The sequence below is a fragment of the Silurus aristotelis genome (assembly GCF_946808225.1).
Source record: "Silurus aristotelis genome assembly, chromosome: 21".
NCBI classification, from domain to species: domain Eukaryota; kingdom Metazoa; phylum Chordata; class Actinopteri; order Siluriformes; family Siluridae; genus Silurus; species Silurus aristotelis.
The window spans coordinates 7,592,640-7,664,728 of record NC_139594.1 but is presented as its reverse complement, the minus strand read 5'-3'; the positions used below and the strand labels follow the sequence as shown (position 1 = coordinate 7,664,728).

The 72,089-nt window shown below is 36.4% G+C and overlaps 3 protein-coding genes across 8 annotated transcripts in view; 2 read left to right on the top strand and 1 right to left on the bottom strand.

The window, feature by feature from the left end:
- uncx (UNC homeobox) overlaps positions 1-2,837 on the bottom strand; it is a 4,478-nt gene extending 1,641 nt beyond the window's left edge. The window contains exons 1-2 of the mRNA XM_083524180.1: positions 1,725-2,837; positions 951-1,126 (exon numbers count right to left, since the gene is read on the bottom strand). Of these exons, the coding sequence (XP_083380306.1) occupies positions 951-1,126; positions 1,725-1,983 (435 nt within the window). The 5' untranslated portion in view covers positions 1,984-2,837. The remainder of the gene's footprint in view (positions 1-950; positions 1,127-1,724) is intronic.
- A 14,028-nt stretch (positions 2,838-16,865) lies between these two features.
- Positions 16,866-28,353, top strand: zfand2a (zinc finger, AN1-type domain 2A). Of its 4 annotated transcripts, none has more exons than XM_083523252.1 (10): positions 16,866-17,039; positions 22,301-22,386; positions 22,506-22,600; positions 26,166-26,297; positions 26,381-26,532; positions 26,720-26,827; positions 26,946-27,030; positions 27,145-27,221; positions 27,307-27,391; positions 28,110-28,353. In XM_083523252.1, the coding sequence occupies exons 2-10, from the start codon at positions 22,332-22,334 to the stop codon at positions 28,146-28,148; spliced, it is 828 nt and encodes a 275-aa protein (XP_083379378.1). In that variant the 5' UTR covers positions 16,866-17,039; positions 22,301-22,331; the 3' UTR covers positions 28,149-28,353. The 4 variants fall into 4 exon arrangements, with proteins under 4 accessions (XP_083379378.1, XP_083379379.1, XP_083379380.1 ...); XM_083523253.1 differs by having other exon boundaries at positions 27,307-27,446; XM_083523254.1 differs by lacking the exons at positions 16,866-17,039; positions 22,301-22,386 and adding an exon at positions 25,629-25,765.
- Positions 28,354-47,363: 19,010 nt separating this feature from the next.
- galr2b (galanin receptor 2b) lies at positions 47,364-53,825 on the top strand (the record flags this gene model as incomplete). 3 transcript variants are annotated; one of them, XM_083523350.1, is made up of 4 exons in its annotated part: positions 47,364-47,636; positions 49,570-49,625; positions 50,472-50,852; positions 51,213-53,825. In XM_083523350.1, 2 exons carry the CDS (start codon positions 50,479-50,481, stop codon positions 51,973-51,975), a joined length of 1,137 nt encoding a protein of 378 aa, XP_083379476.1. In that variant the 3' UTR covers positions 51,976-53,825. The 3 variants fall into 3 exon arrangements, with proteins under 3 accessions (XP_083379476.1, XP_083379475.1, XP_083379474.1); XM_083523349.1 differs by having other exon boundaries at positions 47,388-47,636; positions 50,456-50,852; XM_083523348.1 differs by lacking the exons at positions 47,364-47,636; positions 49,570-49,625 and having other exon boundaries at positions 50,443-50,852.
- Between the last annotated feature and the right edge of the window lie 18,264 nt (positions 53,826-72,089).

The window sequence follows — 72,089 nt, the reverse complement described above, 5'->3', positions numbered from 1 at the left end:
TGAACAGAAATACTCTTTTAATATAAAATAAATAAAACATATATATATATATATATATAAAATATCTGAATATTCGGCTGATTTGTTTTTTAGTAACAATTCGTCATGTATGTAGTTTATATGAGATGAATAGATCGTATGGGTATGTTATAGTCTTTATGTTTTTGTAAATGCAATTATTATAACTAGGCCTTGTGAAGTGTAAACTGTGTAAACTCTCATGTCATGAATTATTTTTTTTAAAAGATTTTAAAGATTCAATAAACATTAGTATATATATATATATATATATATATATATATATATATATATATATATATATATATATATATATATATATTCAAAATAATTTTTATTGATCGAAAGGCCTATCATAATGCAAGCAAAATCAATAAAACGAATGACAGATTTGATGGTTAGAGTAAAAGCCCAGAGAACATTGCATTTCAGCAACATTATAAAATGTGTATTAACTGTGCATCTTAATTTTGGTTTTGTGTTTAAGTCTCTAAACAAGCAGACTGAGTTAATAATTACAACTAGTCATCTAATGACATTATATTGACGTCTTTGTAATGCTGTTGTTTATTTTGAGTCTAGGTTTTTAGCTATACTTGAAAATATATATATTTGTATTAATACATTTTACTTTTATGTTGATATTAAATAGTCACTATGGTAAAACAAAAGGTTGCCCTACATTAAATAAACAGAAGGTCGGTAGAAAAGCAGCCTAATTGCAAATTACCAAGCCTAAGAAAAATTATTTGCATGAAAAAAAATCACAGTTTGTACATCAGTTGTGGCTCCATAAACAACACAGAAGGGCATTTGCAAATTTCCCTCTAAAAGCTTCCACATTTGTTTTTCATCTGATGGATTTAAATTGCAATCATCATTTATTTTTTATGACTCAGAGCAACGTTAAATAGAAATAGTTCGTATTTTACCTGCACTCTCGATTCTATCAAGTCCAGTCTGAGAGCCAGGGCCTCCCTCATGAACACATCTGGATAATGGCTCTCATTAAAAGCCTTCTCTAATTCTTCCAGCTGCCAGCCTGTGAAATTGGTGCGAGTTCGCCTTCTCTTACAGCCAGGGCTATCCTTCTCTGGATCTCCTGAATCTACGAGAACAAAATATGTCAAATATTAACACCATGCTTGATCAGACCTCAGTGTCAGAATATACCTAGCAGAATTTCCACCATGTGGACTTGAGTCTGTTTTTAATGTCTCATTTAGTATTGTTATTATTTATTTATTTTTACACATTATTGCTATTACTACTACTATTATTATTACTATATAATAACAATACTACCACCACCACTACTACTACTACTATTAATAAATACATTATTATTATTATTATTATTATTATTATTATTATTATTATTATTATTATTATTATCAATACAGTAAAACAGCTTGGTGTATTTGATCATGCAACCAAAAACAAAATATACAAATATATGCCAACTGTGTTCTCAGAAACATCACTCTTTGCATCAGCTTTGAGTGCAGTAAATAAACTACACAGCTTCTTTGTCTCATCTGCCTCTAACCCTGATGTTTTGGACGCCTCTTGAAAGAAGATACAGAAGCGTTTCCTGCTCGATGCGCTTTATAACCCGCTTGAATGGCACGGATATTTTGTTGTTGCTGCTGTAATGTCGCTGATATTGGATTGTTGTATTTTTTTATTTTGTTATCGTAGCCTACCTGTCAGTTTGTAGTGCTGGTTATCTCCATTCATAGCGCAGCCAGACGACAGCAGCGGGTTCGAGTTCACCACCGAGGCTGCGCACGAGCCGTTCAGTAATCCGTCTATGGAGAAAGGGACGGCGGCCGCGGACTGCAGCTGATGCCCGGCCAGTTCGTACACATGGTGGTGGCTGAGGTGGTACGGAAAGCTCACCATGCCGCCGAGCGAGCCTCCGAACTGGGCGTGAGGTGGATCCAGTATCCTGCTGTCCATCATCTCCCGGGCGCACAAAAAAAAAGAGGAAGCGACGTGTAGAGACCCGGCGGCGCAGAGTTTAAAAGACACGCAGCGTGCGCGGCCGCCGAGGAGGGGACATGGTGCGGGAGGAAAGGCGGGGGGAAGAGCTGTACTTTATCAACGCGGCCGCCTTCCAATAATTAGCCTCGGCTCGGGGAATTTGAGACCAATGAGAAGCGCTAATCGGCGGTGACGTCAGAGACGCGGGCAGAGAGCGCTTTCCCTATCGATTGCTAATTAAACCTGACATCCACCTCGATAAACAATATCAGAGCTGTCACAACAAGGCACAGGGAGGGGGAGCTTTGATAAGGACTGGGCTACATGACGACCACGCGGGGGGCCTTCGAACGAGAGCGATCGCATTTGATACCCAGTTAAACGCTAAACAGACACTGAAATCTCACCTCGAGGAGGAAAAAAAAAAGAAAGTGAACTGGATTCACCGTCGTTTTAGTCGATGTGTCTTTCGGAACAAATCTGGCTTATTCATTTTTTTTTTTTTTTTCTATCTCTGACAATTATCCGCGCGTAGACGCGTGAACGCGCGCGCACACGCGCACGCGCACGCCAAACGCGACAAGGTCGTTCCAGTGGTCTATAAAGATAAGAGCAGCCCACTTCAATGCACTGTTGACAAATGTGACTGGATTCAGCGCTGGCTGTTGATACGTCGCTCGAGCACGGTCAAGAGCAGACATTTATCACAGAGCTGTCAGATGTAATTCCAAACTACAACCGGGGCCAATATACAGAGGGGCAGACACCCGGACATGAGCACGTTGTTTAAATGTCTGGAAGACGTGTTTGAAGGGGAGGAGTTGGGGGGGGGGGGGGGGGTCGATCTTCGTTTCTGCACGAGACATAAATGAACCTATTAATTACACGAGCCATTAATAAAAAAAAAAGGGAAATTTAGCATTGCCTGATATCTAATAAGAGGAGGTATTTCCCCAGACTTGAGCTGCATGTGTGATTAATGGAGTCTGATACTTAATTGCAAAATTAGACCAACATTCACTGTATAAGGTGATGTATATGCACTGACTCTATAACATATAAGAACATGTTACATACACTTACAAAATTACACTAACTGTATATATATATATATATATATATATATATATATATATATATATATATATATATATATATATATATATAAATATATATATATATATATATATATATATATATATATATATATATATATATATATATATATATATATATATATATATACAGTTAGTGTAATTTTGCAATTATGTATCAGACTCCATTAATCACACATGCAGCTCAAGTCTGGAAAAATACATCCTCTTATTACACACACACACACACACACACACACACACACACACACACACACACACACACACACACACACACACACACACACACAGAGCATCACCACTAACACAGCACACATTTATTCCTGCAAATTTGCGATGGCTTTGCACCAATGTGTATACCTAAGCCACTGTTCATTTCTCTGCTACATACATACATACATACATACACACACACACACACTCATGCACACATACAGAGAGATACATGCATATATTGTGCACAGAGCCCCCATATATACACCTACACACAACTCATCCCAGAGCAGTTTGTGAATGCACTGCCACAGCCTATTCATGCAAGTGAACCGTGCTTATGAATACAGAATGCTAATCAATCCCGCCACTTTAAGTAGACTTCGTCGCCCCTCTCATTACAGGGAATTAATTCGACTTTATTTAGCCAATGTCTGAAGCTGTCATAATGTTAATCTGAGCTGAAAATTTCGCTCCCCACTCCCTCCCTGACCCTTGGCAACCCCAGACTGGCGTGTTGTAATAACCCGGCTCTTTCAACAGGGGCCCTGGTAATTGTTACCTTATTAGCATGCAAATTGTTTAATTAATATTATTATGAGGAAGTATATAATCCGTTCGTCTCTTGACCTCCAGCCCAAATGCAGCCCTCTGCATTTTAGTGTGTACATTTTAATGAACCCTTTTAAAAATGGCTCACAATCAGGCCTTTTTTCTTCCTCTCCCTCCCTCTCTTTTCCTTTCTTCAGAAATCAGAGATCTTTCAACGTCCTCCTTTTTTTGCTCTTAGAAACTTTTTTGCTGTTGTTTTTGTTATCTTGACATAGTCTACACAGCGATGAATGAGTCCATTTATTCGTATCGCAATTTTTTTGAACATCAAATATTCAATAATTGCCCGTCCGGGCTCAGTGAAAAGCGGCAGCCCTTGACACGCGCTCCCGAGAGACTCCGCATTTAAATCCGCTTTTCTGCACCCACCAGACATTGTCAGATCTGAGCTTTAATTAACCCGATAATAAGACAAACAAGACCCGCATTCAGGCACATTGCAGGCCGTCTTATTTTCTTCCCATTTCAGTTTTTTTATCTACACTTTGCCTGTACAATAGAAGCAGCGGATTTAATTCTTCACGTTTAAAAGACCTGCGTTTGTCTGGTATTCATCATTTTTAACATATTTATTGCTCATGAGTACACACCCCTCACTTAGACCTAAACAATACAAACTATATATAAATCTATACACAATAAATAGTTCATGCAGATCGAAACAAACAAATATGTAATTAAATAAATAAATAAATAAATAAATAAAATAAATACGTACACACACACACACACACACACACACACACACACACACGTATATATATATATACATATATACATATACATATATATATATATATATATATATATATATATATATATATATATATATATATATATATATATATATATATATATATATATATACGCACACAAACACACACACACACACACACACACACACACACACACACACACACACACACACATACAGTATATATGTGTGTGTGTGTGTGTGTGTGTGTGTGTGTGTGTGTGTGTGTGTCTGTCTGTCTGTCTGTCTGTCTGTCTGTCTATCTATCTATCTATCTATCTATCTATCTATCTATCTATCTATACAAACATACATACACACATACACACATAAATAGATAGATAGATAGATAGATAGATAGATAGATAGATAGATAGATAGATAGATAGATAGATAGATAGATAGATAGATAGATAGATAGATAGATAGATAGATAGATAGATAGATAGAACTAATGCAATATACTATATAATGTACAATATATTGGTAAGAATATTAAACCAGACAATATAATATGCAATATTTATTTATCTTGTAATATCTTGTTTTCCAGTGCATTTATCAAAACCCTTAATTACTTTCCACACTACACACACTAGCGTACAGTAGATGATTACATTTCTCAGGGTCGTGAAAGTCAAGGCCGGACCAGGGCATGGATAAAGCATCCAAATTACCCCAAGAGTGCACTCAGTACTGCAATAGAGAATCTCTGTGTGTTACCTGGGTTTGGACCTGCCATCCTAATGCACCCCTCATATCCAGCAAAGCTCCCCCTTGGCAGAAAATGAGCATGTGCAGGCAAGAAGACATCATTGACCCCATTAGCAGCAGGTGTTCAAATGTAACACCCAAGCAAACAAACTAATCAGAACGCCCATCCAACACCGATGCCCACATTACCAACATTACACAAAATCAAATTCATTTTTAATTAGGCTGGCAAATTAATAGGCGGCAGTTGAGGAGTTTAATTACTCAATTAACTTCACGCGCGTTAATTTTTAACTATCTAAATTAAGTCGCACATTTATTCGATTTGATGATAATTATAGAATTAAATCTACATTAATTGTTGTGAACGATTTGATACGATGTACGAGATGCAGTTCCAATTAAAAGAGAAGAAGGCTTCAAGTTGCTCTGCTTTTTTTTTTTTTTTTTTCTTTCTTTTTTTCTTTTTTTTTTTTCTTAAGCGACCAAATCCTTTGATTCGATTTGCGCAGGCGAGACACTCGGCTTCCAAATTTTTCCTCTGATCCTGAAAAATTTTTCTCCCCTCCTCTTTAATCCGCACAATTAAAAGTTTCCTCCATCTAATTATCTGTAATTGTGCTGCTGTCAAAGTAGAATGGGGGGAGTGAAAGCGATTGATTTGGACTTTTAATTCACTTCTTCACTTCTGATAGAAGGGAAAGTAATTCCCTTCAAATTACCTCATTCAATCCTGACACCCTAATGCCCTTCAAAACCTTTTTACGCGTCGCATTTATATATTAAAAAAAAAAGAGGAAGAGGAAGAAAAAAAGTGAATCCAAAATGAGCGCTGCCTTCTAATAATAATAACCAAACTTCCATTACAATAATAATTTCATTTCAATTAAAACTGACTTATCACCTTTTGCTAAAACGTGCTTAATATGCCGAAAATTATCAATGCTTGAAGGAGCGCAAACTGGGGAGTCTAATTGTAATCAGCAAATCAGAGGTGCTTGTCGCCGGCGCGCTTTTTACGCACAGAGCCCGGTTTGGAAATAGAACTAATTTACTCAACTCCCGCGGGAAATCCGCTCAACAGATTAACATTTTCAAAATATAGTAATGATATAATTTGAGGAATGGTGACGCCAATTTGCGAGGAGCCTTTGTGCGGAATCATTTGCATTTTTTTTTCTCCCTGCCGCCTGCGTTTTTTCCCCTGTTAATTACAGCTCTGCGGATGAGGGGTGCGCAGTTTGACTCATCGCTTATTATTGAACTTCAGCCTGGTAATAAAACACAACAGGCAAGAAAATAGCCAAATCTACCCAAACTGCCGTTTATTTTCTGAAAGTAGACCGGTTATTTCGGATGTTAGGGAACGCAGGAGAGAAAGAGGGAGAGAGAGAGAGAGAGAGAGAGAGAGAGAGAGAGAGAGAGAGAGAGAGAGAGAGAGTCACGTGTATCACTGGTGTATCACTTGTGTATCTGTCTGATGATGTAAACTCCTGTAGGTGTGTGTGTGTGTGTGTGTGTGTGTGTGCGTACAGTTGGACCTAAGTATTCTATCCAGGTCATGATAGGGTGGTTGCGCATGGCGCATGCAGGCCTGTGCATCCTGAAAAGCAGCCACACTGAATGGAGAGAATGCATGCACAGCAGGAGAGTGTGATATATCATTCATGCACATCCGACATGGATCAGAAATGGTTAAATGTTTCCTTTGATTAGAAACAAAAAAAAAAAGAAAAAAAGTTGGCTGTCCGTTAATCTCTTCGTGGGTCGGAAGGATCTGGATGAGGGAGAGCGTTAACCATTACAGCCTGACCATCTGCTGCTGCAGACATTTCAACACCCAGGAGATCTGCTTAGATCCACCTCGTAAACGGGAAAAGATGTTTTAATTAAGAGAAATCAGGTTAACTTAGCGCTAATTAACAAGCTCTTTTCCTTAATGAATTTTACGCACCGGTTTGTCTTTGTCAAGTCAATTGCGGCGTCCGGTTGTTCTCGCGAGACTCTGATAGGAGAACTGTTTCCTACAATTCTACCTGTACAGAAGTCATTGTAGCCCATCGACAGCTGATTGATTCATTTTTTTTTACAAATAAAAAAGGCTGTGCATTCTGTAGCAACTGTCCTCTTAGTGGACACTTAAAAACCGAAAGCACGCGCGCCATCTTGCGGTGACTTATGTACCTGCTCGCCCTGTCTTGACACACGTGTGTCCTTGTATCCCCTTATTACATTTGCCAGAAATGCCAAATCGGTGACCAACGTTTCATTAATTAATTATTTTTATATAAAATACTCAAAACCAGAAGCAGTTTATTAGGTACAATTGATCAACTGTTAGATTTCCTCCATCCAATTTGTCATGTATGTAATTACCATCCAGTTCAGACTCAGCACGTGACATTCATGTATCTGCCTTGTTCAATGGGTAAAAAAAATGAAAAGCAAACAAACAAATGTATATTCCTGAGAAATTCAACTATTGCCTTGGTGAGTTAGTTGAATAGAAATATGTATATGTAATATGTCAAATAGACAATGTCAGTTCTCAACTTACACCTATTCATCTATCTATCTATCTATCTATCTATCTATCTATCTATCTATCTATCTATCTATCTATCTATCTATCTATCTATCTATCTATCTATCTATTCACATTTTAGAAGTGGTACTAGTATATATTTAAGATAGAATATAAATAAAGTTTATGGTAAAAAAGAATAATTTTAAGTCAGCAGTTAAAACCTTGATCCATTGGCCACCAAGTTATGAAGAAATATTTGACTTCATTAAGGTTGTTATCTGTAAAAATCTCACATGCATGGTGTCTATCACAGTGTATGAGTTCCAACTGAACTCAAAAAATCTAAAAACATTTAGATTCACATATTATGAACAGTGAGCACACGACATCGAGGAACGGTTCACACTGTAACCTAATGACAGTGGAAGGAGGTCTACAGCTTCATAAGATGGATGACAATAATTTATCGAGGTTTGTTTGTATTAGGGAAATCTTAAGAAGGTGCACAAAACCTCATGATTCATGAGAAATGTAGGTGAAAATAGATGTGGAAATTTAAAAGGCCAAAATATAGTTCACAATAGTACATAAAAAGCAAAAAATCATTAAAATCACATTTGAAATATTAAAGCCGCCACAGAAAAATATAAAGTTTTAGTGTAAACATTTGGTATGGTTGGGATTGTTACATTTTTAAAAAAAATTTTGTTATGTTGGTTCATATGTTTGTTTTTTTTTGGGATGGAAACTTATTTTGGATTATACGAGAAAGAGAAAAAAATCTGATTCTCAGGAGTCTGTATATCTGGGGGGTAAATTACAAAGATAATTTATAATTTAATTAACAATTAAATTCACACGTCAAACTCCTAATTAACACTGACATTAACAGTATACATTAAAAAAATATATAATGACTTTTTTGTCCAGAGTTTCTATTGCATATACACCCATATGCTTTATCTCAAACTTTACACCCATATAAGCAGGTGCATCACATGATATAGAATCGAAAAAAACAACCCATTACCCATTTGCCCTAGATAGAGGTGGCTCTTAAAAAAACAGTAAAGTTATACTGCTACCAGTTGTACATGCTGCTATCATTGACTCAAATACAGATCCCTGAAGCACCAAATATTCTCCACTCATGACTGTATGTGAATACACAGTGGTGTGTGTGTTCAGCTGAGTCAAATCGTGCTCACAATTTAGTGGCAAACCCCAGTAGTTTAGCTGGTGTGAAATGAATGTACATTTGTTTTTCACAGGATCCACACAGGTTACAAGATAAAAAACGGTGAGAAAATACGTTGATGTTGGTAACCCTGGGGAAGGCAAGCCACGCCGGCAAAGTGAGAATTGGCGATGAGTGGTCTCTAAACAACAACAAAAAGCAACAACAACAAAAAAGAGTCTTTCTGACACTGTTTGTCAGGCACGGCTATGAAGCAGAGAAATGAACAGTGGCTTAGGTATACACATTGGTGCAAAGCCATCGCAAATTTGCAGGAATAAATGTGTGCTGTGTTAGTGGTGATGCTCTGTGTGTGTGTGTGTGTGTGTGTGTGTGTGTGTGTGTGTGTGTGTGTGTGTGTGTGTGTGTGTGTGTGTCGAGGGAAGGGTGAATTGGCAGTGTGTAATGGGAGATATGAAATTATTACAATAATTTAACGTTCAAGCAGTGTGAGCAATGTAAAGGAATTCCAATGATGAAGCAGGTGTTCTGTGAAAGGTGCCATCTGGCAGCAGAATTAGGAGCTTATGAGCCAGGTGCTCGTGCAGCAGAGAGGAATCAGAAATGAACTCTAATGTGATCTTTTCCCCTCACAGCCTCCGGAACATGACTTTGCAATGATGCAGACTAAAGAAAGCAAATTTTTCTTAATTTATATATATATATATATATATATATATATATATATATATATATATATATATATATATATATATATATATATATATATATATATATATATATACACACTCATTACAATATTAAAATAGTATAATTTTAAATACATTTACATAGCAAAACAAAATAGCAAATGTAAAACAATGACAATTATTGTTCCCAGAAGATTAAACCTATTAAAAGGCAATAACAGTATATTTAAAAATAAATTTAGTTTCAAGAGTTTATCTAAATAAAGCGATTTTCCTATTCAGATTAAAAGCAAAAAATAAAAAATAAAAATAACAACACTTCAGATGTAGAATGATTAATCAAAAGCAGCTATGTTTGAGACAAAGAAGATCGATGAGCAGCTCTGGTCCAATTTATAGGCTTCTTCAATAGTAAATCAATGAAAGCTGACTATATGTAGCTAGAAAAATGCAAGAAATAACTTGCGCTAGCCAATAATCTACTGAATCCCCAACAGCAAGTATATCATCAAACTCATATCCTTATTTATAAGATGTTACTAATTGGTCTTAAAAATTGGCATTAGTGTTCACAAATGTATTTTCTATATTTTCTATAGTCCACCCTTTTTCACCAATGCTCAATTGTTAGGAATTTGAATTGTCGATTTCAAACATTGCTTTATTACCATTGCTCAGCTGGGTTAAAACCGTAACATTAATATCATAATACACACTTATTTCTTGAATTTAATATCAATAAACACACATTTAAAAGTGTCAGAGCTTTGTGTTTCAACTCAAATCTTTCAGTTCGATAACAAAATTGGATCCTACATTGTGTTAATGATAGCTCACTTATTCATGCAGCTGGAAATATTTTGCCTTGAATAAACACTCTGTATATGTAGGTGTTGCCTGATGCCAGTGGCAGTATTTTTAATGTTTTTTTTTTTTTTGTTTGTTTTTTGTCATGACCCCCTTAACTTGTTTTTCTTTTTACCACAGTTACAGCTGTATTGTTTCTTTTTATCCCTTTTACATCAATTAATATTATTTATTTCTCACTTGTATATACCTTATTCTGGTTAATGTAAATTTTTCTGTCTAAACAGTCAAAAATATTTTACTGCATTGTAAGGTTGAGTATGTGAGCAATAAAATCAGAATTTGTAATTAATATTCATAAACATAACACTATGTGCAGTTTACTACACAGATATGCTAGTCTCTTCGCCTGACCTAGGTTATGTAAATATGTAAAAAAAGAAAGATGTATTATAATTATATTTATTTTATTTTATTTATTTAATAATTTTTTTTTTATTATTTTTTTTTTTTTACAATAAACGCCTTTTAAATTACCGTCTTTTCGTCTAATAGAACACGAACACATCTGCTGCCACCTTGTGGTAAATATTGTATAGGTATAAAGTCTTTCCTGTCAGCACTGATTTGGGTGGACAAACTTGCATCCAAAATTATTGCATATAACAACTTTTAGCATTAAAAGGACATGGATGGATCGTCTAACGGAGTATATTATGTAGAAAGGTAACCAATGACATGAAATTTGTATTTGAACTATTAGCATCCTACACACATTATTTAACTCTGAATACACCATCTTATCTCTGAGGGTGTATTAAAATGGGGCATATTTATAGAACAGTTACATGTCAATAACCAATAATCATCAAAGTGTGGTGTGAATATGTAAATCATTTATTTTGTACCTTGTCTAAAGTACAATTAGATTTTCTGGAAAATTTGATTTTGAAAAATGATTTCTTAGTTTCCTAAAACGTCCCACTTGGACCTTCTTGGGAAAGTGGTAGTTTAGTGGGTTACTAATTGAAAGGTTGGGGTGTTCAAGCCCCAGTATCACTAAGCTGCCACTGTTGGCAAGGCCTTTAACCCTCTCTGTACTATGTATCATGGCTGACCCTGTGCTCTGACCCCAGCTTCCTGGTATAAGTGAAGAAAGATTTTCATTGTGTTGTAATGTATATGCGACAAGTAAAAAGCCTCTTCCTCTTTTCTTTCTGATATAAAAAAAAAAACAACAGTCATATATGAATTTAGATTCTCACATTTCAAATAGAACCAGCACGTTAAAAATGTTTGTGGCACCAGTTAACAGTCTGTACACACTGTCTCCCATGAAGTGAAGTTAAAGATTGAATGGGTCATAAAATGTAGCTAAGGAGTTTAATGTAAAGCTTGGTTGTGAACTGTACTATTAAAGTCTCACCAAGGCTAACTGTGATAGCTAGTCATCTCCTCATTTCAGCCTTGCTTAAAGTCGCCAGGTCCCAATGGTCTGTATGTGATGAATAATCTGATCCTGCCAAAAATTAAAACCACAGAATCAATGTATGTCTTAAGTCACACAGCATATGGCCATGGTATGTAGACACCTGTGCTTCATCTTAATATGTGGTTCTTCTTCCAAGTGTTGGGGCAAAGTTGGGAGCACACAATTGTATAGAATTTCTTTGTATGCTTTATAATTACAGTTTCCCTTCACTTTAAGTAAGAGGCCAGAATACACACATGCCCAGTCGAGCTCTATGATGTGCCAAGTTACACCAAGTTTGGTTTAATATTAACTAGAACACTGACTGCACCTTAGACTTCTTCACCCAACATCACCTCTGCAATGTATTTTTAAACTTACTTGCAATATTTATTATTATTATTATTAGTAGTAGTAGTAGTAGTAGTGGTGGTGGTGGTGGTGGTGGTGGTAATATTAGTACTAGTATCATAATTCTTTATATTATTATTATTATTATTATTATTATTATTATTATTATTATTATTATTATCATCAGTAGTAGTAGTAGTAGTAGTAGTAGTAGTAAAATCAGAAAGTGCTGTATCATTGCCTCTTGTGGTATTTTCTGGAAAGCTCTAGCACTTTGTCAGTGTGACTCACAGTGACTCAGTGCCATATCGACAGAGTTATAATGTAGGAAGCCAGCTACAATGGAAGGCTCGAATATTTTTCAAAATAAAATACCCACAGCAACAGTGTAATAAGTCAGTGGTGACAGTGACAATAAAAAACTCTCTAAGATGGTATGAGGGAAAAACCTTAGAAGGAACCAGTCTCAAAAACGAACTCATCCTTATCTGGGTGTCACCAAATGTCTATTTTTTAAAGTTCAATCATTGTTGAGGTGTACGGTTCAGTGATGCTTGCTTAAATGCAGAACTGTTCATGTCTTTGTAGTAGACTGTTTTTATTAATAACATTTAATATCCATTCTCATAGTTCTTAAGTTGTTTAGTAAATAACTTAGTAAATTATTATAGTAATTATAGTTCATTCATAGATATATGATAGTTCATTATAGTTTTATCATTGTTGAGCTGTACTGTTCAATGGAAGTTAAATGCAGAACTGTTTAGTAGGATCATAATTTTGCATACCATTGCATAAATGACTGCTTGACATGTAATATTTATGATTAACAATCAAATGATTAATTAATTAGAAACTAGTTTTTATGAATACAGGTGCCATCAGATCACTTAGTAATGACTTTTCATAGTCAATGTTGCTGATGCAAAGTAGGTCTTTGTTACCAAACACCAAGTAATTAAATTAGGATACTATTATGAGTAATTTGCAAACTCTTCTTCTTCTTCTTTCGGCTGCTCCCATTAGGGGTCGCCACAGCGGATCATCCGTCTCCATACCACCCTGTCCTCTATATCTGCCTCTTTTACACCAACTACCTGCATGTCTTCCCTCACCACATCCATGAACCTCCTCCTTGGCCTTCCTCTTTTCCTCCTACCTGGTGGCTCCATCTTCAGCATTTTTCTACCAATATAATTCATGTCCCTCCTCTGCACATGTCCAAACCATCTCAATCTCCAAACCATCTCAATCTTTAGCTTTCTCTAAATCCACAAATACACAATGCAGCTCCTTCTGTCCTTCTCTATACTTCTCCATCAACATCCTCAAAGCAAATAAGGCATCTGTGGTGCTCTTCCTCGGCATGAAACCATACTGTTGCTCACAGATGGTCACCTCTTCTCTCAGCCTGGCTTCCACTACTCTTTCCCATAACTTCATGGTGTGACTGATCAACTTAATTCCCCTGTAGTTACTGCAGGTCTGCACATCTCCCTTATGCTTAAAGATCGGTACCAGCACACTCCTTCTCCATTCCTCAGGCATCCTCTCCCCTTCCAGAATCCTGTTAAACAATCTGGTTAAAAACTCCACTGCCATCTCTCCTAAACATCTCCACGCTTCTACCGGTATGTCATCTGGTCCAACCGACTTTCCATTCTTCATCCTCTTAATCGCTGCTCTCACTTCCTCCTTACTAATCCTATCTACATCCTGCTTCACCAACTCCACATCCTCCAACCTTCTCTCTCTCTGATTTTCCTCATTCATCAGCTGCTCAAAATACTCCCTCCATCTTCTCAACACACTCTCCTCACTAGTCAACACATTTCCCTCTCCATCCTTTATTGCTCTAACTTGCAGTACATCCTTCCCAGCTCGGTCCCTCTGCCTGACCAATCGGTATAAATCCTTTTCTCCTTCCTTAGTGTCCAACCTCTTATACAGCTCCTCATATGCCTTTTCCTTGGCTTTCGCCACATCCCTTTTAACCTGCTGCCGCATCTCCTTGTACTCCTGCCTACTCTTCTCATCACTCTGTCGATCCCACTTCTGTTTTGCCAATCTCTTTCCCCTAATGCTCTCCTGCACTTCCTCATTCCACCACCACGTCTCCTTGTCTTGCTTTCTATTTCCAGATGTCACACCAAGTACTTTTCTAGCTGCCTCCCTCATCACTCCTGCAGTAGTTGCCCAATCATCCGGCACCTCTTCACCACCACCAAGCCCCTGTCTGACCTCTTCCCTGAACCTCACACTACACTCTTCCTCCTTCAGTTTCCACCATCTTATTCTTCTTTCAAACCTTACTTTCCTCCTCTTCTTCTTCGCCTCCAAAACCATCCTACAGACCACCATCCGATGCTGTCTAGCTACACTGTCCCCCGCCAACACCTTACAGTCTCCAATCTCCTTCAGGTTGCATCTCCTACACAGAAGATAATCCACCTGTGTGCACCTTCCTCCACTCTTATACGTCACCCTATGATCCTCCTTCTTCTTAAAATACGTGTTCACCACTGCCATTTCCATCCTTTTAGCAAAATCTACCACCATCTGCCCTTCCACATTCCTCTCCTTAAAACCATACCTACCCATCACCTCCTCATCACCTCTGTTCCCTTCACCTACATGCCCATTAAAGTCTGCCCCAATCACCAATCGTTCTTTCCTAGGTACACCATCTACCACTTCATCTAATTCACTCCAGAATCTTTCTTTCTCCTCCATCTCACAGCCAACTTGTGGAGCATAGGCACTGATGACATTTATCATCATCCCTTCAACTTCCACCTTCACGATCATCACCCTATCAGAAACTCTCTTCACCTCAACTACACTCTTACTGTATGCTTCTTTCAGAATCACCCCTACACCATTTCTCTTCCCATCCACACCATGGTAAAACAGTTTAAACCCACCTCCAATGTTCCTGGCCTTACTCCCTTTCCACTTGGTCTCCTGAACACACAACACATCTACCTTTCTCCTCTCCATCATATCAGCTATCTCTCTCCCTTTACCCGTCATAGTACCAACATTTAAAGTACCAACCCGAACCTCTACTCTCCTACACTGCTCCTTTTCCTGCCGTCTCTGTAGACGCCTTCCTCCTCTCCTTCTCCTCCTTCGGCCAACAGTAGCCCAATTTCCACCGGTACCCTGTCGGCTAACGATACCTGTGGCGGTCGTTGTTAACCCGGGCCTCGACCGATCCGGTATGAAATTCTCATTTGTGATCCGCATATTTGATTTGGCACATGTTTTATGTATTTCTCATAATCACACACACTCCAGTGCTCATGGTAGTTCTCACTCTCCAGTGTTTTGTATTGTTTTTAGATATATAATCACACTCTTAATATCACCCAAATGAGTATGGCGTCCCCTTTCGAGTCTGGTTCCTCTTAAGGTTTCTTCCCCATTGCAACAGTCAGCACAGGCTTGCTCATCAGGGATAAACACAAATAATTCACATATGAATTTTTTGTAAAGCTGCTTTGAGACAATGTCCATTGTAAAAAAGCACTACAGAAATAAACTTGAAATTGATTTAGACAGAGAAAAGCTGTTGCTATCAAACATTGTTTACTTAATCAACTGAGTCAGTGTAATAGTGAAGGAACAGATTAAATAGGTGAATTGATGGAAGGTTTGCCAAGAAATGTCCTGCTCCTCTGTAAAAGTATTTTTGAGTATTTTTAAAATACAAAAATACAGTAGTTTATTTTGATACATGGTGTGGCTGCTGTATTTTGTAGTTTCTTTTGATACCCTTAGGGTATTTGTTATTTTATTAAAAAAATAATTTTGCTGTATCTTTGCCCAACCCTGCGTAATCCATTGTAACCGACTTCTGATATTAATTATTCAAAATCAGAATCAGAATAGAAATAATGTATTGTTTCCCACAGGAAAATTTTCAGTTGTTTACAGTACAATTAAAGTTAGAATAAAATATTTTGGGGAAAAAAAAATCAAGTATAGATACTGTGCAATCAACACATTTCCAATCGTATTAAAATATTCTGCATGAAATGTGTAGCAGCAATGAAACAGATAGCAGAAAAAGTCAGACTACAACGACACAGTTATACAAGTTATTGCACTTGTGATAATTATTGCACCGAAATGATCAGAATCAGAATCAGGTTTATTAGACAAGTGTGTTCACACACGGAATACATTTGGATCCAGCTGTTGGTGCAGACATTAATAACAACACTATACATTTAGCTTACACAAGGCAAGACTATATGAAACTATAGAGACAATACATGTGCAATACATACAGACTAATTATAACCAAATTACAGTCCAATTATAGTACTAGTTGTCCACAATATTTTTGCGGATGCAGTTTATCTGAGTGAACGACTTTTATGTTGAAGAGTGTGTGTGTGGTTTATTATAGGGTGTGTTACAGCTCTCAGTGAGATCACTATGGGAGGCAGGGAGCTGGGACTCCTACATAAACCCAGACCGCGGTTCAGTGTTTGGGTTTCAGCGGTGCTTTAACGACGAATTACCTGTTTACACTCTGACCAGGGACCAAGGACACCGAGCTCGTGGACAACATCGGTAAGAAACTAATATCGTGTCTATATTGGTTTTCTGCGTGGTGTTACAGTATAAACCTTCCCATAAAAACGCTCTGACGTTTCCGGCTAGTTAGCTGCCAAATGTCTGCTAGCGGCCTCCGTTTGTTTTTGCTAGTCCTGGGTTTTATTTTCGGTCACAGCTATTTTAAGACGAAAATATTACTTGATTATATATAAATAAATCTATTTATATACATTTTCTGGGAAGTTGTTTGTCGAATTCTTAGAAACTGTAGCCTGACAAGACAAACGGCTAAGTCACAAGATTAGCATAACATGTGTAAATTCCAACTTTACTCTTTCCTGTGTTGTAATTATTTCTATATAAACTCATACAGTAAACTGATGAGGTTTGATGTTTTACATCAACACTAGAAGGTTTGATGGGTCATCATTTAAATCATTCTGACCAACCCATTGCTCCACTGACACCCATAATCCTGCCAGTGAGATCCTTCAACACGGTCAATGGATGTTCAGACTAAAGATCCATTAAGTTACTGAAAACTTAATGAACTATAAGGATTGATTTTTTTTAATGGATAATAATGGATTGAATTTACACCTTAACGATGATAAAACTATAATAAATCAACATTTGGTGTCACCCAGATGAGTCAGGTTCCTCTTAAGGTTTCTTTGTCATTCTGCTTATTCTTCTTCATAATAATGCTAAGAAGAATGATGATACTATTACTATTACTACTACTATTATTATTTGTACTGATAGTATTAGGTGTCATTTCTTTTTCTTCTTTTAATTAAAATAATGATTATATTCTTAAATCCTATTACATTATGCATTATTATGATTTGACTTTATTTTGCATGAACTATTCTGCATTTAAGCACCCATCACCTCAACCGCACACCTCAACCGTACACCTCAACAGTGAATAAACTATATTGAATGGACATTCGGTGCCACCCAGATGAGAATGGGTTCCTTTCTGATTCTGGATCTTCATATGATTTCAGAGTTTTTTTCTAGCCAAAGTTGCCACTGTCTCACTCATTAGGGATAAACTTAAAGGCATACATTTTTACACCCTAACACATAAAATCTCTAACACTGCTTTGTGACAATGTCCTTTGTTAAAGCAATCTACAAATGAAATGTAATTGATTCACTGAGACCGCAGACCATCATCAGGGACTTCTCACTTCCCAGTCACAAGATGTTTGACCTCCTGGCATCCAGAAGGAAAGACGAACATTAGCACTAAAATCAGCAGGTTCAGGGTGTTACGACCCAGTCTAGGGTTAGGCCGGACAGAGTATTTAGCTCGGGATTCAAAAGAATGGATCTTATAAATTGACAACCCAAACACACCACAAACCATAAACACACACAAAAAGGTTTGCTACACAGGTGCTGGTATATTGTAACACAGAAATATATGTACACAGACTCACAGGCTTGTCTTCAGGGTGGGCCAAGGCCAAAACAATAAACAAAAAGTACTGTTTTGGGAAAGCTACCCTTCCTGAAAACAAAGAAAAGGAAAACACAAACAGCTTCCCTAACTCCCTGCTACAAAAACAGACAAAACAATCCCTCACCCAAAGTAAATGGCAGCCACACCCCTAATGCCAGTGAACTAAATATGTACAGTGCCCAAAGATATTACAATATAATACAAAAGAAATATATACAAACAACAGTAGTCAAAGGGACTAAACAGGCTCAAAGTCAGTAAACAGTCAGAGGTCAAAATCATGACCATCAACAACCAAGCTATACCCTGAACACCAAAACAAACAGTCAGAACGCCACTACAACAACTCTCCCCAATTGCTTCACTCCTTCCTCCTTAAATAGGAAACAGGTGGATGATGTCATCATGAAGGAGGTGGGATCAGCCAGGGTAGGGCAGGCCTCAAACTCTGGAGTGGATCGGACCTGCACACACAGCACACATACAGAACACCAGTATGGACATGGGGCTACCTAGGGTTGTAACAAGGGCCAGAGTTTTTTACATCACCATCACCTGACTGGACTGTACAATAGACCTCTAGGACACTGCTCTTACTGCCAGTGATCATTATGTAATTCAGCTCCAACTGTGTACCATCTATATATAACTATCATTTTTGTAAAAATGTACATATAATGTACATGTCTTGTACTGTAAATTCATAGATCTCAATTCTCTACTTATATTGTGACTTACGTACATCTTGCACTTAATCCAAACTTCTTTTACATCTAGATCTTTTATATACACACATTTATTGTACATTTGCTTAACAGCATTTGCACATTTTCCACTGCCCAGAGCCTGTATATTTATTTGTTGTATACATTTAAATCCACATTTGTCAGTTTGAAAAATGTTTCTATATCCACATCTGGTAGATGCTAAATTTGCATTTTGTTACTATGTACATGTATCGTCCGTCTCTCCCTCCTTCCTTCCTACACACTGTTAATCCAGATAGATTACAACTGAGGCCAAATTTAATAACCTCATTATATAGGTCAGTAGTTGATCTGTATCACTGAGCGCAGGGCAAATACACGCTTGATGCAATGCTTGTCCATTTTAGGACACCATGCACACGGAATACTCGTACATCCTTCACTATTTAAGGAAATATGATGGTCATTCCACTTACCTGTTTTTAGGTATATAGATATTTTAGTTATTTTATATGCTTCCAGTCTATTTGCTTTAACAACAGAATTCAACACACAAGTAGCCCTAGTTGCCCTAGAAATGTTTGCTGGATTTGTTGTGTATCATCCAAAGAAAAAAGTGATCATTTGGATTTGCATGTAGTGATGCCCTCAAATGTCCATAAAAGGTGAAAGGCAGCTGGGCATAAAAATAGTGATCAGGGTAAAGGCAAAGGTTAATTTTACTAACAGCAATGCCCTTAAAAACATTTTAATACATGTAATATTAATAACGATGATCACTTTAGGTGTCACTCAAGGTGAGTACACCCCTCACATTTCTGCAACCATTTAATTATGTTCTTAAGAGACTACTCTAAAAATCAAACATTTTACATATATTAGAGTAGTTAGTGTGCGGAGGTCCCCTGGTGGTCTAGTGGTTAAGATGCAGCGCTCCCAGCGCTGCGACCCGGGTTCGATTCCCGGTCAGGGAACCATCCCCAGCCACTCTTAGTGCCGGTCCCAAGCCCGGATAAATTGGGGAGGGTTGCGTTAGGAAGGGCATCCAGCGTAAAACATGTGCCAAATCAAACGTGCGGATGATCCGCTGTGGCGACCCCTAACGGGAGAAGCCGAAAAGAAAGAGTAGTTAGTGTGCAGCTTGTATAGCAGTACAGATTTACTGTTTCTAAAAAATAACTCCATGTACAGCCATTATTGTCTAAATATCCAACAACAAATGTGAGTACACAATAAGTGAACATGTGAGGGGTGAACTCACTTTTTTGTTTCTGTTTCTTTTTTGTCGATTTCAATAATTTTTTTTTTCATGTTGTTTGATTACAAAACAAGTGGTTAAGGGAGTTTTTCCTTGCCACAGTCGCCATGGCTGCTCATCAGGGATAAATACACACCATTCACCTTGACTGTTGATTTCTGTAAAGCTGCTTTGAGACAATGTCTGTTGTGAAAAGCGCTATAGAAATAAACTTGACTTGACTTCACAAAATGTTCTGATTGGTGTTTTTGGTTCCTGACTTGCATTAGGATGTATTTTTGTAATCAAAATTCCAACGCTCTTGTATACGTCACTTTGGGGTCTCAAGATTCCCAGTATTTAGTTAAAGAGAAAGATGAACAAAGCCAGCCGACTCAGCTTTCCTATCAGTTGTTGTAGGAGGATTGCATTGAATGTGAAGTTCATGAACAGAAGTAAAGTCCATGAAAGGACTTTTTATATAATACTTATGTAATGTTTTGTTATTTTGTGTGGTTGATTCAGGAAAAGGTGGATGGTAGGTGTACTGTAATAGATGTTAAAGTCAAGTGTAGGTGGACACATCATGATGATTGGTGTGAGTGCAATGGTCTGGTAGTCATTCAGGTATAGTAGTGGTCATTTTGCAGCACACAGGAACCACTGCCAGGGTCAGGGAGATGTTGATAATATCTGTAAGAACATCTGCAAGTTGTTCTGCACATTTCCTGAGTTTATGGCCACTTTTCTTTCTTTCTTTTTTTTTTTTTTTTCAGCAGATTTCCATGGGCTTAACTTGCTTGGTGGAATTTGAAGTGGTGTCTTGTTCTGTGTTTCGAGCTCATTTAGCATGTTTGGGAGTGATGCATTACCGTTGTAGGGGTTTATCAGATTGATTCTTGTCCTTGTCATCAGATCTAAAGGCAGTGTTTTAAGGTTTTCAGTAGCAAGGCCAATTCAACAGTCTTCTTACTCCAAGTGTGTACTGTGGCTGTATATTTATGCCTCTGTAAAAATGTTTTTCATTCCTTAGGTTCTCACCTGTTTCAGAACCAGTGTTTAACATTTCTGAAGTGGTCTCTATGATGCAATCAGCATAACAGAGGTTTGGTCTGTGCTGCCAAGATGGTGGAAGCTAGAATAGTGGAAGAGGGCAGATTTTTTTGACATTGTAAAAGTTTGTGTAAACAAGTTTCAGTTACGTTGGTTTGCGAAATCAACATGCTGATAGAAGTTTGGCAGCATTGATTTTGGTTCTGTGTGTTCAGTTCTTGGTCTGGGTGCTCTGTGTGTGGGTTACTGACGTAGTTACTGACTTAGTCCCTTTAATTTAGTGCATCGTTCAGGAGTTTAATAATATAAACAGAAAATGTGTATTCGCTAACAAAGGATTAGGAGAAAAATATTCCAATCGGTTGCATTAGTGTGTTGTCACAAAGCTGTAGCTTGTTTTGAGATGGGTACTGTAGGAATTCACTTATTGCTGAATTGTGTTTCAGTTTTGACCCATTCCTCTCACCAAACCACCTCAAGCGTCCCTCAGATGAACTTGCAATGTTAAAATACTTCATTAATTTGTAGCAGATTCAAATGTTTAAAAATACACAAGTCTGTGTGTGTAAATCTAAAGTGGATGTATGCACTGAAAGTATATTGAACAATAACAGTAGTGTTTTTATTTATAGATAGATAGATAGATAGATAGATAGATAGATAGATAGATAGATAGATAGATAGATAGATAGATAGATAGATAGATAGATAGTACTTCTCTTCACTGTATGTATTTTCCAGATATAAGCATGTTGGACAGTTGTGCTGGGTATACCTGTAAATGTCCTTTTTGTTGTGAATACAGTGGGAAAGAGGATCCTTTTTACCACAGTGCCATGGAGTTTCCAGACCTGGGAGAACAATGTTCCGAGAAATCCTGCAAGCGGCTGGGTGAGTGAGAGCTTTTTCAGTGAAAAGAGCTACCAGTTTCTCTACCAGATATCAGTTATTAATTTTTCCTGATATATATCTCACATACACACCTTTTAATTCTATTTTATTTATTACAGATTTCCTTCCGATGAGATGTGACGCCTGTGAAGAGATTTTCTGCAAAGACCACATAACTTATGCAAATCACAAGTGTACTTCATCATATAAAAAGGTAACATGGCTATTGGTTAAAGTCAAATTTTATTTATTATTAAGTAAAATGAACAGCAAGACACATCCATAAAACCACAACAATTAAACATTTGCCTTTTCAGTTTAAAGATGCAGTAGATAAGATTTTCAGCCCCACCCACCAGTCTTCCTACCATTCCACCCATGTTAACAAGGCTCTATCCCAGGATCTACATTAGCCTGTAAAGTGAAGCATTTCCAACAGACTCAAAGAAGCACTTCAGACAGGAAGTCAGGTTTATGAAAGCCACTTTTATAAAAAAAAAAAAAAAAAAGAATTGCACTTTTAAATAGCAAAGACTAGGTAGTCATTTATTAAAGACACATTCAAATAAACATTAAAGCTTTTAAATAGTTCTCTGGCTCTTCTTTGAATGCTATTACCGTATTTTCCGGACTATAAACCACTACTTTTCCCCCCACGCTTTGAACCCCGCGGCTTAAACAATGAAGCGGCTAATTTATGGATTTTTCCTGGGTTTTTCCCGGTTTCACAAGCTTCAAACCAAAAAACTGAGCACCATAACCTTAGACCAATGAAATTGCGGAACGGGTTCAGGTGAACCAATGAAACTCTTTATAATAAATCAGATGCGCTCCCACTGAATCGGGCCGCACCACATCATAAATATGGATGAGGTTCCTCTGACGTTTGACCTGCCGCTCACTCGGACTGTCAACAGGAAATGCGAATCATTCGTCACGCTGAAAACAACCGGGCATGAAAAAACACACTTCACCTGTGTTCTGAGCTGCACGGCATCGGGAGAAAAGCTTCCACTGATGGTGATTTTTAAACGCACGACGATGCCAAAAGATAAACTCCCGAGAGAAATAGTTGTGAAAGGAAGGAGGAAGACAGTGAACAATGACTTTCTTGGTAGGCTACTGTTTAGATACAAGCCGTGTAACAGGCATGTCTTTCATTAAAGCCTGTGTAAAGTTCATTAGTTTCAATGTAGGCACCTGTGGCTTATTTATGTTCAAAATAAAAATCTTTGTCAAATTCAGTGGGTGCGGCTTATATTTGGGTGCGCTTAATAATCCGGAAATTACGTAATCATCTAGTTATGTATATTTGTATGTGGATGCAGAACTGTTTGAAGAGCGATTCAAGATTTTCAGTTTTCTCACTTTTATCGCCTCAGTAAATAATGGTGTATTAAACATTTTTTTTTCTTTCTTACAGATTTTATACGAACACTAAATTTTAGCTATAAAATATTGCCGTCACTGTATTTGTTTGGGCCACTTGCTGTCAGCAAATGTGCAGGCTTGTGTTTAGTAAATTCTGTTTGAGGTAGAAAATTGATAGGGCCATGCCATGGATTTCCATTGTTATGTGCAATATGCTGCAGGGCTGTTTACGCTGTGTTGGACCAAACATTAATTTGTAAATTGCAAGTAGTTGCTGGTTGTATCTACATTTGTCTGCAGTGACTTGTATGCTGTGCAAATAGCTAAAGTGCAAACCCTGAAGGATAAGTCTGAAGTAATTAGTTTGTTTCAAAAGTAAGTGATTATACAAATGATTTGTAAACAAACATTACAACAAAAATCAGTCGATACAAAGTCAATCTTATTTTAGAGAATGTGTGAAGAGTCGATGGTGGTTTGTGCTTTCACTGATTGACCAGGACACCGAAGCAGTGAGATCTTGCATTGCAAGCATGTTTAGAGCTTAGAAAAGGACACACCAGGAGCACTAAGGTTGAAGACCTTGTATCTTTGATGGGTGCCTGGGTATGGTGCAGAGCCTTTTGATGCCTGGAATGCAAAGACAAGAATTGAATTAGATTTTTGCTGTATCAGAGTGTCAGTGGAGTGAACTCAGAATGGGTTCATGTGTGAGAAATTTATGAGGTTGTGAATCAGGCAAGCAGCAGCATTCTGAATCATCTGTAGAGCAAGTAGCTAAATCTGGAAATAATCATAATCCTTGAGATTTGATTACTCGGCCCAGTGATTTTAGTGTACAGGGAAACAAGACAGAACCAAGTAGTGACCCATGAGGGACTCCAGCAGTAAGGCTGTTAGTTCATGAAAGTAAACTGCTACATGGTAGGGTCAATCCTGTTGGTATGATGAGTGTTGAGGTGGCAGATAGGTCAAGGAGCATGAGGATCGAAGGCATAGAGGTTTTGATTTAAGCTTCACTGACTACCAGCAGGGGCCATTCTGTAGAACACATAAACTTGTAACCTGACTGTCGGCACACCAGAGATCATTTGGTTGTCTGGAGAAGTCTGTATAGTATTGAATCAAGCAATCAGGTCAGACAATTCATTAGGTCAAAGACACGTTGTACATTTCAAATTAAAGCAGGCAGTTTTAGTGCAAGGATGGAAGAGACGAATGATGCAAGCATTGCTCAATATTAGCAAGATTCGTGGGTACGCCTTCCTCCAATTTCTAGCGCTGTAAAGCACTGTTGTCTCAGCGGAGACAGACTAATTCCAAAGACATGGAGAGGGCTGTGCAGAGGGTAGAAGACACTCAGCAGCCAGATCTGATCTATTAGTGCTTGGATGAGAGCAAAGTAGAAGAGAATGAAGATGGAAACAGGGTTTTAACAGTTCTAGGAAGGTAGAGTATAGTGAAGAAATGGATGAGAAAACAACAAATCTTTGGATATGAGAAGAGGAGATAATGTGCAATTTGACACGATGGTTGCAATGTGATAGTTGCTGCTTGTTTTGTGGTGAGTGCAGGTGATACCAGTTGAATAATCAGAGATGGTGAATGACCAGAATGTGCCACAAATTTGCTCATTGAAATTTTTGCTCGTTGCAATTTTGGGAATGCCAAAATAAGAGACTAGAAGTGCCAAGAGGAGCTGTAGAACAATTATTATAGAATATTTACAAGGTTTCCAGACATTCGCTAATCTAAATGTCCAAAGGATGCTTTGTCTAAGAGGTGCAACCAAGACACCACCCCAAGCAGAAGTTCTAGGAGTGCTAGAGAAAGTGGTGGAATATGCAGAATATGTGGATTTGTTTTCCTAGTTGAGCCCAAGTCTCTGTGAGTACCATGAAGTGAAATGATGAACTACCAACCAACCTAGGCTGTGATGAAGTTAGCATTGTACACAGCTGGCAGGCAGGTCCAGAAGTCTTCAGATCTTGGTGGACAGATAAGATGGGTGAGCATGTTGGCATAAAGAGCACCACCTGTAGACTTGTTTGCCTTTGTGAAGTCTTTTACTGTAGATAGACACCGCTGTCTGTGTACAGTGCTGAAAAGCTGCTTAATTAACAACATATTTCACAGTAAATTAGCTTTGATTAGCCACCAGCTGGGAGAGCCGAATAATTGCTAATTGAGCAGTTTTAGGGTGCTACAATTACTTTGCTCTTGTGGTTACCCAGCAATGGAAAATAGCCAAAATGTAACGGTTAGAAGGTTGCATAACAAGAATGTTAATTAGTCGACTACTTTCCATCACTTATAATAAGTATGATAAATACTGCCACTGCATATGTAGCGATTAAACAATGGTTTAATGGTTTTAGAATGAAGCATTGGTGGTTTTTCTTGCTCAGGATGTCCAGGTCCCAGTGTGTCCGCTGTGTAATACCCCCATTCCGATTAAAAGAGGGGAAATGCCAGACATTAAAGTTGGAGAGCACATAGACCGTGACTGCAAGTCAGACCCTGCACAGAGGAAACGAAAGGTATTAACAGTTCAACTTAACAGTACATGCTTATATCTCATATCTGATCTGCTAACGGAATATGTTCTTTGTTTTTGTTGAAGATTTTTACAAATAAGTGCTCTAAAGGAGGCTGCAAGCAGAAGGAGATGATTCGTGTAACATGTGACCAATGCCACTTGAACTACTGTCTCAAGCACAGACATCCACTGGACCATGATTGTAAGACTGATGGCAAACCGGTCTCCAAATCAGGGTGTGTATTGTCTTGAATCTTGAATTATTTCTTATGATCTTATTGGAGATCTGATCATCATGTGTGCTTGCTTTTGTATTTTGGGCTTCCCCCAGAACAGCAACATAGGATGTGTGATGGTGGGGTGCCCACATACTTTTGACATATAGTTTTTCTATCCCTTCATTTGTGTTTTATTTATGTACAGACATGCTGCTTTAATGAGAGCTCAGGGTTCCTCCAGCAGCAGTGCTGCAGGCTCATCTATTATAGTGAACGCGACCGGAACGAGCCGAACTCGTGCTCAGAATGTTGGGTGAGTTTAAATTCTGTGAGTAATTGTGGGATTTGTCAGACCCATTGATTAAATACCTTGTTAAACTTGGTTTGATTGTATTATGTGCTTTTAGTTTGCAATAATATTCTTTCTGCAGTTCACAAAGGAATTCAGCCCCCTCTGTGGTTCCCCCCGCGGCGCCGAATGTAATACCTACATCAGCATCCTATCAGGCTGGACTGGTAGTATATTCATTCGTTCTGACTTTAAATATTTAATGTTCACTACTTTTGAAATGCTAGTGAATTGCAAATGGTCCTAAATAATGAAGCACATTTGTCTTCCTTGGGATGTAGACTGAAGAGCAGGCTCTCCAGCGTGCATTAGAGATGTCACTGGCTGAAACGGCCCAAAACACGCCGTCTGCTCTCAGGTAGCCAAGTTTACATACCTTAATCTCACAGTGCCTTGTGAGAAGATTCACCTGTTCTAGAGAATGCTTTTGTGTGTGTGATCAGTCCTCAGGAGCAGGAGGATCTGGCCTTGGCCCAGGCCCTCGCTGCTAGTGAGGAAGAGTTCCAACGACAGCAACAGAGACAACAGGTACCAAGAACCCTTAGCAGTCAGTAGCATGTTATGCTAGCAGGACCACAATTAGGTACTTGGTCTTATTTTATACACTGGGTGCATGATGAGCTGGGATGGCTGTTGGAGCATGTTGGGTCTTTTCAAATGGCAATAATTATTATAATAAAGTTTATTATTCAGACTAGTTCACTTCATTTGGGTCGACATTGTAAATCAATTTAAGCTAGTTCAAAGCATGATCAGTGCTTAAATTTTTTTTCAAAAACATATGAGATGGTATCAAAAAGTTTCGAGACTAGCTGGGTTGTTTTTTTTTTATTTTTATTTTTTTTTTTACAAAAAAGTACTTTATTTACGTTCACACGCGGTCACCTTTAAAATAATCCCCTTACACAGCAATACAGCGCTCCCAGCGTTCCTGACACTTCGGTAATGTGTCCTGGGAGCGTGTAAAGCACCTCATGCTCTTCTGCTTCACTGAATGAGAGCTCGGTGAGGGTATTATCACGTGGTCAGAATAGCACCATTTTCACAGCTCCTGATGTACACGGCACCATGTCTTTTGGCATCATGACTTATGAAGTTCGGCGGTCCCTATGACTGCATGCAGACTTGTGCTGCCATCTGTTGGTCAAAACTAGTCACCAAACTTATTGATACCTCACATGTTGGTATAGATGACTTGTAAGTGCCAAAGAAGTTTGACTAACATTCATTTTTTCATCACCAACAGGGGAGGGATTCAAAGCAGTCCAACTGTCGTTTGTCTTGAATTCAGAACATGCTGACGGAGCGCAATCTGCCTCATTTTAAACACACACAAACTTAATAGACTATTCTGCAACCCAGCATACAAACTCTGGGAATGCCAAAATAGTTTTTTTTCAAACAGAGCTTTATGTACATATTTTATATAGTGTCCATGTTAATCAACATACAATGTAGATGTTTCTGAAAATAAATTATTTTAAACATTTCTTGCTTTTTGGGTTTGAACTGTTTATATAGGGGATATTTATATATGAACATTTGTCAGGTTGTATTAAGTTGTATAATACAACTGAACTGTCACAAATTTCATTGAGTGATTTATGATGCTTTAAAGTCAATTTCTTCCTCATATTAATTCTAATACTCCTTCACTAAAATACTACTTGCGCACACATGATTTCTATTATAGCTTGTTTATTGAACCCCAAGAATGTATGAGAGGGGAGGTGTTGTGAACTTCAGAAAGGTTGTGACCTCACCTAGTTTCTGCTCCTATCAGCCATAAACAGGAATCCTAACTTAATGGTTAAAAATGGAGAAAATGTCACTGGGTTTGAAGATTCTTGATTTATTCTGTACTATATAGATACCTACTATGTAGGTAGGATCAGAATTTAGTAGCATGAATTTATGGACCTAGATTTCTTTGTGTTGACACTTTAGGCTGGTGGTAATGGTGGGTAATCTTAGCTGATCATGTCTATACCTGTTATGGCTTCCAGCACGATAATGTGGCATATCATAAAGCTTCAAATGTGTTTTAATGACCTCCCTTGATGTAAACCCACTAGCTGACAGATCTGCAGCAGTTATATGACTCAGCCGAGACAAAATGGACCTGAGTTTTAATGGAAAGTTTCAAAAACCTTGTGGCATTCATGTCACAAAGATCTAAGGCTGTTTTAATATTAATATAAATTAGTATTAGTATAAATCTTAATCAACCAACCCCTATCAGTAATAAATCATGCTTTTTGATAAACCTGCTCTGGTACAGGTTAGATTGATTAATTCAGTTTAACTAGACAGTTGATGTTCCAGCTAAAACAATTTTATATTGCTGATTTTTCACCGTGGTTGTCACTAGCAACTGGCAAATGATTGGTCTGCTGAGCAGATATCAGAGCCTGTTCTAGATATTGAAACAAGACGGTACAATCACTAATCATCTTAACCTGGCTTAAAGCTGGACTTCATGTAATTATTAAAATTTTTTATTTGAATTGGAAGTTTGTCAGGATATTCTGGAAACTGGAAATGACACTCAAAGATTGGCCTGGTTGGACCACTAGATGGCAGTGTTGATCCATGAGAAAACAGTAACTAAACGGTATCAAGCATTTATATCTGCTCATACCTAAATCCTAGAACAATGGTTATACTTGCAGAGCCTCATTGCAGCATATTAAAAAAAAAAAATATATGCTGCTCTTGGCTAAAATGTAAATTCGAAACTCTCTCTCTCTCTCAAAATATATTTGCAGGTGCTTGATTACTGGCTAATTAGCTGGAATAGTGGTGGTTGGCAAGGATAAAAAGAAAAGAACATCTACAGACCCTCTAATAAATCCTCAAATTCTCACTTTCAATGTAAAATTATGATGTATAATTATATAATAAAGATTATGTAAAAAAACAAACATTTTAGGGACAAATACAATAAAAAAAGATTACTATAAGCTGTTTGTGTAAGTGTGCACATAATTTTATAATCAGTCTCATTTAAAAAAAATAATCATCCAACAGTCATCAATTACACTTCTCATTAACCCCTAATTAAGACCAGATCTGTAGGATTTCTTTTAGCATCCTCCTTGCTTTCCCACTGCTGAAGCCATGGTCCGCAAAGTGCTCGGAATTGGTATCTCACTTCTTGAAAGGTATTGATCAGGTAAGAGATATAAAAGAACTTTCACAACATTACATTTACCAGAGATAACACCATAAAGACCATTAACAAGCAGAAAAAAAATTAAGCACCACAGTGACTTCGCAATAACTAGATATCCCTTTAAAATACAAAAACTTGTCAGTCATACAAAGACTTTCAGTGACATTAAAAGAGCTGACAGCCAGTGACTGCTCTCAGCATGTAATTTTGATTTCTTGTGTTTTTCGCATGTCTGGTCTATGGGGCAGGTTGGCAAGACAGAATCACTCACACACCCCGCACCACTCACACCCCACCTCCAAATAAAATGGCCCAGATTGTTTTATGGTCTGATATTGGATAATTGTAAATTTATACCATAAGTCCAAAAGGTCTGTTTGGTGCAAAAAAGCACCATCAAAAGATCCCATTACCCACGGTGCAGCATGAAGATGGCAGCATCAGGCTTTAAGGCTGATTTTCCTCATCCAAGACTGTGTCTTTTTTCAAGAATAAGGGAATCATGGATAGCTACAAATACCAATAGATTCAAATGCAAAGCCTTCAGATGTTTGCTTGGAAGCTGAAGATGAAAAGGATTCACATTTCAGCACAACAATGACAGAAAGCATACATCCAAATAAAAATAAATGGATTTACCTATACATCAGTAGCCCAGATATACACACACACACATATATATATATATATATATATATATATATATATATATATATATATATATATATATATATATATATATATATATATATATATATATATACACACACACACAAGAAGCGTACTTAGGTGTACTTTTTTCCCCCCAATATTTTTTTTTCTCTAATAATGTTTCTAGCTGTTTTTCAATTACTTCTAATATGGTATGTTGTAATTAAATTTTTTTTTCATAACAAAATCCTGCCATTTTTGCAGGCTCCAGCAGAACGTCACAAGAATGTTTGATGAGAATAATTTTAGTAGAAATGCTGTTGTTTTTGGCAACATAATTGTTATTCTTTATCACTCCTCTCTTTCAAAGCAATAGAACATTAAAACAACTGGAAACAATTGATCAAAGTAAAATATTAATCCAAGTGCAAATTAGAATGAATGCACCCGATGAATGTAACATTTGTTGCAATTGTTTTTTTTTGTTTTTAGTGGTCTCAGTCTCTAGCTTTTAGTTAAACAAAGCCAACCCAAACCTTAGCCAAGCCAAACAAAGTTGCTGACTATATGAGAGAATGTTCTGGGCTCCTCTGAGGATTGGCTTCAGTGTGTGTATGTGAATATTTTGTATAATGACATTAATTTAACTTTGAAGCTGACTGACACTGCTGATAAGTGGCCCCTAGTCATGTTTCCTATTGTTATTAGATCATTAGATTATGTCTATTGACCTGAGACCCATAGCTACATTCAGTCCCTGTTGAGGCGGCCACGATCAGCAACATAATAGGGGTGGCAGATGTTTAATATGAGTAAAGCAAGACTGTTCTTGGAAAATTAGGAAAAATATGCATTCCTATATACTTCTTTTCTCATTTGGTTTGCTGGGACAAACCTTAATTTTCATTAGAGGTCTTTATAAACTCAACAGAACTTTGTATGTATTTTTATTTTGTTGATGGATACCATCCAAAAGGACATCTGAACACCATTTTGTTAGGATTTACAAAAAAAGATTTGTTACCTATTTACATTATTCATAATACTGTAGGTGGGAAAATGTAAAGTTTTTCAAATGCTGTGTAATTCATGTAACAAAATCCCAGGTATTAAAATCCTTACTAAAAAGAACAAGATGAAGAAAAAGAAATGCAAATAACAGAAATAAATAATTCAATTTATTTTAACTTGTCAGTATTTCAACTTGGCCTCTTTCTATAAAGTGCTTTCCAGTAGTTAAATTCCAACCCAGATCAGTTAAACATCCATATTAAATCAGTACCATCTTCAGATAAAGTGATGGATCAGGGTCAGTCTATCACTTCCTGGTAGTTTAGGATTAAATTACATTACAGATTGCTTTAATCTACATTTACTTCCAATACATAAACCATGGACTCATACTCATTATTGTAATAATATAATAATAAAAGCAATATATCTCAGTTTTATGCCACTGATTATTCTTTTTGGCTACTGCTACAATCTTGTTTTATTTTAATCTCATATTCATGTGGTTTCAACATCCTGAAGTGAGCACGTAGTCTGAAGGAGAATGTACCTTCAAACTTCCAGGATCTAGAGAGGGGAATTCAACAATATTTGCACTCCCATTTCTAAATACCAAGGACATAAATAATAAATTATAGACAAAAACATTCTGTAGTGCAGTTAGCGGCTATGCTGCAAACAATTTATATTTTTTTAACAGTAAATTATTTTCCCTTTGTGGATTATTTCATCCACACAACCTTCAAACTGAGGCATTAATATAATACTATGACATAAATGCATTAACATCAGACAGTTAAGTAGCCTATGCTCAACAAAATGATTCACCTTCATTATTTCAGTCATTGAACAATCATGTCTGACCTCAGCAAGATAATTATACATAATTATCCTCATGCATGAGCTAGGGGGCTGCTGTTTCAGTGTTGCTTTGTTGATGTCAGTGAGAAATCAGCAAAATATTAGGCCATTACTAACATATAATCTTTATTAAGTACATACTGTGGGTAGTAATGTTTGAGTGCTGATCTCAATAAATATTTCAAATGTGCACATACATAACAGTTCAAGGAAACATTCTACAGGGTTTTACTGACGTCTCCATGCATAGAGGAAATTAACACTTTTTAAGCAAGGTTTCTTCCAAAATTGTTCATACTTTATCTATAGAAGGGTGCACTGAAATCTTATAGCAGACTTGGGAAGCTGCCACGGAGTTGTGATGGACATTAACATTAAACATGATGAGTACATCATACACGCCACTGCTTCCTGCTGCTTATCTACTCATTTTAAATAAATACATTTAAACCGACTGTAGTATTAACACAATAGCAGATTGGGATGATCTGGAACACTAATTGGTTTAAAGTCCTTTATATAAATATAAATTCCCACAGCCATGCTCCAAAATCTAGCAGAAAGCTTCCCAGAAGAGTGGAGTTCAGCATACTAAATCTGGATTGGCATGTTTAAAACATCAGATATGCTGTGTGATGTGTAGATGTCCTTATATCTTCAGCCATATACTACATTTTATTAGACAAGGTTAGCTGCATTTATATTTTAGCCTAGCATAGAGTTGTAACTGCATTAGAAACCAGAGCTTTCTAGTTTCAGGCCTGCTGTGTGTATATGGCCTTGGGATAAAAGCAAACACACACAGAGTATATACAACCCACAAAATGTAAACTACACATTCTATAACTCATTCTATTGCATTATTGAATACTGCTTACACATACTGCCAGTGTTTATTCTTTCCAACAGGTTCTGTCTAAAATTTCCACTGGTTCTGTGTGGACTACTAAATGTTCGTGTGCCTTCACTTAGTCTGGAAAGTCTTCCCAGCTTGTGTTCACATGACGACAGGACGTTTTTCATCTCTCCTGTTAGATAAAATGACCTGTATATATCTGGAATTTTTATTACAGATTCCTAATACAGTGTATGGCAAATATGTATATGAAAAAAGTGGTTATATAAATGTTCTGATAATCTCTTTGGTGAAGTAATAAATTAGGAAAAAAATCTTTTAAAATAATTATTTGAGAAATAATCGGATCCAATAAAAACAAGATTTATTTATTTTTAAAGTTATAATACAGTTAAAGGTTTTACATTTTCGAATCATCACTGTTGAGTTTTAGTTTTGAATTCAATTTTTATTAATTTTGTAAATATTAGTTATGGGGAGAACTGGATTAGGAGCCACTACCACTGATTACCCACCTATTATTTGTACCAGCCCACCCTAATATAAATGGTTAGAACTGGCACTGAGTGGATGAGAGAACATTTCAGTTGTCAGTTATCTCCTTCTTTGTGGAAGTTTGCTGTCTTTGACATTAAACCATGAAAATGCTTTTTATGTGACAATAGCGCTGCAGCTGTCATCAAATTCTCATCTTCTTTGCTGGTACACTGTGCACATGCTTTTCTGTATAGGGCTTTGGAGGATCAGACAAGGGCATGGACCTTAAGAAGAGACTTGGTGGACTCACTAGGTTGTTTAGTGTGGAGAGAGTTAGCATGAATTACTCATAATGCTTTGAGCAGTTTTAAGTATCATCTAACTTGACACCTGAGGATGTTGTTCTTAGGTTGCTGGGGTTTTTGGCAACAGGGAAGCTGAGTCGCAGGTGGGATTCTGTAAAATTGATGTGAAAAAATGGACAAAATATGGACTCAAACTTGTTTAGACATGTGCAGTTGTTCCTTGCAGTGACAGTTTGGCATCAAGACCACTGCTTTCCTGTCTGAACATATGTCCATCACAGAGGCAATAAGGCGTATTCAGCCAAATACACACCTCGGATGTGTTTAGTATTTCCTTGCCTATCAGTGACATGTAACAAAGCTGGTATCAATTCACCAACATATAATTGGCTTTCCAGTCAATTGCCGGTGAAGATAATTAATTTTTCTGACAGATTGTTCATTTGCAGATTTGTCCAACAATTTTCTATTATGTGGTTCTGTATCTACATGTCAATAAAAAAACCATAACCATGTCATACAGGTTATATATATATATATATATATTTCTTTCCAGATTTTCAAAATTAATCCCTTAAACATGCATTTACAAAGAGGGACTACTTTGATAATTATAAGCCACATTTCCAGTGTTCTTTGTGTTCTTTCTTTCATCTAGCCTTGTTCATTGATTTTTAGTCTACTTGTTACTTGTACATTCTTGCTTTTGTGTTGTCTGTTTTTGACCACTTACTATTAAGATTACACAATTTAAATATTATATATTATATATGCAAAAGAATAAGAAATATTCTTATTTTCATAAAATAAATAAATAAATAAATAAATAAATAAATAAATAAATAAACACACTAAGATATATTCTTTAGCACAGCTCATGCATAGCACTAGGTGACCTCAATTAGAGCGTCTTTAGAAAGAGAGACAGAGAGAACGTGAAAGACCTTCGGCATGTGTGTCCTTTAGGCTGCTATCGACACATGGTCGCATTATAGAGCGAGGCAGCTTCCTCACTGCCTTGTTTGACAAGAGCCTCCATTTCCCATGTTTTAATGAGGGAGGTGGCAGGGGCCAGTGTACAGAGGCTCACTTCAACATGCTGCTCTATTGTTATGTGGATGATGAGACCATGGCTCTCCAGAGAATAACAGGGTGTGGGCTGAATGTTTTGTCCAATTTCACGTCAGTGATATGAATATTTTATAGACACTTTTGTCTTGTGTAGAGCTCTGACGTCTATGGTAGCTATATATTTTTTTTTTCGTGTTATTTGTTTAGTTTGTTATTGTTTTTTTTAAATCGGGTCCTTCAGTCTTAATAAAAATGTGTTTACACTGATGGATGAACTTATGTATGTTTAGAATATATATCCAGTAGTGAAAACAAATATTGATGTGACTTTCAAGATCAAATTTCATCACACTACCAAAGCTAAAGGTATGTTTAAATTGTAATTTAAATTGAATAAAAAAAAAAAAAGAATCAAAATATGATTAAAAGGTTAATTTACGGTTAATTTAGGTTAATGTGTGATACTGGAAATCACACATTTTCATTTTGTAGAAAAACCATATTGATATTTCAGCTGATATGAGAGACCCAATATCCTGCTGATATCATCACTGTTTTTTGTGATGATAATTGAGAATTTTAATGACAGTGTAGAGACTCATCAGGCTGCGTAATCTCTATAATAGTGACTCTATCTATAAAGAATTATTTTTTTAATGAATTCTGAACATTGGAATTAGTCACGAACAGGGTGAAGGTCATAGGAAAGTCAAATGTCTAAAACATCCTTCTAGATTGTCACAGAGATGTAACCTACGCCTCTATGTTCAGGAACCCAAGGCCTGGCTAAGTATGATTTCTGCCATCAATCCATCCTTCAGAGTTTCCCATTTTCTATGATATCTCAAGAATATGTGGACAAATGTTTGTAGGATTTATATGGAATTATTATTATTATTATTATTATTATTATTATTATTATTATTATTATTATTATTATTATTATAACCAGGATATCTAATTACAGCTGAGTAGAATTTACTTTGGAATTGATCCAAGAGCAAAGTCACAACTAGGTCCTCAATAAATCCTTCCTGGATGGAATATGTTTTATTGGTATTTCAGTTAAACAAATTACAGGTAACAAGACAAATTAAACTTGTTGGCAGTGAAGGCATCGTAAAGTTATACTTATTTTGTTCCTGTAAGAATAATATATTCTGTGATTATATTATTTTTAAATGTACTTTTCATTTGCAATTATCATGATTTCAATGCATCATATAGCTGTGTTTTGAGACATACATTTTAGAGTAGTATATAAGCAATTTATAATTTAATAAGCATGGCAGCAGTGTTTGAATGATTTCAAGGTCTGAAAGTTTGCTCAGCAATCATGCTATTATGATATCACAATTTATACTGTTGTGCAGGAATACATGATAATTTGTAGGTGTTCTAGAACAGATCAGCAAGAATTGTTTGGAAATTATGCAATAATTTAATGTATGTCTCTGAGCTACTGGTTTGTTGCCAGATCATGACAGGCTAAATACAAAGTAGCTGGGAGTATTGGTTTCCTGTCTAATCTTAATAGTTATCAAACAGCCACAGAACAGAGTCAGAGACAGGGTGCATAATTAAGTGTCAGCTAATCTCTGACCCTTACAAAGCAGCACTGCACTGTTAGAGAACCACCAACATATTAATAAAATGTTTTATATACAAAAATACAAAATTCCACATTGCCTTAGTCTGTGTGTGTGTGTGTGTGTGTGTGTGCGTGTGTGCGTGTGTGTGTGTGTGTGTGTGTGTGTGTGTGTGTATGTGTTCTCTAAAGAGGGAATTTATTTTATATAGATAAAAATGTATGACAGTGGTAGCAGGTTGCATCACCGCCACACAGCTCCATGATCCCAGGTTTAAGCTTGAGCTCAGGCTATTTTATCCCTATCTTCATATTGGTTTCCTCAGGAGTTTTTTATTGTCTGTCCATCTCCCAAAAACATGACATAGATGTATGGGTTACTTTTAATTACACTAATTGAGAATGCACAAAATACATCCTGCTGCCCTGTGTTCTTGTCACTTGGAAACCATTCAATGCTGCTGAGGATGGCCTCACATGGACAGACCAAAATACATGACATTATGGTGGATGGTTACTAAGGAACCATAAAGTTGTCTTTGGTGTGCAACTAATGCACAAATGTTTGTAATCAAGAAAAGTTGAAAACGTCAATACTATAGGCCAAGGTTTCTTCCTCATGTCAACTCCGGGAGATTTTCCTTCTCACAATTGCTGCTGACTCACTCATTATGGATAGAGTGTAAATAATAAAAAAGTATTGATTTAATATTTATTAACAACTATGTCCAAAAACCAGTCTGTATTGTTGTACTGTATTGCAATAGTTTTCCTCATGATGAGCCACCATGATCGATATTCTGTCAAAATAAATATTCATCATTCAAAGACCAGCATCTTACAATTCAACTTGAATTAAAAAATAATGAAAGGTTAAGGTGGGGGTTAGAGGTATGGTAAGTATTCATGCATTTATCTATCAATTGCATGTCATCAAGTGAAATCAAAATACATTATCTTTGATTATTTGAATTCTTCACTCATTGAAGCATGCTCAACAAAATTAGTTCAAGTGGCGATCAAGATTTAGGCATTTTACGATGTGTGCTGCTTGACAAAAAACTTCAATAAAGATTGTGTGTCCATAAATGCCATCTGTTTTAGAAAGAAAGCCAAGCTACATGAAATTTTTTAATAGCCAAAAGTAGTTGGCTATTGTTTGTGGATCCACAAACATTCCAAGATATTTTTAACAGCAAATAAAGCCACCAACTAAATACGAGAATGCTGAAAATATGGCCTTATTTTGAGATGCTTATTAATTTTTGAAAAAGGAAAGGCTTAGCACTGCTAGTGCATTAACATCAGCCACCCAGGTTTTCTAACATTGTTGGCGATACAAGTCTGTTCAAAGAGTCTCTTTGGAAATCAAAAAATAAGAAAAAAGTCTTATTTATAACTTAAAGAGAAGTTGAAAGCAATAAACAGAAAAATCAATATTTAGTCTAACAAACTTATGCATTATATTAACATTGTATCTGCAATCTCAGGGTCAATTTTTTAAAAATGTTTATGGAAATTGACAAAAAGGTTATTCTGTTTGATTCATTTTTGTTAAAAATGCACTTTTAGAAATGCAAACTTATAAATTCATAAAATAATTTATAATGGAATTCTGGTGGTTAAGACTTTTTCATTGTAATGTATAAGACCTGCTTTTAAAACACATACTGTTATAACACTACATCTTTTTATCACATATGTGAATAAAGCTTGTTTGCTGGCACCTACCTGTGTATATATGGGTTGCTGATCTACTGGTCAGAAAGCTAACAGGATGCATATACAGGATTATAATCTTTATGTACTGACCCAGGCAAACACACTGTTCTTTACTGCTTCAGAGTTTTATAGCACAAAACGAGCCAGAGTGCAGTCTGTAAAAGTCCTCATCAGTCAGCTATCCAGTTCCTACAGGGTTATTGCCTGTTTCATGAGACAGCAGCATATATTATTTTATCCTGACCATAAACAATCTCGCCCTACTTGTCCAGGGGTCACCTCATCTCTAAAGAAATGCCATGGGCTCAATAACTCACATTAGGTGTAACACACATTATTCATATACATTAATCTATAATTCTTGCCTATTTAAACAAGAATGTAAATATTCATTCATTCATTTTCTCCCGCTTATCCGCAATTCGGGTCGCGGGGGCAGCAGTCGAAGCAGGCCCCCGCCTTCGACTGCTGCCCAATCCTCACAGCACCGTCCCTTACGGTCCCTCCTGCAGGTGGTGAGCCCACGGGAAGGCGGCCCCACGTCACTCCGACGTCACTGACCTTGATATTTCCCTCGTAAGGGACCCCCGGAGCATAGAGGGTTAAGGGCCTTGCTCAAGGGCCCAAGAGTGGCAGCTTGGCGATACCGGGGCATGAACCCCAGACCTTCCGATCGGCAACTCAGCGCCTTAACCGCTGGAGCCACCACTCCCCCAAGAATGTAAATAGTTTTACACATAAGGTCAGGGTGATGAAATGTCTGGATATATTAGTTGGATATAAGATGGAAATAAGGGATATAGTATCATAAGTGCACATTTCCAGCTTTAATTGAGAATATTTACATCAAAACCAGGTGTATGAATGGTATTAGAATTACATCACTTTTTATATTTGGTTTTCCATTTGAAATGGGCCAAAATAATTATGCAATTTGCTCTTTAGTTGGTCCATGCATGTCCAGGTGTGTGTTATTCCCTCATAATTTTACAAATGTGCAGATAAAATGTCCAGAGTTGATTTAAAGTGCAGCATTTAGATTTGGAAGCTGTTACCCTTAGCGCTCAACATTAAGTCTAAAGAGATATCACTGTCATTGAAGCAAGCCATCATTAAGCGAAACAATTAAAGCAATAGTTACAAAACAATTGCCTTTTGGCTCTCCCATTTATTTTATGCTGCCACAGAGTCCCTGCTTGCGCTTGTGCACAGTGTACAGGATGTTAAACTATTACAAAACAGAATAATCACAAATACAGAATAATCTATCAATTGTTGAGTAGAGGCTTTTCTTTACATTTTTGTGTCAATTGTGTCAATTATGCTTCTAAGCTCACCAATGTGTTCTTTATTCTTAAGAATAATTAATTTGGCCACACTTAATGTAGTTTTTTATCTCTCTGATGGGTTTGTTTTGATTGTTCAGCCTAATGATGGCTTGGTTCACTGGTGATTACAGCTCTTTAGACTTCAGATTGAAAGTAAACAGCAACAGATTCCAATTGCAAATACCTCACTTGAAACCCATTCTAGACCTTTTATGTGTTTGAAATGCAAGTGAAATAATGAGGGAATAACACCTGGGCGTGGGCCATTTATCCGATTATTTTTCTACCTTCCAAACTGAAAGTAAAACTCTGCACTTTCAGCTCATATAATAGACCTCTAAAATCTTTTATAAGATATGATTAGATATGATTAGATTAGATAGATAGATAGATAGATAGATAGATAGATAGATAGATAGATAGATAGATAGATAGATAGATAGATAGATAGATAGATAGATAGATAGATAGATAGATAGATAGATAGATAGATAGATAGATAGAATTTTTGGGTGTACAACCTCAAATTTTCCCCAACTCACAGGCCTTGACAAGGCCACAATATTTCAAATTATGAATATTTAATTAAGGCAATTTTCACATTTGTCAGATGTGTCAAAATAGAATATGCATAATATAAGTGACTTAAAACCAAATAACTATTTCTTGCAATGTGTAATAAGAATGTGAAATTGCAATTCATGGTATGGTGTTATAAGTATTATGCATGCAGGATCTAAAGTGATATTCAAGATAGCTGACAGGGCAGAGGCAAAACATCTAGGATTACAGAAAGTTTAGTGATTTCATGCACACCAGTGTTAAGCATAGTGATGAGCTCTGCTTCACTTTAATCTTTACAACTTTCATTGCATTCATGATTGTTGTCATGAGCTGCTTCTTAAAAAAACAAAAACTCACCTTGCATTTAAGTGTTTACTAATTTAGAAAACCTGAAAATAGACCTTTTCAGTAGGTGTTAGAGTTAGTATTCAGTAATTGTCCACAATAGTACCTAAATATGTTATTTGTGTGTAGATAAAGGGGATTTTTTTCTATTTTTAGTATTAAACTCCTACACCATTCAGCATGTCAGGATAGTGAACTATAACAACAAAACCTCTCCATATAAATGCGGCTTGTTTAAATGTGACTACCAGATTTTCAAAACAGATTGATATTCATAATATTAATCAGAAAAAAATGAATTTAAAGAAAAAAGAGAGGATGATGTTGTGCCAAATCAACTTTCTATTTAAAAGAAGCACTTTCATAGTAATTATGTAACTGTAATAATAATAATAATTAAAAAAAAACGGATTTAGTGAGTAAAACATGATCTAGTTTCCTGTAATTAAAAAAAAAATTTTTCAGTGTTTTTACTCTGTGTTCATCTGCTATGTAAATTATCACAGGATGATAAAGTAACAAGAACCTTTTAGCCGCAGAAACTTTGCCAGCTGCTACATTTACTAATGTTAACTTTGGGATGAAACTTTGATGCTTATTGCACTTAATGTCCTGTAAATTACTGGTGTTCATCAAGACTTGTATATGGTGAATTAAATCTCAGTGTCTACCTGTGACTCATGCAAGCTAGTTTACTAGCCAATAATTAGCTGACCAACTTACTACCTACAGTGAAAAAAGAAAACAATACTAGTATATATGATAAATACGACAACTCAAGTGTAATTCTGCCTATTAAGTACTTAACCCTATTTAGTGGGGCTGGGGTATCATAAGGCCATGTTGGGGTTTTCAAATAGTAAAATCTTTTGAATTTATAATTCTTTTTGTGTGTGTAAAGGTATAGAGATTACATTAATTAGCATATTTCATTGCTGAGCAAAAGGTCACTAAACCACCAGCTTTCAGAGTATCTCACAAAAGTGAGTACACCCTTCACATTTCAGCAACTATTTCAGTACATCATCTCAAAGGACAATACTATAGAAATGAAACTTGGATATATTTAAGAGAAGTCAATTTGAATAGCATTATAGATTTATTGTTAATTTACCTCTTAAAATAACTAAAAATACAGCTATTTTTGTCAAAATAGCAACAAAAGTGATTACAGCCTAAGTGAACATTTCAAAACTGTTTCCAAAGTAGTTATCTAGCACTGCCTTAATCCTCCTGGGCATGAAATTCACCAGAGCTGCACAGGTTGTTGCTGGGGTCCTCTTCCATGCCTACATAATGACATCACTGAGATGCTGGATGTTAGACCCCGGGGGTGATTTTTCACCTTCTGCTTGAGGATGCCCCACATGTGTGCCCCATAGGATTCAGGTCTGTAGACATACTTGGCTACTCCATCACTTTCACTTTCTGCTTTCCACTTTCCACTGTACTGTTTCAGGGTGTTACCGATCTTCTTATAGCCTCGGATATCTTTGTGGGGAGCAACAATTCTAGTTCTCAAATCTTCAGAGATTTATTTGCCATGAGGTGCTCTGGTACACATCCAGTGGTCAGTATGAGAGAAATTTGTTCTCAAAGCACCAAATTTTAACTGGTCTAATACAAGATACAAAAATTATACTATACATATACATATTTCCATGGTTCTGTCAAGCACAGGACATGTGACTTTGCATGGTTAAACAATGTACAGCTGTTATTACTTAGGGTGTACTCACTTTTGTTAGCCAATTACTTGGACAATAATGGCTGTATGTTGAGGACAGTAAATCTTTACTGCTATACAAGCTGCACACTGACTACTCTAAAATATATCAATTTTAAATTTCTATGGTAGAAGATAAATTAAAATGTTTGCTGAAATGTAAATGTAAATCACTTTTGTGAGAAACTGTAGGTTGTATAAGACTACACTATGTGCACTAGGTGTGTTAAAGTAAGGGTTTGCACCACTGACAAACTATTGTCAAATTGTTGCTCTGTTCTCCCCAAATATTTTGTGTGCTATGAAACAACTTCTAACTGGCACAAAATTTCTGTTTTGTGCAAACTGTTGCTAAATCATCCGGTGTTTACATGTACAGTATTTATTATATAGACAAATCTTTTATATCACAGATCTACTGCACTGGTCAGTGTTGTTGGACCACTTTTGATAGATACTGACCACTGCAGAGTGTGAACACCCCACAAGAGCTGCAGTATTGTAAATACTCTGAACCAGTCGTCTAGCCATTACAATTTAGCCCTTGTCAAACTTCCTTAAATTCTTACACTTGCCCATTTTTCCTGCTTCTAACACATCAACTGTAAGGATCTACCGGGCACACGGCGTGCACTTCCGGTTCCGTGGCAGGCACCCCCAGGTCAGCGGTCATCTTGCCGTTTCCCAAGACTTTAGCTCAGGACCTGATTATCTCACCGGCTTCCTAAAGTCCGTGGGATTATTCGTGCCACTCTGTCTGCTCTGGACTCCTGTTTCTGTACCTGACCCCTGTTCTGCTCGGTTTCTGGTACTGAACTCTGGACTGTTTTTTGGTTATTGATTCTGCCCTCCCTGTATTGCTCAGTTTGCTGGCTTTGATTTTTTGGACTGTTCTTTCAGGTTTTGTTTTTGCCTTGCCCCTTTGCTCTGCTTACTTTTTATTAAAGCCTGCTTTCTCTGTACTTCTGTGTGCATCCTGCATTTGGGTCCTTCCATCCAGTCCTCACTTACCTAGTCACCTGTGTTTTCTGACAGAATAATCAGGTCACTGCATCGTGTCCCGTGAGAGTTTCCTGACATCAACTTTGCAGACAAAATGTTGACATGCTGTCTAATATATCCCACCTACTAACAGGTGTGATGATGAAAAGTTAATTAGTGTTACTCACTTCACCTGTCATAATGTTATGCCTGGACGGTGTATGTTGTTTAATGTAGCATCTGTAGGATATCATGGGAAAACATTCTTTTGTTTTACTGTTTTGTTTAAGCTGTATTTGGTTGGAATGACAATAAAAGACGACTTGACTTGAATTTTACAGCAACATCTGTGAGAAGCTGAAATTGAAGGTTTCTCTTAAATTTGAATTTGAGGTCTAGGACAGTTGTCTGGAAAAAAAACAACAATATTTCAGTAATTCATTACTATTCATTTGTTTATCGGCAGTGTGCACATAAGTAGCACCAAACAGTTACCCCCATTCTCATTTGTAGTCATAGCAACAAGCAGTTGAACAGAGACTTAAGGTTTATATTATGTGATTATAGCTTTATTGGTGTCTAGTCAAGGTCACAACATAGAACAAGTTAGAACTACATACATATATGCATGAATTGTATTAAATACCTCATCAATGACCACAAAAATAGATAGATAGATAGATAGATAGATAGATAGATAGATAGATAGATAGATAGATAGATAGATAGATAGATAGATAGATAGATAGATAGATAGATAGATAGATAGATAGATAGATAGATAATTTGTAGCATATACAGAAACCATAGTTGGCCAACATTTTGCTAAATGTGTTGCCATGACAGCACTTTCTGGGGGGGCGGGGGGTCGAGGGGTACAGATGGTGTTCATATTTCATCTCATTTGGTTGTAAAATTGAAGATAAGAATCGAAGTGGCAAAAACAATTTAGACTAATTACCACAATTTTGGAACTAAAACCATGGAAATCTCTGAGGTTCTCTCCAGGTGAAAGCTGTTGTGCTACTGAGGAGAAAGAGGATGAGAAAATTCTGCCTCAAATAAGTCAGAAAGAGATTAAGGTGATTTTTTTTTTTTAGCTTAAATACACAAAACGATCTAGCAGAGAGGGAAGTGTGTGCTCATACTGCTTAATGATGTGTTGTGGAATCCTACTTGTAACTTTATTCAAGACTTTCATGTCTTTTTTTATTATTATTTTTTAATCATTAGCAAAAGATTTTTAATATGTGCAGGGGCACAGATTGGTTTTTTTTTGTATAATTGTGGTCACTCAACCCACTCGTTAAAACAAAATATAATTGCCTTACCTTGTATTTTTTTATTTCATGGCAGCCAATGTTTTAACAATTATCAATTATCATTATTATTGTTATTATTATTGTTATTATTATTATTATTATTATTGTTATTATTATTATTATTAGTTTTTGTTTTTTTTAGCAATTAAACTTGCATTAACAATCATGCTTAATTTGAAAGGTATTAAAGTAAAACCTTGTAATAAAAACTTTCAACTCTTATTTATCATATGAAGGAAAAAAAGAGTAAGGAATGAACATGGTGTACTGAAAACTAGCTCCTCACCAGTATCTCGCTTCTATCTTCTAAAACAAATCTTGTACAATATGGAGCCTAGTTAAGATAACAGTAAACTCTCTTTTATGCCTCAACACTGCTAGAAGGTATCCATTGTCCCTCTGGAAAGCAGTAATCTTCAGTAGAGAAACATCTTAAACATTTTGTCTCTTGATCTTCAAGCATCCTCCATGAGGACCAGAAATAACTAATGGACGCAGATACCATAAAGTTCAGCTTTGTAAAGATTTAAAATTTTTTGCTAGTGTTAAGCCTGTTGGCGTAATGATGATTTATCATCCTTTGGAGCTGAGGATTTCAGTCCTATCAGGATCGAGCAAAATATTGCACTGTACATAGTACCAGTAAAAATTTTAAATGAAATTAATGTGTTACTTCTGAGAAACATTAAATCCGCTTGTTTATATGCTGATGTCAGTTGCTCTGTATTTTTTCTGAAAACCATCATAGGTCTCCTCCTTTTTGGATGTGAACAGATTTATAAATTGTAAAATAAGCTTTTAGTGGCATTTATGAACATCCTGTAAAATTAAAAATAACTTAATATCCAATTTATGTTCCTTACTGAATGTTAATTAATGCATAAGAATAACTAATGTAATTTATGGGTCATTGGTATTCATCAGCATACAATTTGTACAGGATTAAGAGTAAAATCTGAAAGGTTTCTGCAACTCTTGCAAATCCCATGTTACTTCTGTTTTGCTTACACAAGCATTTACAAACAACTTTACCGAAAGTTTAATAAATGAGACCCAGTATTGAGGCCATTCTAAACAAAGACACGACTGCGCTGAAAGAAATATGACATACAATAATAATAATAATAATTTTCACTAATTATACATAATTGTTGTGCTAATTACTTGTAACTAATTTTAGAACGCAACAGATTTATAATTTCCAGACTTTTTATTTCCACCCTTCTCAACCTCTTGTCTTTTGGAAGTGGATGTGGAGCTGCTTGTCCTTCCAGATTGAAGCATTTGGGAGATGAAAATGATCAGACCATGTTACATAATATAGAGCTGTTCTCTGAATGCAAAATGATGCCTAAGACAAATTATAAACCTCTGCTGTGTGAATATTGTGGATTGTTGTTTAAGCTTCCTGTAACATTGCATTAGACATTCCTCTGAAAAGAAAATGTTACAGTAAGTTTTCTGCTGCATTGTTGCGGCAGAAAAATCATAAAAACATGGCAAAAGGCTCACTGATAATCTCAGTAAATTGGACAAAGTGCGCACTTTTCCTATGTTTAATTTGAAATGCAACAGCTGTTACTGCCTTATTGAACACAAAGCACAGTAATTGCTTTAAAGCAAGGCAGATTTTGTTCTTTTTTTTTTTATATTTTATTATTAATATTTGATTTTTTTAACATGCTTTTTCTCTTACCATCCCCCCTTCTTCTTTCCTTTGTATTTCCCCAATTCTTCCTCCTCTTTGCTCCTTTTCCAAAATTTTTGGTATTAAGCATTTGCGTGTGAATTTAAACACACTTTTCTTGCATTTAAATTGAAATGCAACAGCTGTTAGTGGCAATATAAAAGTGCAATGAAGTGGAGAACTCAGAGGACATTAGTACAACTGCCTTGTATACAGCAAAAGACACTTAGACTTTCAGTGGCTATTTCTCATATGTATTCAAGAACACTGAAGCTGTGATCTACCTAATGAATGAGCATACTGGACTGGCCACGATAGCAGATGAGAAAGTACCACGGTCAGGGTCAGAGCCTACACTTTAAACATCATTAACGCCAATAATGATACAGCCTGGTGAAGCAATGCATGTAAATCCATACTGTACACACTTCAATTATAGGATAGAGACAGAATATAAGATGCGGTAATTTGTTAAAAAATGTTTCAGAATGTGTTTGAAACACACCCTACATCACAGTTGGCATTTAACAAAATAAATGAAGGTGCAATATATATACAGATATCCTACAGGCAGCAATTCATGCAAAAGGGGGCTTCAGTGCTTATGGTAGATCTCTGGGTTTGTCAAGTGGCTGGATCAAAGGCAATTGTAGAGGTCTGCTAGAAAGTCTTTTCTTCAGGTGTTATATTTCAATTTTCTGTCATTTACCCTTGTCGGTGTGTGTGTGTGTGTGTGTGTGTGTGTGTGTGTGTGTGTGTGTGTGTGTGTGTGTGTGTGTGTGTGTGTGTGTGTAAGTGCGTGCGTGGGTGGGTGGAAGCACTGCACTTTTATTCTGTTACTGCCTTCCGTCTGCAGTGATGTGTGAATGTCGAGCAGAATGTGGAGGAGGAGCTTCTATATGAAAGCAAGAGAGGGAGAGAGGGAGAGAGAATGAGGCAGAGATGGACAGAGAAACACACTGTTGCAGAATAGTAATAAGGAGAGAAAGAGATGCTGTTCAAGTTTGAACTAGATCTAAACCTGCAGCCTTTGATGAACGGAATAAAGGATATCGACATGGCACTGAAGCTCAATAACTAGTTATGGTGCATCCATTATCTGAGTAAGTAAATGATCCTGAGTGAAAATTTCCTCAGTATTGTTCTATGATGTTTTCTGGTTCATATGCTGTTGCAATGCTCAGTAAGATTCTTCAAGTTGTCATCCCAGTAGATCACGGCTTTGTCGACTTGTCAGTGAATTTCTATTGTAATGCATGCATGCGTGCATAGTGTTGGATTAAATTCGATTATTTGATTTACAATATTGCGTTTTGTTTCTGTTATGGAAAGATTTTATTTAGTCCAGAGCACTAAACAAAATTGATTATTTACTTCCCTTGTTTATACAGAAACCCTAAATTTTTTGTGCTGGTAAATATATAATATATATATAAAATGAATAGTGCTCTGCTGTCAGCAATATTTGTAGTTGTTCAAAAGATCAGTTATCCCTTTTCCCTAGACAAACCAGATCATGCTGTGCTTTGTTGTAGCCAGCACTAAGCTGTGAAGAAAAATTACAATACTTGCAATAAGTGTTAACTCACTGGTGTTAACTAGTGGCTGTTGAACAGATACTGTCAGACAGCAAGAGAGAAAGTAGTACAAAAAGGGTCCAAGTGAGGAGGCTGAACAGAAGATACACAAAAAGGATGTTGGGATAAAAACAGATTAATACACTCGCTGTTAATATTATCGTTGTCTCAAGAGGCACCTTCATCTCTTAGCGCTGTCGAAGCACTTAATCACATGCCATGTGTGATTAATGCCACGTGTGAAAACTGGAATGCTAAATATAAATTGAAAATAAAATGTAAATAAAAACTTAATATAGCCAGTGAAACCTTCCTTTTACATTTTAGAGTACATTTGTTTAATGGCACTGTTGTGGAATTAATTCAGAAATCATCTAAAACTGACATCTTGTGTTACATATATCTACTGTATATGCATTTTTATGACTAACCTTCAAGATGTTGTGTAGGTGGAAATACAGACTGGTTATTGCCTTATTACCTTATTATGCACAAAAAAACACAGTAATTGCTTGGCTTTTAAGGGCAGGTTTTGTTGTTCTTTTTATTTAATTTTATTATTAATATTACCTTTTTAATCCCCCTTCTTTTTTTTTTCTTTTCTTTGTATTTCCCTGATTCTCCGTCCTCTACGCTCTTTCCCACCCCCCACATATCTAATCCACGCCTCAAATCCAAAGATTTCTAAGCATTTGCATTCGCATGCTTAAAACAGCTGACTTGACAAGATGTGCTTTCATTTTCTCGTCTCACACACGAAAGGATTTCACTGATATACATCCTCAACAACATAAAGTGCTTATGAGTACATGTAAAATATAATTAAGAATAAAAGCAGTGCTACGTTCTTGCTCCTGCACATGTTTATCGACTATGTTGTTTTCTTGCACCAGCATTTATGCATATTAATATGCAGTCACTCTGTAGTGAATCAAGTGCAAGCCCAAGCTTAGATGCTTTCAATGTTTCTTAGCCATGTGAATTATGTATCAGGTTTGGTATCCCTTCACCTCACCTTTTTTTCATAAATACTGTATAATTGCAGTGAACGCTGTATCACACTGAGGTGATTTCTTACGCTTCTATACATTTTGTGCATGGAATATTCTTCTTTTATTATGTTTTTTTCCTCACATTTCTTTAAAAGTCTCACCACAACACTGGTCTTTGGTATTTTAGATTAGGTCGGTGACTATTGTATACTGACTGGAAATGATTGGTCCTATCTCCCTGTGCTTCAAGCCTCTATTCAGCACCAATGAATGCTAAGCTGCAGCACCACCACTCTCCATGTGTATCAAGAATTAATTATTTTTATGCTTTTGAAGTTTTGCTGTTACATGATACCACATATAGGTGAAAAACTGCCAGACAATATGGAAAAGCAGTTTCTGTGTTCTACTTGATACATAACCGAAAATGCAGGATGAAGAGATTTTTGTCTTTTTTTTTTCCACAGCTTAATCGATTTCTGAAGGGTGAAGAAAATGTTCAACAGTTGAACAGCACTTACTGGTATGATTGCTTTTTCATTCAGTTTGTTCTTGTCATTGACATTTTGCACACTTATGACTCGCATTACCACTTTTGTACATTATCTACATATTGTACCAGTTTTTATGAGCACATGTCCATCTAACTCATATTTATTCAGTCATCTTAAAACCCTAATCTTGTGAAATCTGATGCATTGCAGTGGTACTCCGTTTCTTGTTTTAAACAGAAAATCCAGTACACCATCTCTATGTTAGACCTTCCATTTGTATTAGTAACTGTTCATGTATGGAAACTGCAAAGCAGCTACGACATTGCAATCATGTGCTTGTGTCTCATTCTAGTACTCATTCCTTTTTTCATTCTGACTCACCATTTTCCGCATCTTCCTATCCCTCTAGACCAAAAGATCTCTGCAAGCATCTCTGCAAGATTTTCTGCAATCATCTACTACTTTAACAGCTAAAAGAATCTGCACTACCGATTCAGTAGCCCTGCAATCCCTTAATATAGATTTACTTTACAAATATAATACTCATATATTACATTATAGTATCACATTACCTATTTACTTACATTACATATTGACACTGCTTTGAAGCCTATAGTTATTGAGTCTAGTTTGTCATATCTCATGTAGAATATCATAGATAGTATAGTTCCTTTGCTGACTTTACATATGATCATATCCATGTGTGCTTGTTATAAAAAGAAGCCATGAAACGTACATTTGAGCTGAATTTGACAAGTTGCTCAACATTAATTTGCTGAATAATGAAAAAAAAAACTATCAGCATAATGTGTTTTTGAATGCAGACTTCTGATTGTCTAATGATGAATGACCTTTACAGTTTCTTCATATCCAAGGCACACAATGTCCGACCATGAGGATCTGAGCAAAGCTATGGGCCATTGGAACGCCTCAGACAACTACCAGCTGAATGCAGCTAGCGTTATTGTGTCCGTAGTGTTTTCACTCATCTTCCTGCTGGGCACTGTGGGGAACAGCCTGGTGCTTGCTGTTCTTCTACGCAGCGGACAGCTCAGCTACAACACCACCAACCTGTTCATCCTCAACCTCAGCGTGGCTGACTTCTTCTTCATCATTTTCTGCGTGCCTTTCCAGGCAACCATCTACTCACTGGAGGGCTGGGTATTTGGCTCCTTCATGTGCAAAGTGGTGCACTTCTTCATCAACCTCACCATGTACGCTAGTAGCTTCACCCTTGCTGCTGTCTCTGTTGATAGGTCTGTATGCATGTTCACCTCTCCCTGCTTCTAGAATGTAGCTTTGGAGAAAGGGCAATTACTTTTGACAGTTCTCTATATAGTGAAGAAAACAGTGCTAGTTCCAGTTGAGGCTGAAAATCCCCAGTGGCAATTACTTCCTCAGTAAATAAAGATTATATCACACATACTGCATCATCACTGTTGCCACTAACTTTAGCATTGGTGGAACTAAAATTTGCAAAATAGAGTCACAGAGGAATGCAAAAAAAAACCTTTGTATTTTTGTGCCATATAAAAGAGTAAATGAGTCTTAAACTATGTCAAAGGAATTAAAGTAGATTAATTAATGAAACTCTATTGTGTAATCTTGTTTTGCAGATATTTGGCCATTCGTTACCCACTGCGCTCAAGAGAATTACGAACACCCTGTAATGCGGTTGTTGCCATGGTGATCATTTGGGGTCTGTCTCTTGTCTTTGCCGGCCCATACTTGAGCTATTATGACCTGATTGATTTTGAAAACAGCAACGTTTGTGTTCCTGGTTGGGAGGAATACAACCGCAAAGTGCTGGATACCTGCACGTTTGTGTTTGGCTATGTCATCCCCGTGCTCATCGTCAGCCTGTCTTATACACGCACTATTAAGTATCTCTGGACAGCTGTGGACCCACTGGATGGCATGTCCGAATCTAAGCGAGCCAAACGAAAAGTCACCAAGATGATCATAATCGTCACAGTGCTGTTTTGCATTTGTTGGCTTCCCTACCACGTGGTCATCCTGTGCTACTTGTATGGTGATTTCCCCTTCAACCAGACCACTTACGCATTTAGGCTGCTCTCACACTGCATGGCCTATGCCAATTCCTGCCTTAATCCCATTGTCTATGCACTGGTTTCCAAGCACTTCCGCAAGGGCTTTAAGAAGGTGTTCAGCTGCATTCTTAGCAAAAAGGCCCGCAACAAGGTGCACGTGGTGCAACTGGCTAACACTGTGCCTGGCTTTGAAGCTGCCTCCACCGAAGTATCACATATGAACGAAGAGAACGGCAGACCGAATGAGCGCGAGATGGCTGACCGCCCCCTTACAGAGTCACAGGATACCACCATGAACAAAACATTACCTTGTCAGAAGCAACCATAAGAAATACAATGGATGGTCGCAGTTGTCAAAAAGGCAGTACTTTTCATGCTGCATAGTGTGATGCAAGGCACTACAGCTAAAGTACTGTTAACACTGATTTTATTCCGAAAAAAGATATGGCATAATATAAATACATCCTATCATTAACTGCCATCCCTTTGTGGCTTCAGCTTTATTTTGTGGCACCAGCTGTTGTGGGGTTTATTTCCGCAGAATCTATTAATTAATCTTATTTAAGCTTACAACGAGGGAACGCTTAGAGTATGGCATCGAATGTTCACGATTCAAACTCCAACTATCAAACCTCAGACACACCTGGGTGCTCACAGCCTGAAGCCTATGTTCCTACCTTTCACTCTGAATATGTACCAGACCTGTAACAAATATTCTCACTCTCACACTCGCATCTATTTCTCTATCAGTGGCACACACTCTTTCTATATGTCTCACTTCTTCTGCCATTCTACTAATAACACCTTCTTTTCAAGTATTAGTGTTACTCTCTCATTCCATCTGACTTTCTACCTGTATTAATATATTTGTCATACATTTTTCTACCTAACTTTCAGCCTGGGTTTATTAAACCTACATCAAATTTTGACAAGTGAAGTATTACCCATCTGAATTAAATTAAATTCCATTTTATTTGTACAGCAAAGGAAAACACTTCCTGAAATGACATGAGGAAGAAACCTTAAAAGGAAACAGACTCAAAAGAGAACCTTTACCTGAATTGGGCATTATATATAATTCCCTTCTATAACTGTGAACAATATGGCCAAGTGCAATTGTGTAGCAAGGAAAACCATTATATATTTGTCATGAAGTCAATGTTTTGTTGCACTTATCTGTTTGCTGATGGAGCGTACAAAACTGTTAAGCCAATTGCAGCTCTAAAACTATCATAGTCCCAGTCATTGTTGCAAAACTGTTCATTTAATTTGCTTTACATGGTACTATCCACATTATCTCATGTATCTTTAGTCTATCCATGTGAAGTCATTCTCATCAGCAGCAAGTGGTTTCCAATTGATGAGAAATCCAAAAAGTCTACGGCATGCCTTTATGGTTGCAGAACAAAGTTGACCATGATATAATCTTTCGCACTAGCACTAACATCTGGTGCAATACAAGCCTTACTGAATTGTGAAACTGATGGAACTGAACATATTCCATGTATTTTAACATTGACTACTACAGACAATTGCTATGTAAACTGCTTCATAAGCCCCCCCCCACACACAGACAATATATTTTTCAATAAAATAAATTATTTATTTTGGTGGACGTTTTTTTCTGGTAAGTATTAAATGTATAGTAAGTGTGCTATTTAAACATTTTAAATTTAAATATTTATTTTTATGCCTTTTTGAACTTGTTGCAATGTATAATGCTTCTGTAATGATGAAATGATTCTGTGATAAATTTGCTGCTGGAAACTATGTAAAGCACTCTAATGTCCTTTTGAATTCTGTATTCACATAAAATAATACAGATTTCTTTCTTACTAATTGCATTTTGACACTGGTGATTTTTTTGTCTTACTTCTAACTTAGCTCTGCATTGCTTGTGATGTTCTTCTATAGACAACTTTAATAGCTGACAAGTGCAATTTCCATTCCAGATTTCACTTCTCCAGAGTTTCCCAACACATTTGATAGACATTAACCAATAAGTTCATACCATTTTGCACTTTAATACTGGTTGTTTACAACCTACTAAGGTTATTGTTATGATTGCCTTACCTCTATGTCTTGCTTTTTATGGCATTAAACTGTAACATGTACAGAATTGACATTTAAGATATTCTTGTTGGTTGATTTCAATAAAATGATGATTATATTAACAAATGGTTCAAGTAGTCTCTTTGTGACTTTTGATACACGAGAGTCACATGAAAGTCAGAAATAAAATAAAATAAAAGATTACATAAGACACGCAATATCATTCTAATGGTATTCCAGTGGAACAGCCCACTTAATGAGCATTATTAATTGGTTGTGTACACTTTAATAATACTCAGTCTTTACATACTATGAATAGTACTAATAATAATAAGTATAGTAAGTTTTTTTTTTTTTTGTTCTCTGTGTTGCATAAATTAAAGTCTGTTCAACTGATTATTTTTTTTATTATACATAGCCTTGAAGGAAAATCTGCACTTTTCTGAAATGTTTGCCCTAACTGACAATGTTCAGTTATATGTGCATTATGTTCAAGAGTGTGGTCCTGTGCAGTCAATCTGTTTCAATTATGTTTCCATCTTATTATATCTATTCTAAAATCAAACCAAAAAGCACTTTCCTGTGTCCCTTCTCCAATTGGACATCATTGCACGCTTTGTTTAAGAATAAGAATGAGGCACCGGAAGGCAAGCTTGCAACAGTGCTTTCTTCATTACTAATATCACTTAGAAAAATCTAATAAAAGCCAGCTGAGCCTAACCAGTCGAGCAGTTCATCAATTCATCAAAATTACAAACCATGCTGACTTGTAATGCTCATACAGAACTGTATTTATCCACTGTTTTTTTCCAAACACTTGTTCTTTTGGTTTAGAGACAGTGCCATTGACTAAAAGACAGAAGGCTGGAGGTAGCAGAGTTGAAGATGTTGAGGATTTTCTTTGGGAGTGACGAGGATGGACAGGATTAGAAATTAGTTAATTGGAGTGACAGTGCGTGTAGGATGTTTTAGAGACAAGGTGAGAAAGGCGAGATTAAGATAGTTTGGACATGTGTAGAAGAGGGAAATGGGTTATATCGGTAGGAGAATGCTGAGGATGGAGCTGCCAGAAAGGAGGAAAAGAGGATGACCAAGTAAAAGGTTTATGGATGTGGTGAGGAAAGACATGCAGGTAGTTGGCTTAAAAGAGGCAGATGTGGACGACAGGGGGTTGTATGGAGACGGATGATCCACAGCGATCCCAATGGGAGAAGCCAAAAGAAGAAGACTTGTTCTTTAGTGTCTGGGCAAATAATTTAGGCCAGCTGCATATAGGTATTAAACCTAACCTCTCTGATTTTGTATGGTGATCGATGCTCTTCACAAAGGACAAGAATGGGTTACACATTTTAGATTCACCTAAAGTACCAGCTCCTCCTTCTCATGAATTACCATTGGCTACACCATAGGGACCACGCCTCTCTATGATTTTTTCGAGATATGTTGTTGTCTACCTCCAGTGCCCCACTTCAATCTGTTTCCCCTAACTTAATCTCTTTTCCAACTCAAAGGCCTTTGCCCATCAATAATTTGGAGCTTGATGTTAGTAATAATACAATCACTTGATTTCCACTTTCAAATTCTCCTTCATTAAATGACCCCATGTGTTTGCTTTAGGGGTTAAGAATGTACTGAATGTCATTACTTTTTTCATCTTTTTTTCTTTTTAAGTGTTCTTTTCCATGTAATAAAATCTATTTATAGTAATAGAAAAAAACTTAGATTGGTTAGTGCAACATTTAAAGAAATATTTATTTTGCTTAGGCAAAAACATGCCTGAGGGTTTTATCCTGAGGAGAATTCCCCTAAAGAATGAAGGAGTGGGTTTCATTCCAATCTCCAGAGCTCTCTAATGCAGAGTGAGCCTCAACTCCTCAGCAAACACTGCACATTCTACACAGTGCTATGCTATTACAGGACCCCATCAATTAACATTCCTTTTAATGACGTCAGACATGCCAGGCAATTTGTTCCAACAACAAGTAGATAGGTTAAGTGAAGACATGAATACTAGGGGACTTTTGAATACTCACAGGCAAAGCCTGTGGCATTTCAGTGTTCTTTCAGGTTTTACTGAAGCACTTTACTTTAACTTTAAATGCAAAATGAACAAGAGTATTAATAAACAGCACCCAATGTCACATTCTCTTAATATGGCTACATCAGCACTCTGTACTTTGTAGGTGACCTACCTACCTACCTGTTTGTGCATCCAGTCACAGGCTTCAAACATACAAATTCTATTAGCTGATATTAACTTTTCTTTTACCTTAACAGAACATTTGCTTGTGGTGTTTACACAAGAACAACTTCTGATATTTTTATTTTAATATTTCATCTACTTAACATTACATTGCATGACAAATTTGCCCTTTCCTGTTGCTGTTCAGCATTGAGACTGATTCAGTCTCAGCTACACCTGTCATGATAACTGCATTACCAACATGAAGTTCTTCCCTTTTCTATATCTTTTTAAACTATAACCTGTTGTCTAACCAATAGTCCAGCTCCAATAGTCCAGGTCTTCTGAAAAGTGTGATTTGACAAGAAACAATTAAATATAAACTACTCTCTTAGAAATAGCTGGTGTCTTGTGAGCAGTACTATGGGGTTTCATGAGGTAACCGTATTAAAAAACTGACACAGTGTCAAAACATCATACTCTTCACACTGTTTTGTTCTGTGCAAATGCTGTTACTATGAATCTAAAATTATATACAGTTATATAAAGATAATACAGGATATACTAAATAAAGCAGAACTGCAGCTGCAATACCACCCTGTGTTTTAGCTAGTCAAGCTGTGTGATGATTTTTAGCTAGTCAAGCTAGTGTTTTAGCTCTCAGTGATGGCGGCATGTTCGAAACTTATAAACATTTTGAGAGACAGATTAATTTTCTTTTGTCTTTTCAGGATGTATAGATGCTGTTGCAACCTTCATAACAAGAGTTGAAGTGTTCTGGTGCCAAGGCAGATCCCAAAAAGATGTGGACACCCTTAACTCAGCACTTTTTATTCTGTACACAAACCTATTTTGTACGACATAATCTAAAAACTTTCCAAACTTGCAAAAGACCAACAATTTATTTCAAAAACAATACTTACTTACTCACAATTTATTAGCCAGTTAATTTTGACTTCTCCAAAATGAAACTAATTTGGGACACATACATTTATAGCATCTCAATTGGCTTTTGAAATGTTTTTTAATGGTTTCGATTCATTAATCATTTATCAAATGAATCCTTTTTTAAACAGCTGTAAGAAATACTTCTTATGATTAATTATTGGTGTCCTTCAATCCATTTGCTGGATTGGAGAGGCATGGAGAGAGAGAGCCTGACAAGTGTCCACCTTCTCCTATAGCCAGTGGCATTAAACCTGTTTTGCCATTTCCTACAGCAGTCTCCTGACAAACAGCACTATGAGGTCCATCACCCATTTAATACTGTGCCCTGATGCCAGTTGACAGGTGTTTCTAAGCTGCACAGTTTTGGCCATTCTCGTGTTCATCTTGAGAACCTACAAAGTAGTATTGCATCTTTCATATCTTTGAAGAGGCTTTAGTTTTATTAGATTTCTAAAAGAAAAATACAGCGTTACAATTCTTTTTAAAAACAGCCGAGCTCCTGGAGGCACAGCTAAAGAGTCGTAAGCATGCACAGCGTTTTGTATAGCAATCATCTGCAAGCTGTGACATCATTACAAATAAAACAGAAACAAAATCTTTATATTTTTATATTACTCTATGAGTAACAGTCAGATCCAATTATACATATTTGATCCAGAATCAGATGCTGAGTCTGAAATTTAACATCAAGAAGAATGTCTCTATGTTACGTATGTAACCCTAGATCCCTGAAAGAATGAGACACTGCGTCGAAACGCTTTGGGAACACGACCGAGTGCACAGACAAAACTCGAAATGAATCGAGTAGCCTCGCTCTACAGTGGGCAGGACCCACTGAGACGCATCTGGCAGAGCTTTTCCAACCTACTCACCAGAGATGCATACTCATAATTTGCACCACTCCTCAGAGGCTGTAATCCAGATGTACCGCTCGTATTCTCTGGTCTGGAAGCGGCGGACAAACTTTCCTGGGCTGAGACAAGCTAGCTAGCTTCGGGGTTAGCCAACCTCTCCTCACGATGTCTAGCTTTTCTGGAAAATGGATTTTTGAGTATGTCCGATACCAAATCAATTTCTCTTCCACCGTAGGCATAACAAAGTTAGGCCCTGGGCAGATTAGAAGGCCCTGGGCAGATTAGATTGCCATGGCAGCACATAGAGGCTAAAATCTGATTGGACAAAAATCTAACATCCATATACATGTACTGGAAGCAGTGCAGCCAAGAGAAACACTAAGAAATGAAGAGAATAGACTGTTGGGAATAAATTTAGGTTGTAAATGTAGGTCAGTGCTTTTGATAGTGTTTAGACCAGCAGAGAATGCTTTGCTGGCCCTGACTTAAAGTTTACTCAATATCAGTGAGCAGAAGCATTACTAACCCTAACCCTAAACCTTTGCAGTATCCCCTTTCCAGTTCTAGGTATATTTGTCATTGGTAGCTGTGTGGCCAAATGCAGGGCTTCTCCCTGACAGTATCGAAAGCAGTCAGACCGCACACTTGGTGTCTGGCCAGCTCCATGATGCAACTACATGCTTAAAGAGATCAATTAAGAGTTTTAGGATTTTCTTCTGTTTCTATCCTTGACAGTATGATGGTGTATTAGCTAAATGTGGCTTTATCACTGTGTGTTCAGGTGTGTTCACGTTCGCTATATTCTACCCTGATACATAATATTTATTATTTTATGTATTGTAGCTGTGCAAACTAATGCATTAAATTACCTGATTGATCTCTGAATTGATCTTTAGGTCTATATGCAAATGCTTGATTGCTTGCTTTGTGCAAATTGATTCCTTTGAGTGGACTCATGTTGTGAGGTGTGATTTGACCATAGCTAATGTCAGTGTAAAGGCACAGATAAGAGAATCTGCCCAAAAGTGCAATAGTGTTTTATGTATTATAGAGTGCAAGGTAATGTATAATATGTGCATACATAAATGCACTGTAATGCACGTATTGTATCAGGTACAACTGCATTAAAGCAAACGTAACAAAATATCTGTTCAAAAATGTTTATCCGTTGAAAGCAGCACCAAAGCCTGCACCAGGAATATTTTAAATATACTTTCCCCCAAATAGCAAATTATAATGCAAGGCAGACTTGAGTTTGTGCATTACATATTATATCAGAATCAGAAGATAATGTGTAGTTCAAGCACTCTATCATTATATTAGTAACATGCTCTCCACAGATAAACTACCACAAAAATTCAAAAGGTTTCACTTGTGTCTTCAGGTAGAAGTGCATCCATTATCATACATAAACAAGCAGGTATAATGTGTTTGGGAAGGGGGGTAGGGCATTAGGGTAATTTGGAGTTGCTGACTAATTTTGAGCTTGGTTGAAAATTTGAAAGGCTTGTGTGAACAATTAAATGGCTGCTGTTATTTTCAGTTATTCAGAATGCATGATTTCTGTTGTTCATTTGTGTTACAGTTATTAGAGCTTCATGTTTTTTCTAAACCTTTAACATTTTGCAAAACACTGCCCTTGAAATGTGATCAGATGGCAAAAAGGAGCAAAGGTCAACATTTAGTGGACTCTGCAAAATTAGATTTTTAAATGCATGCATTATTTATGCCTCAGTGACTTTTTAAGATCATGAATCTTCTTACATACTGCATTTATGCACAGACTCTAATGAAATGCAGCAGAACATTCTCATGTGCATTTCTCAAGGGTCTCTTTGAGACAAATCCTTGTCCACAGCATGTTGACAAGTGTTTATTATCTTTTAAAGCAGTCCATTATCATCATCATTCTTCATCATCAGCAATGGATCATTTATGAAAGCCCACTTCTCTGTAATACAGTAAGCTTCCATTGCTATAATGGCAAACTAGCACTCGTTTCATCTTGAACCTGGAAACTGTATACAGCTTTTTATTTTTTATTTTATTTGTGAATAAGCTCTTGATTATATATTTATGTATCGTGCTCATATAGCCAACAGTATATCAAATAGAGTAGAATTCCTTAGTCAGTGACCATGTTACGTGAAACTAAAGCAATCACACACCTTAAGTTTTTTTATTCTTATTTCTTTTTATAGTCAAGCACACTTCTTAAAATAGCCCTCAATAACTCTCAAACTCTCATTGTTCAGGTTTACTCCCATGATTACGAATGTGATATTAATGCACATTTCAATTTTTTTATTCAATTTTGTCAGTGTGATTTGACCTTTGCTTTATTTATAGTTTTCCCAGTTCCTTTGTCTAGTTAGTGTCTATTTTCTGATTGTCTTACCTTTTGTGTGTTTATTGGTTTAGGTATTGTTTAGCCCATTCGAGTTGGTTGCTCTGGTTACTTTTATTAAAATCTAAAACCAACACTTACATCTATCCCTCTTCCTGCATGACAGAAGATTTATTGATAACACAGCATTGAGCATGCTCCATCAGACACTTGAAGCTCAAGGCCACCTAGTCTGTGAACAACAACAAATCACTGCCATCCACACTAAAATAGAAAACCTATCTGAATTCAAGTCAGTTGCAGTGGCGCACTTTTTCCACAGACCAAACTGATAAGCTTAAATGTCAAGGCATTTTTTGTTTTACAGTGCACACTGGGTGTCTTGGTGCAAGAAATCAAGTCTGATAAAACTGGCACATACCATCTTGTTGCTTGAGAAAAATAAAATCTGTGCAGTCACTGACAGATACCAGTAACTTCAGTATGCTGGTAACAGAGGTGGGAAGTAACGGAGTACAAATACTTCGTTACTGTACTTAAGTAGATTTTTCTGGTATCAGTACTTTACTCCACTATTTATTTTTCAGACAACTTTTTACTTTTACTCATTACATTTTTACATAAATATCTGTACTTTTTTACTCCTTAGATTTTCAAAACATGCTCGTTACTTTAGTTTTAATCCACTGATTTGGTGAAATATACATTTTTTATTTTCACTGCGCGCCGATTTCAGCCGAACAACCGATTTCCTGTTACTGCGCGTTTAATCCGGTGGTGTATAAAGTCCTGACTCTCACTCTTTACGAAGATAAGAATCAGCAGGCAGAAGGCAGTAAGAAGTTTGGGGGTAATGTGGATGAGACAGAGGGAGTCAGTGATGAGAACACGACTGAGAACAGACACATTCCTGATCATCATATTTTCTCTGCTTGTGTTCTATATGTGGATATTCAGCCTGGATACATTCATTAGGTAACAACATTTTTAATTAGTTTTGTATTAATATATATATATATTTGGCTGTTAAAATTCTAATTATTGTAAACGGCATTGAATGTTATTAACACGCTATTAATTCAAAATATAAATTTTTATAAAAAAAAAATTTAAATACATAACTAAATAAATAACTAAATATAAAAGAGGCGAAATTAAAACCTCCAGCAAAACATACACTTATTCACGACGTCTCTTCTTTACTTAGATATAAAATAAATAAATAAAAATATTTTAAATCAGTAAACTTTTGTTTTATTTCTGCTCCAAGTCTCAAATTAAACACCAAATCCGCCATGTTTTACACAATTAACCCGCTGGGTGGCGTTTTGTGGGTTTTTCCCTCATAATGGCGACACGAACTTAAATTACTGTCTTTATTGTTTGAACAGATAAAAACAATACATCGTTCAATTCTGTAAAATGTCTATAATTATATATAAAAGCTTCTTGATTTGACTTGAAGAGGTGCACTTTCTCCGGTATCACCTCATTAATTGTCCGTGTGGAAACATAGCAAAGACTCTTAATGATGTCCACACATCTCTGCACTGTTATAGCCTTTATATTCAATCACTGTACATATGCTTACACATATATCACATGCTGTACATATGATACATATTTATCTGCACTATTTGCACGATTGCTACATTTTGCACTACTGGTAGATGCCAAACTGCATTTCGTTGCTGTGTACCTGTACAATGCAATGACAATGTTCTATCTATCTATCTATCTATCTATCTATCTATCTATCTATCTATCTATCTATCTATCTATCTATCTATCTATCTATCTATCTATCTATCTATCTATCTATCTATCTATATATATATATATATATATATATTATTAATATGATGTGAGGTCCAGTTAACAGCTAAAACAGGTAGAAGTAATAACTACTTTTTACTTAAGTACATGTCAGAGCCAATACTTCTTTACTTTCACTTAAGTAAAAATGTATAATCAGTACTTTAACTTTTACCCGAGTATTTTAAATCATTAGTATCTGTACTTCTACTTAAGTAATGGATGTGTGTACTTTTGCCACCTCTGGCTGGTAAAGCCTTTGAAAATATAAATACATGTTCAGATTTTGCATGGAAAACCAGCTGATGATCTGGCAATTTGTTTTTTAGCTCTTCACAAACTAAATTTCCATTTAATTTATGTACACAATGCAAGTAACGTAAATTAGCTTTTCTGTTGGCAGCTTGTTTCTATTACCGTATTTTTCGGACTATAAGCCACTACTTTTTTCCCACGTTTTGAACCCCGCGGCTTAAACAACGAAGCGGCTTATTTATGAAATTTTCCTGGGCTTTTCCCGGTTACACAAACTTTAAGGCAAAAAACTGAACCTCATAACATTAGACCAATGAAATTTCCAAACGGAAACGAAAAAAACGCACCTCACCTGTTTTCTGAGCTGCACGGCATTGGGAGAAAAAACTTTTTAAACGCACAACGATGCCAAAAGATAAACTCCTGAGAGAAATAGTTGTGAAAGGAAGGAGGAAGACAGTGAACAATGACTTTCTTGGTAGGCTACTGTTTAGATACAAGCCGTTGTAACGCGTTGAATCAGGGTCATGGGAGAGCTCACTAAAACTCCAGTTGCAACAGAAATCATATAAGCACAGACAGGTTTCCAAAACTCGTGCTTTTTTATATTTCTTGGCAACAGCGTTACGGGTTAGTCAAAGAAACTTAGTAATCAGCATCAGAAAATAATAAGGACATATTCCTCATCTTGCACACACGCAGTAATAGCGAAAAAAATCCAGTGCCAGGCTATTCCCAAAATACCGCTATGCTCCTAAAGGAAACATATTTCACCTGTTACACCGTGTGTAACGTGTCTTGTGTAAAGTTCATTAGTTTCAGTGTAGACATTGGCTTATAGACAGGTGTGGCTTATTTATGTTTAAAATAAAAATATTTGTAAAATTCAGTGGGTGCGGCTTATATATGGGTGCGCTTTATAGTCCGGAAATTACGGTATATAGCTATGTACCATTGGGAAAAAAAATACTTTGTGTATTCACATGGCTTGCCATTAGTGGCATGTCAGTAATTCATTTTATTTTGGTGTTTAAATAAATAAATATTGTCCTTTATATCACAAACTTTTCCCTTGATGACACAAGTACGCAAAATTGAATGGACAATATACTGAATAAGCGGCTGATCTAAAGTATACCAAATAATGTCAGCCATTTTCTTTGCCTGTCACTCCTGTGTTCGGAACTTCTTTGCTTCCTAAATCTAAACTCAACATGCGTTAGTTGATGCACAGATTTTAAAAGCTGTTTATTAGCTGTGTGACTTCATAAGAGATTTTCATGCATCCTGAGCTGTTTACCAGAAACAGTTATTGTTTGAGTTAAAGGAACAAATTGTGATATTTCCATGAATTATTTGATCATTTAATTCAGGAAAAAATATTGAATTTGACCAAGACAAATTAATAATAAATACATGTTGATCAGATATTTTCTGTTTCTTTTAATAAAAAACTTTCTTATTTGAATGAATTTATAAAGAAACTTAAGTTCCTGTGTAGTCAAAACTTTCCAGCACAAGATCATTATATGGAAAAGGTGAAAAAGAAACAAAAAGCCCACAAAGTTTAATTCCATTTTTACTTTACTGACAGCAAAGCAGGTAATCTTTTACCACAAGATTCATAAAAAATCAATATGCAACAGTAGGATTAAAAATGTTAAAACAACATGCCCATTTGTAGGCCACAGTGTGAATACTTTGACTTGTTTTCCTCAGTGGTTGTGCCTGAAATCTCTCAGTTAGTGTTTAGTAATTTGAGACTGCTAACCAAAAGCAGATGTCTGTACTAAAGCATTTGACACTTCTTGAAAATCTGATCAGAAATGTCCTTGAATATCAGCCACTTTTTTTTAATCATTGCAGCTGTTTTGATGCCTTTTTTTGTTGATAAAGTCTGTGAATCATATTGTAGTTGTCATAGCTTCTTTAAAAAAAATTGCTGTCAGTGAGGAGCTTCTTGTACTTATACATTTCTAACACATAATGAAGCCTCGGTAGCAGTCTCGGCTCTCTTTTGATCGGCTCTGCTTTTTAAACCAGTTTTAACGTTTGAATTTTTTACTTTCTCGTTTCACTTTTGGGTGCGAATGAATCCTTGAATTTCGGATGGTAAGTAGTGTGATTGCGCTTCAAATTACCCATTTTCACTAACACTGCATCCTAGTGACATTTCAAGCAGGAACTCTTTTCTTTTACCACTGAAAATGTGTTTTCCTATTCAGCATGTAAATTATATATTTTTGCTTGCTTTATTTTTGTGTTTTAAATAAATGGAACAAAATAGATATGTTATTTTCATGTAAATGGGTTTTCAATATGTTTCGAATAAAAATCTAATATAAATGTATAAATATGAGTGCAGCTTGGATGAAAATATAGCATACTACTGTATATCTAAAGTACATAAAAACAGATTCATTTTAGCCTAAGCGTAAATTAGGCTTTAAACCGATTTTTGTAAAATTTAATTATACCAAGGGCAAAATAGTTGCTCCTTTTGATTCCCCTTCAAGCGCATTGATAATTAATACACTTATTAATACACTTAAAGTTAGGAACGCATAATTAAAGGTATATGTCTGACTTAATATGAAGCTTAGATGATATTTTAATAGATACTGATTCCCTGGAGCAGCATGCTGCCCATGTGAAGAGACTATTGGCAAACAATCTTTTCGTCATTCAGAACATAATTTCATGTTTATCAGTTAAATTCTAGGGTCCCTCATAACAAATAAATAAGGTGTTCATCATGGATGAAGCTACAGTCCAAGTAGTCACAGATTAGCATGTTACATATTCCACAATGTCAAAGATCTACAGCAGTTTTTATTATTTCAACAACTGTTATAGATTTTTGCAATAGAATATTTGGAGTTTGGTAATGGGAGAGCTGGCTGTTATACTGGTGCTTTAGAATTGGCTGTGTCCGATGTTGGCAGCTGAGGAGAGTGTTTTTAATTTTTATATAACTGGAAATAGCAAAAACATTCAAACCACTAGGCAAATAAAAAAAAAAAAACACAAAAGAGAGAAAGAAGCAGTGGGTTGGGTACCCTTGACTACCTGAAGACACTGAAACATATACCACAACAAGCCATATGTTTAATTAGCAAAATTAATATTCTGATCTTTCATCGACCAGGTTCTAAAAACACCAAAGCTAATATTTTACCTCTTATTCATCAATCCTCAAAATCATGACCACAGGAACAATATCCAGATAAAGATGCTGCTTATTGTCAATGTAAGAGTTTCATCTGAACAGAAAGGCATGGTCCTGAGCATGGCCAATATAATGTGTGGAAGTATCTTCTTGAGACATTCCTTTATAGCTAGTAAGCCTTTTCTTATGTGCATAAGGAGACTTAATAAAAAATATATATATATATTAATGGTACGTGTGGAAGAGTAATCCTCTGATGTGACTAATTTAAAGTTTGGCTCAAGTACAACTGCCCAAAAAACATTACATCACAATAAAGAGATCATTGACTTGTCCACATTCAGACAGCACAAGATAAAGCTTAATAATAGTAAACTATTATTGCACACTTTCAAAAACTATTTGATGATTTTTACATCAATTTTACATTGCCATGAAATCAATATTTTATTAACCTTCATCTCAATTTAAGTAGTAATGTGAATTAGTGATTATATTCTTGTAATACTTTCATGTATTGCGCATTTAAAATTTCAGCAGTTAAGTTCTTTTTTTTTTTTATATATGTATGAAGTCTTATTTAAGATTTTTAATCTTTTTTATATTTTTATTTCCACACTTTTGTAGTTTCAAACAGACATTTAATGATCCAGCTCTAACTGATGCAGGGGTATTTTTTTTTTTTTTTAAAGCTGAATACTTGGAAGAATCGTTACATTGATGTTAGATGCTGGTGTGTGTTTGAAGTCCTAGCTGGCCAAGCCTTTGCAAAGCACATCATATAATAATAATAATAATAATAATAATAATAATAATAATAATAATAATAATAATAATAATAATAATAAAGGATAGCAATTAGCACTTTAAAAACATGAATGTAAAAGCAACATATTTGTGATTGTATATATATCAGCTAGCAGGTTAGGGAAAAGGAAAAAGCAACGTCTGAAAGTCACAGTTAGGATAACATTAAACATTTATTTCTGTATAAAATATAAAATATAACATTTTATATGTGCACATTTTCATTTTAGGAATAAGTAGAAAAGAGGGCTTCTAGACATTAAAAGTAAACAAAACTATTAATAATTTCTAAAGATTTTTTTACACTGCTGAATAAATTAACACTACCTCAAACTTCAGTTTGCCTAGATTAATGCTTACATAATGGGCATTATTCATGTGAATGAGCCTCCCCCGTGGCCTTGTGAAGGATCCTTGGAACTTTGCATCATACCACTGCCGAGAACGTGTTCCTGGGCCAGGAATGCCTTCAGGTGGAAATTGTTAAATCATGTGAACATCATTGGACTCAGCACACTGCCCAGTTCATAGAATACCAAACAGTCAATAGGGACTGGTAAACGGTCGCAAATCTTAAATGTGTGGGCATTTCCAGGATAAGCTTTAGATTCATTGAAGAAGTCTCACATTACATGTACATTACAGCACCATTAAAATCTTCTTCACATATACCAGCTTGTTCATTTTTTCTTTCATCTGCAATGTTATTCAAAGTCAATGACAGACAGACAGACAATAAAACAAAGCTAGGCTATTTGTCAAATTCATGGTAACAAACCGGAATGATCAAAGGGAAGAAAATGGAAAATAGTGGATCGACACATAAAACTAGAAATGTGTAAAGTTCAATATTTGAACAATGAAGTGAAATGATACCAGTACACAATAATGTTTCTGTTTAGATGGATAAAGTTTAGATATTTAAAAAGACTTGTGTTCACATATATTTCTCTAGTGGCTTGAAATGTCTGGCTCTTCTCTATTTCAGTCAGCAGAATCCTTATAAGTTTGAGCTCCAAGCAAATTCTGGTGTAGAGGATGTGAATAATTGCAGCACAGAAGGTGGGATTTTCCAGAAAACAGAGCAGAAATAGACAACTTGGTGTAATGGAGCTTCTTGCAAATAACCTTTGGGCTTATAGACAGAGTGATGTTCCAAGTCTTATTGTAGACACCAACACAGACGTGTTGTCAAACCCAAGTTTTGGTGCTGACTCCTTGTTCATGCTACCTGTAACTATAACATTTGATACATCTATGGTGGTCTATGATATGTACATTGACTGTGAAATATTGTATTTGCAGGTTTTCCATGATTACTGAGGAACTTAATTCCAGTAAAAAGAATAAAAAGCTTTAATGTTAACATTATAAATATTTAATAAACTTTTTCATCAATTCATAAGCTTTTACACATTAGCAGCTACAGTCCCCTCCAAACAAATTGGAATGTTGGCTATTGTTGCTATGCACTGAAGACATTTGTATTTGTGATCAAAAGAAAAATATAAACCCAGTTTCAGTTTTGACTTCCTGATATTTGCATCTAGATGTAAAAAATAACTTGGCACCTTTGGTGCATGATTGGAACTGATAGTCATAGTCATAGTAATTTTATATATATAATATATATTTGTTTTGCATATAACTTATTTCACCTGTTGCATTCCTTTTTTGGTGCTTTTCCAACCTTCTGTTGCAGTTAGTGTTTGATTCTTCATTCTCAACTTGGAGGTTAAATGCTGCTTAATTGGGTTAGAGTTTGGTAATTGACTTGGCCCACCTACTACTAACCTTCCACCTTTTCCCTGTTTGAAGTTTTTGTTGTGTTGCCAGGGTGGATTGTGTCATCATGCTGCATCATGTTGTAAGGTTGGACACAGTTCTCTGTAAATTGCAGTGGCAGGCGGTCAGGGCCAGCAAAGCCTTTTCTGCTGGCCTAAACACTATCAGAAGCACTGACCTACATTAACAACATAAATTCTTATATTTGTGCCATAAAATTGATGAGGAGAGGTCAGCCAACCCTAAAGCTAGCTAGAGTTTGTCCTCCACTTCCAGACCAGTGAATATGAGCGGTACCACTGGCTTACAGCCTCTGAGGAGCGGTGCAAATTATGAGTCTGCATCTCTGGTGAGAAGGTTGTATTTAATTAAAATGTTTATGTTTTTGTCATGTTATTCGACAAAAATTGATTCAGAACTGCTCTAGATGTAGGTGCACAGTTGCGGTTGTATTGTAGAGGTTTGGCGCTTGCTTTAGTAAAATGGTATTCACCCTCCATATGGTTTCTATAATTGCGACGTGATAGTGGTGGTATTAAGAGGTGGATTAAGTCAGGTAAATCCCCTCTAAAGGCCCAGGTACCAAATGCATGGGCCACCACTAGTAAATTGACAGAATGTATCATATAATACTGAATTGATTCTGCAGTAAAGATTATAAGTTACATTATTAATACTGAATAGTGAGTCCATTCCAGAAGCACTTATGCAAACCCAAGCCATGATCAGTGTTTTCCTTCTTTTTCAGAACATTGCTGTACTGACTATGACTAATGTTTGTGCAATGGCTACGATTGATTTGACTGCTTTTTTTCAGCTTAAAACAAATGACTAGCTTTTTCCCAATAGACAGCAGTCTTTGCTATTCAAATACTTCCAGAGGGGACGGAGCATAACATGAATAACTAATAGAAAAGACACTGGTGCATTGGGAAGCAGCATCACCTCACAGTTACAGGGTCTAAGGTATGATCCTGGGTTTGGTTTTCTGTGTGGAGTTTCTGTGCTGTTCTTCACATATTCTTGTGGTTTTTTTTCTAGGTTCTCCGTTTTTTTCCAGCTCCCAAAATTCAATCAATTCTCTCTCAGTTCTCCCTAGGTGTAAATGATTAAATGAATGTGTGTGCATTTCCAGCACAGGCTCCAGCAACACTGTGACTATAACCAGGAAAAAAGCAGTTAATGAAAGTGCATCATGACCCTGAGCTGGAAGTTGAGTCAACTAAACTTCTATCATCTGGTTTGATTGAAATGTTTCACTACTCATCTAAGCAGCTTCTTCAGTCAGACAAAAGAACCGCACCAGGATGACTGAGAATCTTCACACATTGTGAACATTTTTATTGTTTTACTATAAAACTGGCAAAGCCATTGTCATAGGTCCCAGAGTCCTGTCAAACAACTACTTAAAATACTTAGAAGTACTTTGCACAAATTAATTGTAGAGCATGACATCAGGGCCTTCATTCAGCTACAAGAATAATGATGACATTTTCTAAAGCTATTAGCATCTATTATCTATTTTTAAAAGCATGTGTACAATACAGTATGATGGGTTTCCATTGGCGATGTTATAAAATACATGCACTTTAAATATAATCAAGAGTTTGAGTGTGTCTCTCAATAAGCAGAATCGGATCAAATAATAGCTCACAAAGCGGTATCAGTAATTAGTTGCTGCAGGTCATCAGCTTCAACTGAAGGCTTTTATCGTATTAGTTTTAGTCCTTTAATCAGATGTTTATCATTTTTAGATATCACCAGGGTGCCTACTTGTGTGTATGCATGTGTGTAGCTTAAATCTCTTAGATTAACAGCTTGTAACTGTAGTTAAAGCTATACCTGTCCATGTCAGACTCTTATCTCCTTTCATCTCCTCACTACAGTCATGAGTGTATTTATTATTGCATATTGGTTGTGCATTTACTAATTTAGAGATTCTTTAGATTCGATACAGTACTCTCAGTTTGGGCAGGTGTGTCTTCAATAAATGCTCTGGATTGCCCATCATTGATGAACTCCTGGCTTGTAAAAACATGCCACTGTTGAGTAGTTGGATGTTTCACAAAATCAGCGCTACCCCACCACTGGAGAGTCCTATACAGCCCACTAATAAAAGACTCATGAAAGTTTTACAGCAGAAAGCTTTAATAATTGTACAGATCATATAATTATGTGGGTTTTAATGATATTGTATGAGAGTTCTGCCTTTGGCTCTGAAATATTTAGAATTCAAGGCCTTGTCAATTTCAGACCACATCAGAAAGCCAGTGTGGGAAACAGAAAGACAACCGTAAAAGGCAAACGAAAAGAAACGTCTCTAGGTTACGTATGTAACCCTAGTTCCCTAAGGGAATTAGGCACTGCGTCGAAATGCTTTGGGAACGTGCCCGAGTGTTCACGATCTGAAATAATGTGTGTAATCAGTCAAAAATTGGATGCTGGGCGTCGCCAGTGGGGTGAAGTCATGACGAGGAATATAAAACGCACAGGAGTGAGGGCAGCTGCAGCTTCTGTAAAGGAGAATGAAGCACTGCAGGAATGCTGGAGGTGTGGCAAAGAGATGCAGGGTCTCGATCCCTCAGGCAATTAGGGTTAAATATGTGACCTAGAGACGTTCCCTTTCAGGAACTCGAGCTGCGTCAAAACGCTTTGGGAAGGAGTGTCCAATCACGCCAGACTGACCAGTCCCTGCCTAGTGTGTGTCTGTCAAATCAACACAGAAAATGTATGATGTAGTATTTGTGTGAACAGTAAGCTTTTCTAGTATATTTTGTTAAGATCGCCATGTCACAATTTTTCAACGTCTATATAATGTTGTTTTTAAAGCTTTTTGACAGTTTTTATGGCCTGAAGTGGAGCTGAAACATCATTAAGCCTTTGGGAACTCTATAACGATCCTTCATTTGCTTTAGCTGTGATGCATATTATTATTTCAGAGCGTGAACACTCGGGCGCGTTCCCAAAGCATTTCGACGCAGCTCGAGTTCCTGAAAGGAAACTACAGACTACATATAATTTTCTGACTGATATATTATTTCCCTTTGTAAAGCTCTTGTAAAGGATCCTTGCAACTTTGCATTATGCTAATGCCAAGAATGTGGGCCAGGAACAGGTGGAAATTGTTAAATGATTAAACGGTCTATAGGGACTGGTAAACGGTGGCAAATCTTGAATATAAGATCAAAACCTGGGCCTTTCCAGGATAGGCTTTAGATCCACTAAAGAAGTCTCACATATGCTCCACAGCACCATGAAAATCTTCTTCACATATACCAGCTTGTTGAGCTGCTTGAGCAGATGAATGTATAACTAATGACTTGTTCACAACAACTGAATAATGTATTACTGAAAGTGCAGTACCAGTAAAATTACTTTTAAAAATATTATTCTAAACATCTGCACAACATGAGTGCAAAGCCATATCGTAGGTCCTCAGGTTAGGTCATATTATTTTTGTTTTTAGAATCACTTCTTATACATTAATTGCAAGGAGCATGACATCAGGGTTTTTCATTCAGCCACAAGAATAATATTTTGTAAAACACAGTTAGAGCCTATTATGTATGTATTATGTGCACAGGGCAGTATGAAAGTTTTTACTGGTGATTTTTAAAAACATTACATACATAAATGCATATATACATATGTTACTTTCCTTTTCCTTTTGACTTTTCAATAAATCAGCATTCTCTGTAGAGAGGAAATTGAGGTCAGTGTCCAGTGCCCTTGTCCATTCATCAATACTTGGGGTTATCTGAGACCTGAGTGAAATATTCATCACATCTTTAGATTAATTTTGAATGTGGTCACAGTATTGGTGTAATAGCATCCGCGAGAAGTGCTTTATTCTTTATTCTGCTACATCTACAGCCCTTCAGAATGAGCTTTTCTTTTTTTCTGCATTGGTTTAAATGTGTTAAAACACATTTGTATTGATGAGTATTACATTAAAGATTACAGAGTCTTGATTAAAGTTATTAGTATTTATTACACAGTGTGCATCAGGATGGTTATTAGAAGTATAAAAATGTCTGAATCTGATTTCAGGGCTTTTTCTAGCCCCTTAGTTGTTCACAGTCTTTTAGACAAGTACTTGGCTTTGAAGGCTGTGCTCTGTTAAAAACTGCAGTATCTCAAAAAAATCAACAACCTTGGAAGAGTGAACTGCATGCATTCACTTTTAATAACCTGGATGGCTGCATAAAAAAACACCAACAAAAATACC

Coding starts and splice junctions, on each gene's coding strand:
- zfand2a (XM_083523252.1), top strand. CDS start 22,332: ATGGAGTTTCCAGACCTGGGAGAACAATGTTCCGAGAAATCCTGCAAG. Junction 26,533..26,719: donor AAACCGGTCTCCAAATCAGG/GTGTGTATTGTC, acceptor ATTTATGTACAG/ACATGCTGCTTTAATGAGAG. Junction 27,031..27,144: donor CATCCTATCAGGCTGGACTG/GTAGTATATTCA, acceptor CTTGGGATGTAG/ACTGAAGAGCAGGCTCTCCA.